Genomic DNA, 62043 nt, shown 5'->3' with positions numbered 1-62043 from the left:
ATACCAACATTTATTTTTACCGTCAAATAGAATCAAACATCGGCAATTACAAAAGAGATCAAAGGAGAATGTAGAAATGAGAAGAATTTTGGTGGATGAACATTGTGGTTGATCAATGAAAAGGAAATAATCTTCCATATATCTGTTTTATTACATTAGAGTTTAAAAATTAAACCACCTTGACTGAGGAACAATAAGTTGAGAAAAATCACCAAGTGAAAAATGGAAAGAAAAAATGGTCGAAAATTAAATGAATTCATACTTGTATGAAGAAGTTAATTGCTCAAAATAAATGAAATTAACAAAATTTGAACCGTGTTATAGTATAAGAGAAATGCTTGTCAATTTGATAAAAAAAAGAAGAAGATTAGTGTTTAGTTAAAAAATAGCGGGTGTTTGTGTTATTTAAGAAGACTTAAAGGAAGTTAATGTAATTTGTCCATGATAAAATGATTGAAATAATTGTTATTAAATATTATGAAGTGGTAAACTAAAAATATGTAGAAATATTTAAAAGAGTAAAATTTTTATTATTGATAAAGATGTCGTTATGAGTCCCGTGTATCGTGTATGAATTGTACAATAATATTATTTAGTGACTCATTTATTATGTTTTCAATATTTTTTAAAGTCATCTTTCTAAAAGATATAATAATTAATAATCTGCAACAATAAAAAATAATATTTTATAATATGACATGGTGGCCTGACTTCTTTGATTCTTCGTTGTTTTCAAATATGTTGAGATATACAGGTTTAAAAGTGTCTTGTTTGTCTACACTCTGGTTCTTCAAGTTTGAAAGAGCTTTTATGCTTGTTGATTTATTTAGGGAGTTTTGACACTTGGATTTTGATACCGTGGTGACGGTCGATCCATTAATTGTTATTCGTAGAGGTTCACTTTTCATATTATTTTTTTGGAACCTGGTTTCGTGCCCGTGTACGTGTTCGCTTGTTGATTAGTGAATTTTTGTTATGATAGATTTGGATCGATCCACTTGGTCTGATTTATTATGCGGTCTCCCCGTTTTTGGTTGTACTTGAGTCAGGTCTAATGCCCTAAGTCTCTTTATATATTTCTTTTTATTTAACATAATTTTTCTTTTGACTGAAGAAAAAGATAAAGAAAAAACAAAGGCAAATTATTTTTAGAAAAGAAGCAATCTTGAACATGTGTAATTTTTTGAAAAGTAGGTATATGCCTTGTAATAAATATTTTGTAATTTTTTTTTAACTCTTTAGATATTTAAAAGTTCCCTTAAAAAAGATATTTAAAAGTTGAATTATAGGAAAATTTGTTTTGGGATTAAGATTAAGTTTGTTTTTTTTTTTTTTAAAAAAAAAGATTAAGTTAGTGTGTTTTATCGAGTGAGTTTGTTTTAATTTATTTTTAAGAGAAAAAAATATGGGGAAGTTGAAGTAAAAGACACAAAAGAATATAATTTTTATGATGTGCCAAAAATTTATGAGGGGGTAAGATTGTATTTTTGATATTTATAATGTCATATTTAGAGAATAGAAGTTTGTAATTTTTTATAACTTTTTGATATTTAGAAGTTGAATTATAGGAAAATTTGTTTTGATTGAAATTAAGATTAAGTTTGTTTGTTCTTTTAAAAAAATTGAGTTTTTTTTTTTGACACAAGTTAGTATATGTTTTATTGAGTAAGTTTGTTTTAATTTGTTTTTAAGAGAGAAAAAAATAGGGGGAAGTTGATGCAAAAGACACAAAAGGATATAATTTTGATGACATGTCAAAAAATTAAGAAGGGGTAAGATTGTATTTTTGATAGTCATTAAGTTTCATAATTAGAGAATAGATAGAGAATAGATGCTCATGTCAAATTTTTCATAATTTTTACATATTTGGATTTACCAATTTTAAAGTGTAAAATGTTTACTTCATAATTTTCATGATTTTAACATATCCTAATCAGGGATGAATTTAAGGGAAAGCAACCAGGGGTTGAGGCCCCTCCCTCCCCTCTACACATTATTTAGTGTACGTGTGGTTCCAATAACTAAGAAAACAAAATCGATTCCATGGGTGTAGAATTGGTGTTGACATGTTTAGATGCTTTTGAGTAGAATTAATTTTGTCTCTAGAATTTATTATACTTGAAGCCGTACTATACGCGTATATTTGGTTCCACTTTTAGAGGGACCAGAATTGATTCCGAAGGTTAGAATTGATTCTCACATATTTGGTTGTTGTCGTGTAGAATTAATTTTGTATTCAAAATTGATTTTATTTTAAGTTAGAATTTGTAACTTTTGATTATAGAATTGATTTTCACACACAAATTTATAGGTCAACTCCTTTTTACATGAATGTATCCAAACACAAATAATTTTTAAGCAAAATCAATTCTATTTTAAATAACAAAACAAGTAAGTAAAATATTTCCTTCAAAAAAAAGTAAGTAAAATATTTTTTATTTTTTTATATTTGCGGGGTGATTCATTGAATTTTTCATTTTTATTTTTACTTTAGTAATTAACTTCCTTATTTTTTTCAATATATATAATTCTTAAGATTTTTTAATTATGCGAGGTAATATCCGAGACTCAATGGATAACGGAGTATTTAAGGGGGGTAAAAAGCCCAACAACAACGAAATCCGGTTAAATATATAAGGCAATTTGCTTTCCTTATTTCCCTCGCGATTTTATATTTCTTCACGAAAAAGGAAGGAACCCTACTGTGAATCTCTCTCTGCGATCTCTTTTCTTCTCGATGGCACCAGGTTAACCAACCACCAATTCTTCAACGCATCCTTTTGTGTTTATAATTAATGAATGCATTTTCTAATTTAGTTGTTGATTAATTGTAGCAGGAACAACTCCATCATCATCATCATCATCTTGGAAACCAGCTAGGGTTCGTGTTAAGACTAAAAAACGAGTCCACGTTAATGGTATATTGTTTTCATTTGATTTGATGTTTGTTTCCAATGAATGAATGCCTTTGCTAATTTCTTGATTGATTGGAATAGGAATTGCAACATCTCGGAAAGTTGCCAGGGTTGAAGGAAGAGGAAGACCTTCTCTCAAATCGATTTCAAACTCTGAGGAAGAGAACGCTTCATTTGAGGTTGATGAAGGAACAGGAGTGCCCTCTCCCAAATCCAGTTCACCTGCCACTAAACCTCAACAACCTCTCACTGATGAGGAGGACGATGTCGACATCACAAGGCTTCCAAACTATATCACTATTGATGAAATATCGGAAAACTTAAAATTAGCATCGCTCAAATTGGTTGATCCCATCGAAGACGAAAAAAGATACCTTGGTATGCAGTGCAATTGTGACTTCAACAACTGCACCTGTCTTAAAGCTTATTATGAATATCTTGACTATGATTCGGATTATGTATTTACACTCTAGACTAGATACATCCTTGCGTGTATTATTTTTCTACAATCGTTGTTCTCATCTTAGATTTCTTTATTCTGCCATTTTTTAAATTTATTTTCAATGTTCACTTGTTATGTATAACTAGAATTATTCTCCTTGTTTAATTACTAGTACCTCTTTTAGGTTTTTTTTCCTTTTAATTTAAAATGGCCGATTCAGTTGAGATTGGATAATAAAGCATTCAAATTAAATGACATTGAAATTCATGAAAATAAGAAGATCCTACTATACTCTACAAAGTTCAATTTTGAGTATATACACCTAGTTTCTAGAGCGGAATGAAGAAGAGTATTTAGATGGGTTGTTTCTGTTATGAGAAAAGGGCCCTTAGAGTGTGGTCGTTGGTGTTTAGATGGCTTGGTATTGGTTTTATTACTCCATCAAACCTTTTTGTACATTTGGAATGTTTTATAGAGGAGGCTCGGTTGAAGAAGCTTAGGTTTTTTCTGTTTAGCTCTTCTGTGGTGTATATTCAGGTAAGGTTTTTTGTGTTATGTTTTCATGTGGAAGTGAGTGTTTGTGCTAGTACAGATGGGTGCTTTTTGTTTTCCTTCTCCTTACGTTTTGCGGAACCTTCTGCGTTTGTGGGGAAGTGTTTTTCGGTGTTCTGTTTTAGCAGGCGCATGCTTCTGTTGTTGTTTTCTTGTTGTAGGTTGGGGCCACCTGTTTTGGCAGCTGTATTTGTTATACGGAGTTTTTCAGGGGCGATACACGTATAGGCGCCACTTTTGTTTTGTTTCCTCATCCAGCCTTTCACGTGTAGACTTGGTCTCTAATAAATGTTCACTGTTTCGAAAGAAAAAAAAAACACAGTTACATATACTATTTAGCCTATTTGCAGATGCAAAACTTAGATTATATGTATGTGCATGTTGAACATGAGGATATTGATTTATAACTAAACCATCACATAAGTATAGAAGAATGTATTATGAGTTTCCTTAGATATACTTTTTCCTTTTTCAAGATGATGTTCAGTGCTTCTACCACTTCATCATTTGTATCGAAAACTGAATTATCAATACATAATACTTTTATTTATCTATACAAATTTTGGCGTCGACTTGAATTTATTTTTGAACGGCAAATAAAATTTCAATTAATCCAATCCAAAATCGGAATTGTGTTCAAAATTACAAACTCCATGAGCCGATAAACAGCCAATGTTCAAATAAAGCATATGACCGATACACCACCCCCACTTGAAACAAAACAACCAGCGAAATTGCCCCAAAGCCAAAAACAAAGCCTAACAAAAGCTAAATACTAACAGAACAAAGCTTTGCAGAAGTCACAAAACCGTAGCACCAAATATAGCAGCCTTAGAATGAATCGCAGCAAGAACAAAATGCCACTCTGCAGTACAAAATCTGCAGACAGAAAAACCACCGTTCATAGCCAAACCCGCCAACACACCACACCACCGTTCAAAATCAAAACTGGCACAACCGTCCATACAGATTTAGAGTGACCAGGACAATAAACCAAGGCAGAAGAACGCAAAAAGAAATGCAGCAGAACACCACTGACTCGAATAACAAAAACTGATGCAGCAGACGGAAGAAACAAACCGCAGGCGAACCAACCAGATTACTCCAGAGCAAAACATAAACGTGGACATAGGCTAGAAGAACAACCAAGCAGCAGCCTCCGCACCTCACAATTCTGAAACAATGCTGAAATCCACATAGAACTACTACCGAGAACTGGTCAAAGAAGCAGCCATTGACATAAACAAACTCAAAACAGATTGCAGCAGACCTCCCAAAGAATTCACCCCCTCGCTACACCCAAAAGCGAGATAAATTAATTGACCATACACCTTTGAGGATCCCACACCCCTTTGTAATACATACATGGAATTGATTCGGATTATGCATTTACTCTCTTGACTAGATACATCCTCGTGTGTATTATTTTTCTAGAATCGTTTGTTGTCTAGTTGTCTTCTTAGATTTCTTTATTATGTCATTTTTTATTTTCTAGAATTATTATTTTCCTTCTTTAATTACTACCTCTTTAGTTTATTGGTTTTCTTTTACTTTAAAATGGACGATTCAGTTGAGATTGGATAATAAAGCATCCAAATTAAATTACATTGAAATTCATAAAAATAGGAAGATCTGCTACAAAGTTAAATTTTGAATATATACCTATTACTGTCACACTGACAAGGTTATTTTTTAACAAATCTTTTATGTTCTTCTGTGCCGTTTAGAGAATCAAATTTCTGTAATAAATTTCCAATAGCTGCTGGGAGAAATGTTACTACAAATTACGTGACAAGGTGATTTCTGAAAATCCAAAATGTGTCTCATGAACATTGGTATTCTTTGTTCCACTGCTATTTCATTCCGGGTTGCTAACCGTTTTCCAAATTCTATCGAATGGCATTAAAACATTTCTTCTGAACGTTGCTGGTCAGTTTAGACGATCACATTTCTATTGAATTTTATTTTTATATTTGCGTAGTAATTCATTGAATTTTTTACTTTTATTTTTACTTTAATACTCGCCTTCCTAAATTTTTTTCAATATATATAACTCTTAAGATTTTTCAACAATGTGATAAAGGGAAGTATTTAAGGGGGTAAAAAGCCCAACAACAACGAAATACGGTAAAATATATAAGGCAATTTACTTTTTATTTCCCTGGCGTTTTTATATTTGTTCAAGTAAAGTAAGGATTCTTCACGAAAAAGGAAGGAACCCTATTGAGAATCTCTCTCTGCGATCTCTTTTCTTCTCGATGGCACCAGGTTAATTAACTCTTATTAAACCCTAACCTAATGCAACCACCAATTCTCCAACGTATCGTTTTATGTTTATAATCAATGAATGCCTTTTCTAATTTAGTTCTTGATTAATTGTAGCAGGAACAAGTCCATCATCATCATCTTGGAAACCAGCTAGGGTTCGAGTTAAGACGAAAAAACGAGTCCACGTTAATGGTATATTGTTTTCATTTGATTTGATATTTGTTTCCAATGAATGAATGCCTTTGCTAATTTCTTGATTGATTGGAATAGGAATTGCAACATCTTGGAAAGTAGCTAGGGTTGAAGGAAGAGGAAGACCGTCTCTCAAATCGATGATTTCAAACTCTGAGGAAGAGAACGCTTCATTTGAGGTTGATGAAGGAACAGGAGTGCCCTCTCCCAAACCCAGTTCATCTGCCACCAAACCTCAACAACCTCCTCCTCCTATCGATTCACCACTCCCTTCTGATCGATCTAAAAGAAAGAAGAGAAAGACAGCTACACGCACCAATCGCCAGTCTCCACCAGGTAACTTTCGCTATTCTTCTCCTCCTCTGGTTTGGATTATTTGAAACCCTAACCTTATTCTATTCATGATTGAGTGTGTTTGTTTGTTTTTAACAGAAAGAAGACTTCGAAAAGCTAAAAAAGAAACGCCACTCCGAGTCCGTAGCAAAGGTATTGTTTTCATTTAATTTAGAAATAATAAACAAATGTTTCTTTGATCAATTCGCCTTTTTCTGATATAATATATTTTTTATTTTTAAATTTTTTATATGTATTTTTTTGATTGGAGCAGGTGCTGGGAAATCTAGGGTTGAAAGCATAAGCAAACTGTTCTCAAGCTCTGACCTCAATATTTTAGTTGGGGGTCAAGGGAGTAATTGGGAACTTTCAAAATCTGCGAGAGGGAAATCCATTTCAGGTAGCAGCAAACCTCAACCTGATGTACTACCCGAGAACATGTCCGGCTCCGACCACAATATTTTAGTTGGGGGTCCAGGGAGTAATTGGGAACTTTCAAGCTTTGAGAGAGGGAAATCCATTTCAGGTAGCTGTAAACCTCAACCTTTGAAGTTTAGCACCAAACCTAAACCTTTAGAGAAGGTTCCGGTTGATGAAGCCTCTCCCAAATCCAGTTCACCTGCCACCGAACCTCAACAACCTCTCACTGATGATGATGATGATGATGATGATGAGGACTTGAGTTACATGAACTCTCATCTCACTTTTGAACAAATGGTGGAAAACTTGAAAAAATTAGATGAACTCATGTTGGCTGAACCCGAATCCGAATCCGACGACAATCTTATGCAGTGCAATTGTGACTTCAACAACTGCACATGTCTTCAATCTTATCGTGAATATCTTGCACATGACTATGCTGAGTTGGATTTTAGGGCAGTCTAGACTAGATACATCCTTGTGTGTATTATTTTCCTACAATCGTTCACTTGTCAATCCGAAGATGACGAAGACAATGGTATGCAGTGCAATTGTGACTTCAACAACTGCACCTATGATGATGAGGATTTTGCATTTCAAGTCTGGTCTAGATACATCCTTGTGTGTATTATTTTCCTACAATCGCTCACTTGTCATCTTAGATTTCTTTATTTTGTCATTTTTTTTATTTTATTTTCAATGTTCACTTGTTATGTATAACTCCAACTCTGTTTAATTCATTAGAATTATTATTCTCCTTCTTTAAATACTAGTACCACTTTAGTTTATAAGATCCTATATACTCCTACAAAGTTCAATTTTGAGTATATACCTAGTTACTTTCTAGAGCTGAATGAAGATGAGTATTTAGATGGGTTGTTTCTGTTATGAGAAAAGGGCCCTTAGAGTGTGGCGTTGGTGTTTAGATGGGTTGGTATTGGTTTTATTACTCCATTGAATCTTTTTGTACATTTGGCACTGGTTTGGGTTATTCTGAAGGCGCGAAATGATCCTATATTCAAGAATAGATCAAGAGATTTTGGTGAGATAGTGGACGAAATAAAGGTAGTGCCTTGGAAGTGCAGTCTCGCCCGGCGAAAAGGGAGTCTGTGTCTTTCTATGAATGGTATTGGGATCCTGGAGAATGTCTCAAGAGACAAAGGTGACTTCGTTGGGTTTTTTCTGTGTGTTTTGATGTTGTTTATGTTGCTGTTCTGTTGTAGCTGCTAATGTTTTTTAATTCAGTTTGTCTGCGGTATTTAGCTATCCTGTGCTGTATTCAGGTGAAGGTTTTTTCTATGTTCTGTTTTCATGTGGCAGCGACTGTTTGTGCTAGTACAGATGGGTGCTTTTTGTTTTCCTTCCCCTTGCGTTTTGCGGAACCTGCTGCTGTTTGTGGGGAAGTGTTTTTCTGTGTTTTGTTTTAGCAGGGGCATGCTTCTGTTGTTGTTTTCTTGTTGTAAGTTGCGGGCCATCTGTTTTGGCAGCTGTCCCTGTTTGTTTCATGGGGTTTTTCAGGTGTGTTACACATATAGGCGGCACTTTTGTTTTGTTTCCTCAGCTAGCCTTTGCGCGTTTTTTGTAGACTTGGTCTCTAATAAATTTTCTCTGTTTCGAAAATAAAAAAACAGTTACATATGCTATTTAGCCTATTTGCAGATGCAAAACTTAGATTATATGTATGTGCATGTTGAACATGAGGATATTGATTTATAACTAAACCATCACATAAGTATAGAAGAATGTATTATGAGTTTCCTTAGATATACTTTTTCCTTTTTCAAGATGATGTTCAGTGCTTCTACCACTTCATCATTTGTATCGAAAACTGAATTATCAATACATAATACTTTAATTTATCTACACAAATTTTAGCGTTGACGGCAAATAAAATTCCAATTAATCCAATCCAAAATCGGAATTGTTTTCAAAATTACAAACTACATGAGCCGATAAACAGCCAATGTTCAAATAAAGCATATGACAGATACACCACCCTCACTTGAAACAGAACAACAATGGAAATTGCCCCAAAGCCAAAAACAAAGCCTAATAATACTAAGCCACAAAAAAGCATCAGAAGCTAAATACTAACGGAACAAAGTTCTGCATAAGTCACAAACCCGTAGCACCAAATATAGCAGCCTTAGAATGCGTTGCAGCAAGAACAAAAAGCCACTCTGCGGTACAAAATCTGCAGATCGAAAAACCACCACTCAAAATCAAAACTGGCACAACAGTCCAAATGGATTTGGAGTGACCAGGACAATAAACCAAGGAAGCAGAACGCAAAAAGAAATGCAGCAGAACACCACTGACTCGAATAATACAAACTGATGCAGCAGACGGAAGAAACAAACTGCAGGCGAACCAACCAGATTACTTCAGAGAAAAACATAAATGTGGACATAGGCTAGAAGAACAACCAAGCAGAAGCCTCCGCGCCTCACAATTCTGAGTCTGGGGAACTTCCTTTGGAGATGACAAAGCTCAAGTATCTAAGAAATATCTCATTGTTTGACAATCAGTTCTCAGGAGGCATACCTCAAAGCTTGAGAATCAACAGCAGCATTGTGAAGTTAGACTGTATGAATAACAAGTTTAGTGGTAACATCCCACCAAATCTTTGCTTTGGAAAGCATTTGTCAGCGCTCAACATAGGAATCAATCAATTTCAAGGTGGCATACCGTCTGATGTGAAACTCTGATGAGGTTGATTTTCAATGAAAATAATTTCATCGAGTCTCTTCCCGATTTTGAAAATGATTTGAACCTGAACTACGTGGACATAAGAAAGAACAATATCAGTGTACCGGTTCCATCAAGTTTGAGAAATTGCACAAATCTCACATACATTAAAATTGCACAATTCTCACCTACATTAATTTGTCAAGGAACAATTTTGGAGGGTTATACCGTCAGAGTTTGGTAAGCTTGTGGGATTCAATTTCCTAAATGGAACACTCCCATCAAGTTTGAGAAGTTGGAGAAACATAACCACGCTGATTTTGAGAGAAAATTACTTCGCTGGAGGTATCCCAGGGTTTTTGGCAGATCTATCGATGGGAACATTGCATAATTTGTTCTTTGGATTGAATATGAGTACTAATGGATTGACAGGTGGCATTCCTTCAGAAATTGGCTGGCTAGGACTGCTGCAAAGTCTAGATATATCCTTGAACAATTTAGCCGGAATTATCGATGCTCTTGGAGGTCTTGTTTCATTAACTGAGGTCAATATTTCTTACAATCTCTTCAGTGGTTCTGTACCATTCGGTCTAATGAGTTTATTGAATTCCTCACCACCATCATTCATGGGTAATCCTCTCCTATGTTTCAGTTGTTTGAATTGCATTAAAACTAGTTATGTAAATCCATATGTCTACAAATCAACCGATCATAAAGTTATCGGTAATGTGCAAATTGTGATGATAGAACTTGGATCCTGAATATTGATTTTTGATGTGCAAATTGTGATGATAGAAATGAATTGAAAAGGGCCTTTTATCTTAAGCAAATGTATTTGAATAAAAAGAGGAGGTGGACCAAGTAATTTAGATGTAAGGACTGTATGGGAAAATGATCAGATTCACCTTAATGAGCTAGTGTTGGAGGCTACATAGAACCTAAGTGATTGGTATATTATTGGCATAGGAGCACATGGTATTGTGTACAAAGCCACAATTTGTCAACAGGTTTGTGCTGTAAAGAAGGTTGAATTTGGATGGAGCAAGTAAAAGTGGTGAAGTATCATGCTCAACGAAATTGAAGTCCTTAGGGGTCTTATGCATCGAAATTTGATCAAATATTGGAGCTACTGGATTAGAAAGGACTATGGTTTAGTCATATATAAATTCATCGAAAATGGAAGCCTTTATGAAATTTTGCATGAAATGAAACCCCCTCCAGCCTTAGCGTGGAATGTTCGGTTTAATATAGCTGTTGGAATTGCTCAAGAACTAGCTTATCTGCATTACGATTGTATTCCACCAATGGTGCAGCGAGACGTCAAACCAAAGAACATACTTGTTGATGACAATTTGGAGCTTGTTGTAGCTGATTTTGGCACTGCCTTATGCATGAATTTGTTTCAGGATTCTTATAGTTATTCTGAAACCAGGAAATTTCTTTCATCGTGCGTTGTTGGTACCCCTGGCTATATTGCTCCAGGTAATTTATCATTCATTCACAATTAATGTTGATTCTCACACCCCTTTCATATCCTATAATAATTTGATTTCTAGGATGCGATGACGCGTTTATTCTCCAACACAGTTTGGAGGTAGAGTTGTGCAAGATAGTATTCTCTAACATGTTTGCAATGTCGGAAAATGCATATAATGTAGTACCGGGAAGAAAGTCTGACGTATATAGCTACGGAGTTGTTTTGCTTGAGCTAATAACCAGAAAGAAAATATTACCTCCCTCTTTGAATAATGTTGCGCAAGAGATGCACATAGTGACCTGAGCTAGATTTGTATTTCTGGAAACAGGTAAAATTGAGAAGATTGTCGATCCATTCATTGCAAGCGCATTTCCCAATTCAGTAGTACTAGCCAAGCAAGTCAATGCAGTGCTTTCATTGGCATTACAATGCATAGAGAAGGATCCACGAAGGAGGCCGACCATGAAATATGTTATTAACTTTTATAATAAGAACCTGTTTAAGATGAGGTTTGATGAGGTTCAATATGGTGATGGACTTTCAATTAAACTGATGGAAAATGGTAAGTTTAGATCTGAAAAGGTTGTTGGCGTAGCGAATCTAGCTGTTCGAAAAATAACCTATGCTTGGCCTAGTTTGATCTTCCTCCCCTCTGTCACTGGTCCAATACTTACCAAACCTTTCAACTGGTTTTTGCTATCATGAACTTGATGAGGATTATGCATTTACACTCTAGATACATCCTTGTGTATTATTTTTCTAGAATCGTTGTTGTCTAGTTGTTATCTTAGATTTCTTTATTATGTCATTTTTTATTTTCAATGTTCACTTGTTATGTACAACTTTAATTAATGATAATTATTATACTCCTTTTTTAATTACTACCTCTTTAGCTTATCATTTTTCTTTTAATTTAAAATGGACAAGTCAGTTGAGATTGGATAATAAAGCATCCAAATTACATTGAAATTCATGAAAATAAGAAGATCCTACTATACTTCTACAAAGTTCAATATGATTTGTTTGTCATGCTTTATAAAAGGAACAAATTAGAGTTCCAACTATTTTCAAGTAATTTGAAATGACTTGTTCATGATAAATAAATTGATAATTGTTGCATTATATCTATTGATTTCATGATGCAAATATAATTTAACAGGAGGGTGACTTTGTTCTATTTCCTTATTCTTTGACCTTATGTTTTTTGCACTCTAACTGTTGATTGATATATTCTATTTGAATGATTAGGTTGTTCACAATCGATTTTGTGCAATGGTAGAGAGGTTATCTGCTCAAATACCTTTAAAGTTTGCTGATGTGCTCTGGCATTTTTTTCCTATTCTAGTTTTCTTCATTTTTCTACAGGTCCGACAGTGAGCTATTAGGCTCAAACAATCAATGCCTTTTCAAAACAGTTGGGATGTTTGCAGAGGTTAATTTTTCATCATGAATTTGCTTCTTTGTAAACATGAATATTTCAAAAGTTTATGGGGAAAAGTGGTGCCTTATCTGTGAGTTTGGAAGTTTCATTTTGAAGTCGAAAGACACACAATCTTCCTTTGAAGTCGAAAAACACACAATCTTCCCTTTCACCTATATGTATACTCTCTCAACTTCAGAATATTGGAAGCCAACTTGGTAATTGAAAGAGAATAATTTTGTAAGACGCGCATGATTCTCAAACTCTTGCATAAGAAAAATACATTGGATAATTCCAGACTTATCTTCCCTCTTTCTCATAAGGTACTTGAGTTCTGCATGATCGGTGTACACAATCATGTTCAAGCCAATGAGATATGGTGCAACAAGGTATGAAGGGTATGGTCCAAACATCAATTCCCAACTTCCGCAAGCATTGTGCATAATTTATATGTGCCGTAGATTTAAATATTTGTTTGTCTTGAATGTTTGGTTTTAGGAAAATTAAGTATGTTCATTTGATTAGTCATGTAAGACTTTGTTTGGATAGTTTGAATAAAAATTGCTTTTGAATGTGTAATTACCAAAAAGGATTTTAATTGTATTTAAAGTTCGATTTTAATTTTTCTTTTAGAGAATTTTTTAAATTTATGTTATTTAATTCAACTGCACGCACCTTCAATTTTTTTTTAATTGCGTACATATTTTTTAAGAAGAATTCAATTGTGTACATATTATTATTTTTGACGGAAACAATCCATATTATACTAGAGTATTTTTGGCAAATTATATTATAAACTTAAAATTTGATATAATATTTAATAGAAAATAATTTTTTTTGGATCATGAGTTAAAAAAATATAAGTATGGTTCCGAGTAAAACAAAAACAGTTGGCCATAATAATAACATAAAAATAATTAATGTTATAGTTCCGTAAGAAAAATAAAATTAAGCATGCTTCACATATAATAAGGACAATATAGACAATAAAGACATAGTATAAAATATCTGCCCAACAATGTAGTAGAATTGATTCTTCTAATCCCAGAAGTTAGGAATACAAGCTTGCTAAATCAATTCCAAGCCTTAGAATCAATTATATTTTGTTAAAGCCAAACATATTTTTTATGGACAAATCACGTTTTTATATCTCAAACATACGTTATAGAGGTTGCAACGTGCAACCAAACAGGTACTAAGTAAGATATTTATAACTTTTTTTATATTTGCGTAGTAATTCATTGAATTTTTCACTTTTATTTTTACCTTAAAATACTTGCCTTCCTAAAAAAATTTCAATATATATATAACTCTTGAGATTTTTCAATAACGTGATAAAGGAAGTATTTAAAGGGGTAAAAATCCCAACAACAACGAAATCCGGTTAAATATATACTTTCCTTATTTCCCTCGCGTTTTTTTATACTTCTTCAAGCAAGGTTTCTTCACGTTAAAGGAAGGAACCCTAACCCTAAGAATCTCTGCGATCTCTTTTCTTCTCGATGTCACCAGGTTAATTAACTCTTCTTTTGAAACCCTAACCTAATGCAACCACCAATTCTCCAACTCATCGTTTTATGTTTATAATCAATGAATGCATTTTCTCATTTAGTTCTTGATTAATTGTAGCAGGAACAACTCCATCATCATCATCATCATCATCTTTGAAAGCAGCTAGGGTTCGGGTTAAGACTAAAAAACGAGTCCACGTTAATGGTATTGTATTCATATTTGATGTTTGTTTCCAATGAATGACTGCCTTTGCTAATATCTTGATTGATTGGAATAGGAATTGCAACATCTCGGAAAGTTGCCAGGGTTGAAGGAAGAGGAAGACCTTCTCTCAAATTGATTTCAAACTCTGAGGAAGAGAACGCTTCATTTGAGGTTGATGATCCAAAATCCAGTTCACCTGCCACCAAACCTCAACAACCTATCGATTCACCACTCCCTTCTGATCGATCTAAAAGAAAGAAGAGAAAGACATCTACACGCACCAATCACCACTCTCCACCAGGTAACTTTCGCTTTTCTTCTTCTCCTCTGGTTTGGAATATTTGAAACCCTAACCTAATTCTATTCTTGATTGAGTGTGTTTGTTTGTTTTTAACAGAAAGAAGACTTCGAAAAGCTAAAAAAGAAATGCCACTCCGAGTCCGTAGCAAAGGTATTGTTTTCATTTGATTTAGAAATAATAAATAAATGTTTCTTTGATCAATTCACCTTTTTCAATTATAATATATTTTTTATTTTTAAATTTTTTATATGTATTTTTTTTATTGGAGCAGGTGCTGGGAAATCTAGGGTTGAAACCATAAGCAAACTGTTCGCAAGCTCTGACCACAATATTTTAGTTGGGGGTCAAGGGAGTAATTGGGAACTTTCAAGCTTTCAGAGAGGGAAATCCATTTCAGATAGCAGCAAACCTCAACCTTTGAAGTTTTCTGACCAGCAGAACGTTATAGCTGGTGGTCAACGGAGTAATGACAGAGGGGGAAAATCCATTTTAGGTAGCAGCAAACCTCAACCTTTAGAGAACATTTGGATTGATGAAGCCTCTCCCAAATCCAGTTCACCTGTCACTGAACCTCAACAACCTCTCAATGATGAGGAGGACTTGAGTTACACTAACTCTCATCTCACTTTTGAACAAATAGCGGAAAACGCAAAAAAATTACATGAACGCATGTTGGCTGAATCCGAATCTGAATCCGATGACAATGGTATGCAGTGCAATTGTGACTTCAACAACTGCACATGTCTTAAATCTTATTATGAATATCTTGCACATGACTTTGAAGAGTTGGATTTTAGGGCAGTCTAGACTAGATACACCCTTGTGTGTATTATTTTCCTACTATCGTCCACTTGTCATCTTAGATTTCTTTATTCTGTCCTTTTTTTATTTTTTTTATTTTCAATGTTCACTTGTTATGTATAACTCCAACTCTGTTTAATTAATTAGAATTATTATTCTCCTCCTTTAATTACTAGTACTACTTTAGTTTATTTATTTATTTTTTTCTTTTAATTTAGAATGGCCGATTCAGTTGAGATTTTTTTTTTTTATTTTTTATTTTCGCTTTAAAAGACATTCGCAAGTCAAAGTCATGGGTTTAACGTCAATCGTATGATTTTAGTCTAGCGGTACAGATCACATGACAGCAGCATTCAAATTAGAGTTGAATGAAGAAGAGTATTTAGATGGGTTGTTTCTGTTCTGAGAAAGGGCCCTTAGAGTGCGGTCGTTGGTGTTTAGATGGCTTGGTATTGGTTTTATTACTCCATCAAACCTTTTTGTACATTTTGAGTTTTATAGGGGCGTCTCGGTTGAAAAAGCTTAGAAGGAGTTATTGGTTAATTTGGCACTGGTTTGGGTTATTCTGAAGGCTCGAAATGATCATATATTCAAGAATAGGCCAAGAGATTATGGTGAGATAGTGGTACAAGGGAGAGGCTTCATCAAAGGTGACTTCGTTGTTGTCGGGGGTGGAGGGTTTCTGTGTGTTTTGATGTTGTTTATGTTGTTGTTCTGTTGTAGCTGCTATTGTTTTTTAATTCAGTTTGTCTGCGGTATTTAGCTATTCTGTGGTGTATTCAGGTGAAGGTTTTTTCTGTGTTCTGTTTTCATGTGGCAGCGACTGTTTGTGCTAGTACAGATGGGTGCGTTTTGTTTCCTTCCCCTTGCGTTTTGCGGAACCTGCTGCTGTTTGTGGGGAAGTGTTTTCAGGTTTTTCCGTGTTCTGTTTTAGCAGGGGCATGCTTCTGTTGTTGTTTTCTTGTCGTAGGTTGGGGCCATTTTTTTTGCAGCTGTCTGTGTTTATTTTACGGGGTTTATCAGGGGTACTACGCATATAGGTAGCGCTTTTGTTTTGTTTCCTCAGCTAGCCTTTGCGTGTCTTGTGTAGACTTGGCCTCTAATAAATTTTCGCTGTTTCGAGAAAAAAAACAGTTACATATACTATTTAGCGTATTTGCAGATGCAAAACTTAGATTATATGTATGTGCATGTTGAACATGAGGATATTGATTTATAACTAAACCATCACATAAGTATAGAAGAATGTATTATGAGTTTCCTTAGATATACTTTTTCCTTTCTCAAGATGATGTTCAGTAGTGCTTGCATAAGCAAGCCCTTCTACCACTTCATCATTTGTATAATACCTTTTTTTATCTATACAAATTTTGGCGTTAACTTTAATTTATTTTTGAACGGAAAATAAAATTTCAATTAATCTGATCCAAGTACAAGACAAACCGGAATTGTGTTCAAAATTACAAACTGCATGAGCCGATAAACAGCCAATGTTCAAATAAAGCATATGACAGATACATCACCCTCACTTGAAACAGAACAACAATGGAAATTGCCCCAAAGCCAAAAACAAAGCCTAATAATACTAAGCCACAAAAAAAGCATCAGAAGCTAAATACTAACGGAACAAAGTTCTGCATAAGTCACAAACCCGTAGCACCAAATATAGCAGCCTTAGAATGCGTTGCAGCAAGAACAAAAAGCCACTCTGCGGTACAAAATCTGCAGATCGAAAAACCACCACTCAAAATCAAAACTGGCACAACAGTCCAAATGGATTTGGAGTGACCAGGACAATAAACCAAGGAAGCAGAACGCAAAAAGAAATGCAGCAGAACACCACTGACTCGAATAATACAAACTGATGCAGCAGACGGAAGAAACAACTGCAGGCGAACCAACCAGATTACTCACAAGAAAACATAAATGTGGACATAGGCTAGAAGAACAACCAAGCAGCAGCCTCCGCACCTCACAATTCTGAAACAAATATATCTATATTTGTGACTAATTAGGATTACTGTCATTAAGACTAGTCATTCTTTGAGATAATCATTCAAACACTCAATTGATATATTTTTTTTTTATTTTTAACATATCTCAATTGATCATTTTAATTCTAGCCAATCGATAAGGTTAAAAGATCATTTGAATAGGCTAATGAAATAATCAATTAGGTTTTAGTGAATACCGATGATTGGTCGTTTCATTCAAATGATAAAAACAATTGTTTTAAAGACAATTGTTTCATATGAACCAAAACCCTCCAGTTTTCCTTTTGATATTGATAATTTACTCACTTCAAATTTTTTAAAAAATTTTACACCTCCAAATTCGTCAATTCAAATGCGTAAAATTCTCACATCATATTTTTATACATCTTTAGTTTAACCAATCCATATATAAAATATGCTCACGTCAAATTTTTCATAGTTTTTACATATTTGGATTGACAAAATTTTAAAGTGTAAAATGTTTACTTCATAATTTTTAATTTTCATGATTTTAACATATCCTAATCAGGGATGAATTTAAGGGAGAGCAACCAGGGGTTGAGGCCCCTCCCTCCCCTCCACACATTATTTAATGTATGTTTGATTTAATAAAGAAAACAAAATTGATTATAAAGGTGTAGAATTGATTTTGACATGTTTAGATATTTTTTAGTATAATTAATTTTGTCTTCAGAATTGATTATATATACTTGAAGCTATATGTGTATGCTTTTTTTTTTTTTTTTTTTGTGGTGACCGGGGTTTAAACCCCGAACTTTGCATATATTATGCATTGTCCATACCAACTGAGCTAAGCTCACGAGAACCTATATGTGTATGTTTGGTTCCACTTCTAGAGGGACCATAATTGATTATGCCTCTAAAATTGATTTTATTTTAAGTTAGGATTTGTAACTTTTGATTCTAGAATTGATTTTCACACACAAATCTATAGTTCAACTCACTTTTACATAAATGTATTCAAACACAAATCATTTTTAGTGAAAATCACTTTTAACCAAAGTCGGTTCTATTTTAAGTAACGAAACGAGTAAAGTGTTTGGTTTTGCGGCGACAATAATTGAGTTTTGTAGAATTGATTTTAAAAAAATTGATTTTGATGAAAAGTGAGTTGAATGTAAATTGATTTATGTTTAGATGCATTTATGTAAAATTGATTACACACAATTTTTTTTTTTAATTGCGTACATATTTTTTTAGAAGAATTCAATTGTGTACATATTATTATTTTTGACGGAAACAATCCATATTACTAGAGTTTTTTTGGCAAATTATATTATAAACTTAAAATTTGATATAATATTTAATAGAAAATAATATATTTTGGATCATGAGTTAAAAAAATATAAGCATTTTCCGTGTAAAACAAAAACAGTTGGCCGTAATAATAACATAAAAATAATTAATGTTATAGTTCCTTAAGAAAAATAAAATTAAGCATGCTTCACATATAATAAGGACAATATAGACAATAAAGACATAGTATAAAATATCTTTTTTTTGAAGAAATCAAAATGGGATATATTAACAACGGCGGTGCTAACTCGTTAGTACAAGGTGTACTAAGAGAAACACCCCGGAAAACAAAGTGTCATACAAAGAATTTACATGAAAAAATCAGTCAATACCCAAGCATAGAAGAGGGTCCGACCACCATCTTTGGGAACCATACACAAAAGAGATATTATTAGCTTTTAGCCACCAAAGCGAGTGTGATTTTGCTTTTTCTAATAGCTGAATAACAGATGTTTCAACGTTGTTAAATAACCTGTTGTTTCGTTCAGTCCAAACCAGCCAAATGCAAAGAAGCCAAAGCAATTGAAGAAATGACTTACGCGCTCTTGAGTGACCTGTGGAATGTATAAATTTGTAAAAATGATCATGTATGTTTTGAGGATCAGCTCCTGACACACCAATCCAGGTCCTAATATGCTGCCATAAAGAGCCAAAAACCTCACAGCGCAAAAACAAATGAGAAGCCGTCTCTTCGAAACCGCACCCCACTACACACGTAGTAGCCGCATCCTGCAGAGAGCCACGCCTTTGCAAATTGATTTTAGTGGGTAACCTATCCTTCAACAAACACCAAGCCACGATGGAAACCTTCAAAGGAACCTGTTTGTGCCATACTAATTCGTCCGTTGCAACAGGAGTAGAAAAGACCGAATATGTCAAAATCTGATACGCACCTTTCACTGTATAACCGCCTTGAATATCCGGATCCCACTGCCACCTGTCAGAAACATTATTTTACACAATAACAGTATCAAGTAAAACCCTACACTCTTCTACCAACTTGTCCTCCCACGCCCACAAACGTCTCCGCCAACTCCAAGCATCACCACCTACCTCCCAACCAAGAGAAAACATTTCCGGCACCGTGATCAGCTTATCCGTCGCTAAATCGAATAAGCGAGCAAACCTACTACGCAAAGGAATATCACCTACCCACCTATCATACCAAAATAATGTATTGGAACCATCCCCCACCACCCTCGACACCCTCTCAGCAAACCAGCCCCCTTCTACATCACCCACACTATCCCTAATCTTCGCTACCTCCCTCCACCAATGAGAAACACTCCGGCCCCCAACCTCCCACCCTCCTCACCATATCTCGCCACTAAAACCCTATACCAAAACCCACCTCTATCCACCAACAACCTCCAACACCATTTACCCAACAGGGCTAAATTAAATTTCCCCAACTGCCTCACACCCAAACCTCCTAACTCCTTTTGTAAACAAATAGAGCTCCAAGCAATCCAGGCAATTTTCCTGTTATCCTCACTCCCTCCCCAAAAAAGTTTAATAAAAATAGATTCAATGATAGAGATTATACCTGACGGAGCTTTGAAAAAGGAAAGAACATAGACAGGAAGCGAAGTCAGGACAGACTTGAGCAAAATTAAACGACCCCCAAATGATAGAAAACGACTTTGCCACCCCGACAATCTAGACTTAATGGTAGACACCAACGGATCCCAAAACGCCAACTTCCGAGGATCACCTCCAATTGAGAGGCCAAGATACAAAAACGGAATTTTACCCACTTTACAATTTAACACAGATGCCGCCTCATTTAACCACGAATCCTCAATATTAACTCCAACCAGTAAACTCTTATCAAAGTTCACCCTTAAGCCAGACATATCCGCAAACAAAGTCAACACCGCCCGTAAAGCTCGGACATTAGCCCAACTTTTTTCCCCTAAAAGCAAAGTGTCATCCGCAAACTGTAAGTGAGATACACTCACCGAATTATATGTCCCAACGCCATACCCTTTAAATAAATTATTAGCTACCGCTGCCTTCATCATAACGTTCAACCCTTCAGCTGCTAACAAAAAAAGAAAAGGGGAAAGCGGATCTCCTTGACGCAGTCCCCGTTGTAATGGAAACTCGTCAGTTGGACTTCCATTAACTAGAATCGAAGCCGTTGCGGTGCTAACACATTCTTTATTCCATTTTCTCCACAACACCGAGAACGCCATTTTATGCATAACCGCGTCCAAGTACCCCCAATCCACCGAATCATAAGCTTTTTCAAAATCAACTTTAAAAAGCATTAACTCCTTTTTTGACTTTTTTGCCTCATCAACCACCTCATTTGCAATAAGTATACCATCAAGAATCTGCCTATCTTTCACAAAGGCCGTATGAGTTTCTGAAATTACTCGACCAATAACCATTCTCAACCTGTTAGCTAACACTTTGGACAAAATTTTATACAAAGATCCAACCAAAGAAATTGGCCTATAATCATTTAAGCTCTGGGGACTGTCAATCTTCGGGATAAGAGCGATGAAAGTATTATTTATACCTCTTGATAATTTGCCGTTGCGATGAAAATCAGATACAAAACGCATAACGTCAGCTTTTAACATTTCCCAAAAATCCTTAATGAAACCAAGATTCACTCCATCCGGACCTGGACTTTTGTAACTGTCACAATCCCAAATTGCCGCTTTTACTTCAGCTTCCGAAAAAGGTTTTATCAAACCACTCCCTTCGACATAAGATAAATTTTTGAAAATTAAATTACCAACCCCCAGTCTAGACACATTAGAAGCCGCAAAATGATGTTTAAAATGAGAAAAAATTGCACTTCGAATGGGCTGCACACCATCAACAATGTTACCGTCCACTAATAAAGAAACGATAGCATTCCGCCTTCTACGACTAGCAAGAACCGAGTGGAAATACTTCGAATTTGCATCACCCTCCCTCAACCAATGAAGCCGTGACTGCATAGTATAAAATATCTGCCCAACAATGTAGTAGAATTGATTCTACTAATCCCATAAGTTAGGAATACAAGCTTGCTAAGAATCAATTATATTTTGTTGAAGCCAAACATATTTTTTATGGACAAATCACGTTTTTATATCTCAAACATTATATGTTACAGAGGTTGCAACTAGGGGTGGGAATGAGCCGGGCCGAGCTTTGCTTAAATAGGCTAGGCCTAGTTGAAAAAACTAAGGCCTAAGCCTTGGCCTTTTACCTGTCAAAGGCTTTATTTTAAGCTTGACCTGGCCTTTTTAAAAACCTGGCCTGGCCTATTACCCTGTTTAAAAGCCTAGTTTGTGTTACAAATTTCAAACAGAGTCTGTTCATCAATTTTTTTTCCTTTCAATTTGTGCAACATACTTAATATAGAGATAAAACATTAATTAGATACAGATTAAACTAATGAAACACAATTGTAAAATTTATAGATGGATAAAAACTCAAGAATAATCATGTCTGATATCAGCAAAGATTTCAATTTCAAACTTAATCTAATAGCTATATTGACCTTAGGCATATTAGTAGCAAGCCTTAATAGTTCACACAAATATATATAAATATATCAATAGCAATGTCATACAAAATAATAATTGTGGTATGAGAATTTGAAGGATCAGTAATTCTTTTTGATATATATATATATATATATATATATATATATATATATATATATATGGGTTAGGATCAAATGGCACCAAGGTGTCAAACTAAATATGACACCAAATCTTATCCATTCAATTTGTTTAATCCAAAGGCTTAAAACAATCACTAGAACAAGTAAAGTGATCAAATATTTCTTGATTTGTCTTGCTATATCTTTCCTTTAATAGTTTATTTTGCACTCAAGTTTGAATTTATTTTCTTATGTATGCCCTTCATTTCAATTTCAAAAAACTTATGTTCTCTTCCGTCCATCACTTATGGATTTCTTGTCAATTTTTTTGTATCGTATGATTTTCTCAATTCCTGTATAGTTGTAAAGGTCTGAAACTTAGTCCACTTTATATGTGAATGCAAACCGACGGATAGTAATAGTTCACGAAAAAAATTTCAACAAATTTATCCGGAAAAAACTTTCGTTATTCAAAAAGAACATTAGCATTGTTGCAAATAAAGTTTGCACAAAATATCAATTAAAAAAAGAGCAATACTATAGTTCACGAAAATTGACATATTTTAGCACGACATTGCACGACTATGTACGTGTCATCACTGAAGTTATTTATATTAAATTTTAATTAAAATCAAATTTAAAAACTGTAATAGTGTTTTGTGGAATGGTCATGTACATTTTCCCTCAAAAAAAAGGTCATGTACATTTGACGATGTCAAGTGTCGTGCCACTAAGCATTAGTTTTTAAAAAATTAATAAGAGTGGTAGCAATAGAGAAGTGATCTGGAAAGAGAAATACATGATTATTTTGAAATTGAAATGAAGGGCATACATGAGAAAATATATTCAGAATTGAGTGCAAAATCAACTATTAAAGGAAAGATACAACAAAACAAATCAAAAAATATTTTATCACTTTAATTGTTTTAGTGATTGTTTTAAGCCTTTAGATTAAACAAATTGAATGGATGAGATTTGGTGTCATATTTAGTTTGACACCTTGGTGTTATTTGATCCTAACCCTATATATATATATATATATATATATATATATATATATATATATATATATATATATATATATATATATATATATATATATACGGTAAAATGTAATATACTCGTATACGGGCCGGCCTGGTAGGCTTGATAGGCTTTTTTATAAGCCTAAGCCTGGCCTAATTAAATTAATAGACTTTTTAAAAAGCTCAAGCTTGACCCATTTATTACACGAGTTAGGCCGAGCCGAGCTTTTAGTAGACCGAGCCATAGGCCCCTGACGAGCGGCCTGGCCTATTCCCACCCCTAGTTGCAACGTGCAACCAAACAGGTACTCCTAAGTAAGATATTTATAACTTTTTTTTATATTTGCGTGGTAATTCATTGAATTTTTTATTTTTATTTTTACTTTAATACTTAGCTTCCTAAATTTTTTTCAATATATATAACTCTTAAGATTTTTCAATAATGTGATAAAGGAAGTATTTAAGGGGGTAAAAATCCCAACAAACAACAACGAAATCCGGTTAAATATAAACTTTCCTTATTTCCCTCGCGTTTTTATACTTCTTCAAGCAAGGTTTCTTCACGTTAAAGGAAGGAACCCTACTAAGAATCTCTGCGATTTCTTTTCTTCTCGATGTCACCAGGTTAATTAACTCTTCTTTTGAAACCCTAACCTAATGCAACCACCAATTATCGTCTTATGTTTATAATTAATGAATATATTTTATAGTTTAGTTCTTGATTAATTGTAGCAGGAACAACTCCATCATCATCATCTTGGAAACCAGCTAGGGTTCGGGTTAAGACTAGAAAACGAGTCCATGTTAATGGTATATTGTTTTCATTTGATTTGATATTTGTTTCCAATGAATGGAATGCCTTTGCTAATTTCTTTATTGATTGGAATAGGAATTGCAACATCTCGGAAAGTTGCCAGGGTTGAAGGAAGAGGAAGACCTTCTCTCAAATCGATTTCAAACTCTGAGGAAGAGAACGCTTCATTTGAGGTTGATGAAGGAACAGGAGTGCCCTCTCCAAAATCCAGTTCACCTGCCACCAAACCTCAACAACTTATCGATTCACCACTCCCTTCTGATCGATCTAAAAGAAAGAAGAGAAAGACAGCTACACGCACCAATCGCCAGTCTCCACCAGGTAACTTTCGCTTTTCTTCTTCTCCTCTGGATTGGATTATTTGAAACCCTAACCTAATTCTTGATTTTGTGTGTTTGTTTTGAACAGAAAGAAGACTTCGAAAAGCTAGGGTTGGGGGAAAATCCTCTGATAACCCTAAAAAAGAAAATCTTGATAATCAGAATTTGAAGCCCTCCCCGATGGCATTCCGAGTCCGTAGCAAGGGTATTGTTTTCATTTGATTTAGAAATAAATGTTTCCTTGATCAATTCGCCTTTTTCTGATATATATTTATTGGAGCAGGTGCTGGGAAATCTAGTGTTGAAGGAAGTAGAATGCCCTCTCAGAAATCCATTTCACTTAGCATAAGCAAGCTTCGACCTGACAACATGTCAAGCTCTGACCAGAACGTTTTAGTTGGGGAACTTTCAAGCTCAGAAAGAGGGGGGAAATCCATTTCAGCAGGTAGCAGCAAACCTCAACCTTCGAAGTTTTCTGATCAGCAGAACGTTATAGCTGGTGGTCAACGGAGTAATGAGAGAGGGGGAAAATCCATTTCATGTAGCAGCAAACCTCAACCTTTAGAGAACATTTGGATTGATGAAGCCTCTCCCAAATCCTGTTCACCTGTCACTGAACCTCAACAACCTCTCAGTGATGAGGAGGACTTGAGTTACACTAACTCTCATCTCACTTTTGAACAAATAGCGGAAAACATGAAAAAATTAGATGAACTCATATTGGCTGAATCCGAATCCGAATCCGATGACAATGGTATGCAGTGCAATTGTGACTTCAACAACTGCACATGTCTTAAATCTTATCGTGAATATCTTGCACATGACTATGCTGAGTTGGATTTTAGTATATACTAGATACATCCTTGTGTGTATTATTTTCCGACAATCGTTCACTTGTCATCTTAGATTTCTTTATTTTGTCATTTTTTTATTTTATTTTCAATGTTCATTTGTTATGTATAACTCCAACTCTGTTTAATTAATTAGAATTATTATTCTCCTTCTTTAATTACTAGTACTACTTTAGTTTATTTATTTTTTTCTTTTAATTTAGAATGGCCGATTCAGTTGAGATTTTTATTTTTTTATTTTCGCTTTAAAAACATTCGCAAGTCAAAGTCATGGGTTTAACGTCAATCGTATGATTTTAGTCTAGCAGTACAGATTACATGACAGCAGCATTCAAATTAAATTACATTGAAATTCATGAAAATAAGATCCTATATACTCCTCCAAAGTTCAATGTTGAGTATATACCTAGTTACTTTCTAGAGCTGAATGAAGAAGAGTATTTAGATGAGTTGTTTCTGTTATGAGAAAAGGCCCCTTAGAGTGTGGTTGTTGGTGTTTAGATGGGTTGGTATTGGTTTTATTGCTCCATCGAACCTTTTTGTACATTTGGAATGTATTATAGGAGAGTCTCGGTCGAAGAAGTTTAGAAGGGGTTATTGGTTAATTTGGCACTGGTTTGGGTTATTCTGTAGGCGCAAAATGATCATATATTCAAGAATAGTTCAAGAGATTATGGTGAGATAGTGGATGAAATAAAGGTAGTGCCTTGGAAGTGGAATCTCGCCCAGCCAAAAGGGAGTCTGTGTCTTTCTATGAATGGTATTGGGATCCTGGAGAATGTCTCAAGAGACAAAGGTGACTTCGTTGGGTTTTTTCTGTGTGTTTTGATGTTGTTTATGTTGCTGTTCTGTTGTAGCTGCTATTGTTTTTTAATTCAGTTTGTCTGCGGTATTTAGCTATTCTGTGGTGTATTCAGGTGAAGGTTTTTTCTATTAGTCACACAATTCGTAATTCGCTTCGGTACGTGGTACGGGTTCGGATACGCGGTTCGCAACTTTAAAAAAATTAGGTACGCAGGGGGTATACAGAGTTGGTACGCTATTTGAGTTCGTGGTACGTTCAAATATAATAATTGGTACGCTAAGAGTAAAAAATAGCAGCCCACATAGGAAAATTAGCTAACCTAGAGATATAGCAAGTGTTGTTTATCAAATATATATACATGTTAGTCCCACATCGAAAGTTTAGCTTACATTGAGAGGCAGACTTCAATATAAATATGCCTTGTACCACCAGCCTTTGATGTGCATTGGGATATAGCAATGAATTGGTGGGACCATGATACCTTGCTTTTCCAAGGTGAGGACCAGCCACCCACGGTTATCAAGGTGTGTTTTTGTTCATGAAACAATGGTTCGCTGGGTTCTTTGATTCATGCGAATTGTTGAAGAATTCTGCGGAACCAATATGCCAAAGTACCGGGAACCGGTACAGGAGTACCAATTCGCGGTTCCTAGGGAAATCAGAGAATTCTGTGACTATGGTTCTGTTTTCATGTGGCAGCGAGTGTTTGTGCTAGTACAGATGGGTGCTTTTTGTTTTCCTTCCCCTTACGTTTTGCGGAACCTGCTGCTGTTTGTGGGGAAGTGTTTTCATGTTTTTCTGTGTTTTGTTTTAGCAGGGGCATGCTTCTGTTGTTGTTTTCTTGTTGTAAGTTGGGGGCCATCTGTTTTGGCAGCTGTCCCTGTTTGTTTTACGGGGTTTTTCAGGGCTGTTACGCATATAGGCGGCACTTTTGTTTTGTTTCCTCAGCTGGCCTTTGCGCGTCTTGTGTAGACTTGGTCTCATAAATTTTCGCTGTTTCAAAAAGAAAAAAACAGTTACATATATACCATTTAGCCTATTTGCAGATGCAAAACTTAGATTATATGTATGTGCATGTTGAACATGAGGATATTGATTTATAACTAAACCATCACATAAGTATAGAAGAATGTATTATGAGTTTCCTTAGATATACTTTTTCCTTTTTCAAGATGATGTTCAGTGATTGCATGAGCAAGCCCTTCTACCACTTCATCATTTGTATCGAAAACTGAATTATCAATACAATAATACTTTTATTTATCTACACAAATTTTAGCGTTGACGGCAAATAAAATTCCAATTAATCCAATCCAAAATCGGAATTGTGTTCAAAATTACAAACTACATGAGCCGATAAACAGCCAATGTTCAAATAAAGCATATGACAGATACACCACCCTCACTTGAAACAGAACAACAAGCGAAATTGCCCCAAAGCCAAAAACAAAGCCTAATAATACTAAGCCTCAAAAAAGCATCAGAAGCTAAATACTTACGGAACAAAGCTCTGCAGAAGTCACAAAACCGTAGCACCAAATATAGCAGCCTTAGAATGCATTGCAGCAAGAATAAAAAGCCACTATTCTGCCATTTTTTTAATTTATTTTCAATGTTCACTTGTTATGTATAACTCCAAATCTGTTTAATTAATTAGAATTATTCTCCTTGTTTAATTACTGGTACCTCTTTTAGTTTTTTTTTCTTTTAATTTAAAATGGCCGAATCAGTTGAGATTGGATAATAAAGCATTCAAATTAAATTACATTGAAATTTTCAGTGTATACCTAGTTACTTTCTAGAGCTGAATGAAGAAGAGTATTTAATACATAAAATTTGTCCACACACTTACTATTGGTATTTAACAAATCTTTTATGTTCTTCCGTGCCGTTTAGAGAATCAAATTTGTGTAATAACTTTTCAATAGCTTCAGGGAGTAATGTTACGTGATAAGGTGATTTCTGAAAATCCAAAATGTGTCTCCTGAACATTTGGTATTCTTTGTGCCACCGCTATATTTCATTCCGGATTGCTAACTGTTTTCCAAATTCTATCAAATGGCATTTAAACATTTATTCTGAACGCTGCTGTCAGTTTAGATGATTGCATTTTCTATTAGCCGTTCGGAGTCATGTTGCTGGAAAATGCACTGACAATTATTTTCTTAACAAATCTTTGCTGGTCTTTTGTGCCTTAAGGAAATGTTCTTTTTTCTATATGATTTGTTTGTCATGCTTTATAGATGGAACAAAATAGAGTTCCAATTATTTTCAAGTAATTTGAATGACTTGTTCATGATAAATAAATTGATAATTGTTGCATTATATCTATTGATTTCATGATGCAAATATAATTTAACAGGAGGGTGACTTTGTTCACAACCGACTTTATGCGATGGTAGATAGATTATCTGCTCAAGTACCTTTAAAGTTTGCTGATGTGCTCTGGCATTTTTTTACCTATTCTAGTTTTCTTCATTTTTCTACAGGTCCGAGTCCGACAGTGAGTTATTAGGCTCAAACAATCAATGCCTTCTCAAAACAGATGGGGTGTTTGCAGAGGTTGGTTTTTCATCATAAATTTGCTTCTTTGTAAACATGAATATTTCAAAATTTTATGGGAAAAGTGGTGCCTCATCTGTGAGTTTGGAACTTTCATTTTGAAGTCGAAAGACACACAATCTTCCCTTTCACCTATGTGTATACTATCCCAACTTCAGAATATTGGAAGCCAACTTGGTAATTGAAAGAGAATAATTTTGTAAGACGCGCATGATTCTCAAGATCAAACTCTTGCATAAGAAAAATAAATTGGATAAGTCCAGGCTTATCTTCCCTCTTTCTCATAAGGTACTTGAGTTCTGCATAATCGGTGTACACAATCATGTTCAAGCCAATGAGATATGGTGCAACAAGGTATGAAGGGTATGGTCCAAACATCAATTGCCAACTTCCGCAAGCATCGTGCATAATTTATATGTGCCGTAGATTTAAATATTTGTTTGTCTTGAATGTTTGGTTTTAGGAAAATTAAGTATGTTTTATATGTGCCGTAGATTTAAATATTTGTTTGTCTTGAATGTTTGGTTTTAGGAAAATTAAGTATGTTCATTTGATTAGTCATGTAAGACTTTATTCAAAAGTATGAAAACTAGATGATACTAAGTTAGTTTCTAGATTTTAAGAGGAGGAGTATTAAGATTAAAGGACAATGTATGAACAATGTTCAAATAAAGCATGTAACACCCCGTTTTCCCAACGTAAAAATTCATAATTAAAAATCAGAGTAATTCAACCTTAAACGGAATGCTACACTTCTTAAAAATTTATAAACGGAATAAATAACAATTTATTCTTCAAAAATATAACAACATAATCTTTAAAACTTCGCAGCGGAATAGTTTGACAACTTAAATACTCTTTGGCACAAGGGCCTCAATATAAATTTTCATAAAACTTAGTTCAACATCAATTCTTGAAAGATTCATAAAGTAATACGTAAGGAACAGAAGGTAAAGACATAATCCCATCCCGTTACGTATCAGAGCACCTAAGACACACTTGTGAGGAGTCCACTCACGACCGCAACTAATCCTGGTTACCTGCAAGTTACCCATACGAAGAGCAACATTTCCAAGCAGAGGGGTGAGATTTCTCAAACAATAATATTAAACATATAAATCATATAAAGTACATTCAACAACTTAAACATCTTATAATTCATTAATCATATCTAACAACTTAAACTTCCTTAACTAGTATCATTAATCTTCCTACATTAGTCATAAACTATCATAACACTAATCATAAACATCTTCATATATCATCAATTACTAATCTTAAACATCATTATATGACATCAAATAATAGTCACCAACAATCATCACATAGCATCAATATCAATCATAAGCATCAACATGTAATTCACATAAGTATCATTATCAAAACATAGCATTACCGAAAATAACTTCATAATCAAATTCGTAATCAATCCCATATATCCACATAATTATAAACATCAACTTATAGCATCCTAAGTACAAACACAACGTTATCATGTATCGTCATAAATATATTCATAAAACATCACATATCATCATATCATAATTCACGTAACATCTTATCATAAATCATATAACATCATAATCAATCATCAACATAAACATCATAATCATTCATCTTCATTCATCATAGCACTTCATTAATAACTTATCAACGTGACGTCTTGACATCTAAACAACTCGACAACTCGACAACTTGACAACTCGACAACTTCACAACTTGACAACTCGACAACTTCACATCTTAAATCATCTTAAAACTTCTTGATATGCAAATGCACGTGGTACCAATCAACAACATAAATGAGCGTAATTAGGCTCTTCAACATGTGAGCATAAAGCTGCCGGGCTTAAAGCCCCCAACGTAGTTTGAGCACAAAGGCTGCCGGGCCTAAAGCCCCCAACTTTAATGAGCACAAGGCTGCCGGGCCTCAAGCCCCCAACTTTAATGAGTATGCAATGGACTCAATCTTCCTACAACTTGACAACTTAAACAACATCATGAACATCTATGACATCCTAACATCTTGACATCTTGACAACATAACATCTTAACAACTTGATGACTTCATAACGACTCGACGACTTAACAACTCTTATCATCTTAACGTCTTAACATCTTAATATCTAAGCATCTTGACAACATATGGATCACATAAATAATTCATGTCATATCATAATATAACAATATCAAATGATAATAAACAACATCTTAAAACATCATATTCATTAATCATAAACAACTTCATATAACATCGTATTTAAACATCGACAATAATTCACTAAGTATCTTTGTAAAAACATAATAAATTATCCACAACATATTTTCATGTCAAACCAAAGCTACTGGAAAGATATCACAAATATCAACAACTTTCATGTTTACAACAAAGATCAATTCAAAACAGAAACATATGAACAAAACGCAAAAACATGAAACAGAGAATGCTGTCACCGTACAATTTTGCTAAGACCTCCCTGTAGTATTTTCATCATAACTCACAGACCAAACATCATTTTCACGTCAAACCAAAGCCACAAGAAAGCTAACAAAATTATCTAAAACTTTCATGTTTACGCCTAAGACCAATTCTGTACCGATCAATACCAGTTTTTATTTTAAATTCGGAAAAGTTGTGCTGAAAGTCCATAAAAATTCACTGTGACCTACGTGCAGTAATTTGACCATAACTCAAGTTCTATAAATCCTATTGATGTGAGACCAACGGCATTAGAAAGCTAACATCCATACCTACAACTTTCGTGTTTACACCTAAGACCAATTCCCCACCGATCAATACAGGTTTTAATATCAAAATTTGGGCAGAATACAGATTTTCTCCAAGTTTCACCTAATCTCATGGTTCTAACCTCAAAACTACCTCCAATAATCATCATATGGATTATCTAAGGTCTGTACACAATTTCTACATCAATTCAACAAGTTTTCATCATCTAATCATCAAATATCTCTCAAAACCCTAATTCTCAAATTCTCACAAACTCTCCCCAACTTGTTAGATGTAATCTAATGATTTAACAACTTAATATTAATGCAAGATAGTCTCACCCTCACCTTAGATTAATTCCTGAATCAGCAGCAACGTTCTTCTTTCGTAAGATATTCTCCTTTTCTCTTGACTTTTCTCTTCTCTTCTCTTCTTTCTTGTTCTTCTCTTTTCCAAAAAGCGGTTTAAGGTAAACTCTTTCCAACCTAAGCTTCTCTATTTATAATACTAAAATATTCTTCCCAAATCTATTTAGGCCCATCAACTTATTCTTCTTTCTATTCCAACCCTCAAATCCACTCACACTAATAATCCTCATATTCTAATAAATAATATTTCTCTACTAAATATAGTCTTCCACTAAATATATAATAATACACCATATAACAAATAATAGCATATTTCATCAAAATATATATGTATATAATATTTTAACACCAAATAACAAATATACCTCTTCATTGAATAATAAATATATTTCTACACTAGATAACATATATATTTCCACACAAAATAACAAATATATTTCTACACTAAATAACATATATATTTCTACACAAAATAACAAATATATTTCTACACCAAATAATATATATATTTCTACACAAAATAACAAATATATCTCTTCATCAAATAACAAATATATTTCTACACAAAATAACCCCACAACTTAATATTTATTTTATTTTCGAATCTTATTTTATTAGACAATAAAATAAGTCACAACGTCTCATAAATTTCTCTAAAATCATATAAATCACATAAATCTTATAAATCACACTAATCATATAAATATATTCTAAAACTCATTTAAAATAATTAAATAAAAAGGAGGGCGTTACAAAGCATATGACAGATACACCACCCCCACTTGAAACAGAACAAAAGAAATTGTCCCAAAGCCAAAAACAAAGCATAACATAAGCTAAATATTAACAGAACAAAGCCTAACACTAAGCCCCACAAAGGCATCAAAAGCTAAATACTAACAAAACCAAGCTTTGCAGAAGTCACAAAACCTTAGCACCATATATAGCAGCCTTAGAATGAATGGAGCTAGAACAAAAAGCCACTCTGCAGTACAAAATCTGCAGACCGAAAACCACTGCTCAAAATCAAAACTGGCACAACGGTCCAAACGGATTTGGAGCAACCAGGACAATAAACCAAAGGCATCAGAACGCAAAAACGATGCAGCTGAGCACCACAGACTTGAATAATACAAACTGTTGCAGGAGACGGCAGAAACAAACTGCAGGCGAACCAACCAGATTACTCCAGAACAAAACATAAACACAACATAGGTTAGAAGAACAAACCAAGCAGCAGCCTCCGCGCCTCACAATTATGAAACAATGCTAAAAGCCACATAGAACTACTAGCAAGAACCAGTTAATGAATTAGGCCATGACAGAAACAAACTCAAAACAAATCGCAGCATCCCAAAGTTAATCGTTCTAGACCAATACGAGACTATTCTCCAGGATGCTTTTGTTTGGAACCCTCATGTTCCCCTACTTCATCATCATTTTGCTATTCGAGGCACTATCCTTGACCTCCATACTTTAAGGCAATGGGTACTAACTAAACACTCTTTTAATCATCATCACCACTCATTTCCTTAATTAACCAACCTTGCTGCCATTAATTAATTTTTTTTTTAAAGGAGGACCCCTGGACTACACCATACACCCTTACACCAAACCTGACTCGACTCTCACGCTTCGAACTCATTCCGGACATGACAATTAATGTCATTGAGTCTGGTCAAACCATAAGTGCTCATGCATATGTTTTGTCACCTTGCTCACCAGTTTTCGAACGCATGCTCTTAGGTGCTCCTCAGGGCAATGTGGAATGTCCAACTACTATTGACATACCTGGCATGTCATTTGAAGCTTGTCAAGCGCTAATCCGTTTTATCTACGGAGACATTGAAGAAGAAGAGTTTCTATTGCATAGGTCTGCCTTATTGCTTGCTGATGAAAAATATCAAATTGATCGCTTGGTAAAAGCATGTCAACGGAGTCTAGAATACGAAGATGAAGATGATCTTATGCAAGAGACACAGAGTCTAGAAGATGAAGATGAAGAAAAATAAGAATGGCTAGACTGTCTACAAAATGAACAAGAACTTTTGCAAGAGACACGTAGTCTACAAGAAGATTTTATGCAGCTGTCCGTTTGATTTGTTATTTCTTTTGTCAATTTCTTTTTAATCATCTGTGTGAAACATTCTAAAGAGCTCCTTCAAACACTAGACATTTCTAAATTCTCGCTTTTCCTTTCTTGTTTCCACTATAAACAATCAAGTAGTTTTCTAACCTGTTTCTGGTGCTGTAATTGAATTAATCTTGCATTCAATTGACATCAAACCATGCTTGAGTTGCTGAAACTAGTAGTTTGTTACTTAGTTGGTATTTAAATTTCTACTTGTGTAGAGAGAATCACACACATTGTGGGTTCCAATTCGCAGCATTTCAGAAATTCATGTGGATGGATGGTGGACTGCATGTGCCAAACAAGGATTATTTACAAATTGTACTAGGATTCATTTGTACAATATGGTTCTATACCTGAAAGATATCAATAACATAGGAATATAATCTGTCAACATTCGTAGTTAACCATTGTTCATTATCAATTTTTGCTAACTAATCCAATATTTAGTGCTTATATGTCAGTGTTGGATTAAAAAAAAAATTTTGTTTTTGTACACTTCTTTCTCCTAAAATTAAGTTTGTTTCATTTAGGCCAAACTTGATGCGCGGTGTTTCTGGAGGATTTCTTTCAAGCTTTTGATTAATATAAACAACTTTGGCACATGTAGTGACATAGTTATTTTGTGCTTCCATTCTGAGCTGTAACTCTAGCATGTTATAATGATTTATTGAATTGAATTAGATGGAATATCGCTATTGTTTCCACAATTTGTAAAATGATAATGCTAGATCTCGCAAACCAAACTATCAAGAAATATTCACTAATGACATATTGATATTCTTACTTGCTTTATTACTTAATTAGAGTAACTTCCATGTTTTTTTTTTAAAGGAGTAGCTTCCGTGTATTGAGTCACACAATTAAGGAATTTTGTTTACTTTGCTATGTTTTCGTTTATTCCGCAAAAACATGCCATTTGATTGGTGATCCTTCCAATCGTGATGCATTCGTGATCACACCGTTCACTTGAAATAGAATTGCACTTTGAAAAATTGTACTTTCCAACTATGGTTGATTAATGTACTATCTCTATGAGGTGCATCTTTGAGTGCATGTACTGGTAAAAATTATTTCGTAAAGAATACCAAGGACTAAGCGCTTACGCGATTACGCGGGAAATACTACGTCCTACAAGTTCCAAAACATCAAACGATGTGAAGATCCTTTCTCATGTTTTGAAGTGAATGGAAGAAATGTTGAGCATACAAATAAATTATGTTTAGCTTTTTTTAAATTAAAATACGCTTGAGACCAAAAACAATCATTTTATAGAGACTGCAACTCTATAAATGGAAGTAAATGGGAGTAATTTACCTTTCTTTTACATGGACCACAACTTAAATTTCTCATTTTATAGAGACTAACAGCAAAAATTTCCTTTTCTGAAGACCTAAGAAAATACTCTAGAATGGCTAAAATAAAATAAAAACCACTTAATATTTTTTGTTGCTAAATCAAGGTATCCTCCCTACACAACATCGGGAGGATACCTTGATTACACAACATTGAATACTAAGCCTCTCACATAACTAAGATCTATTTAATGGGTTGTCTTCTTTCAATAGAATAAGTCAGAGTGAATAAATTGACCAAAAAAAAAAAGTTACAGTGAATAATTCTTTTAGAGTGTACATCACAAACACATCACAAGTTTGTTAAACTAACATCCTTTGATTTTCTCCAACATATGCTTTTTAAGTTAAAAATTGATCTGAGGATCTAAAAGATAAACAGAGAAATAGAGAAGAGATTGACAAATATATTTATCCTGCTTCACCCCCATAAATTGGGATTACGTCTAGTCCCCTCACACTTGAGAGATTTTTCTACTATATTTACACAAGATTACAATTACTTAGACTGATAAAAGTCTAAGATATTCTACATCTCCTTGAGGATTTCTACAATGAGAGTTTACAAATAAATTGATTGATGTTTACACTTCAGACTCAGAGAACGATAAACTAAATTATGCTCGATTGATTTCTAAACACTTAAGAAATTCTAAGATTGAAAGTTTGTAAGAATTATTTTAAGTGTTTTTGTGCTTGAAATTTGAACAGAGTTCTTGCACAGGTTGAAAGCGTGTTAGTCTCTTAATTCTTTAAAAGCTCAGGATCCTTTTATAGGAGAAATGGATAGAGTCGTTGTTGAAGCGATATGTCAGCGCATCAATAGCTTTCAATTGATTTGAAATTATTGCCTTCAATGGATAATTTCGTTGAGTAGTACTTCAGAATTCCTTTACTTCTTTTGGAATGATATATTGCTTCTTTTTTGCCTTGCAAGAGCTTTGTCCTTTTCTGCCAGTTGGTCTTCATTTAAATCAACAGAGACAAAGCATGCTACAAAGCTTTGGAAAATAACGTCCCATCAAAAGAAGACAAAATTGGTCAGATAATCATGAGAGACTTGACCATTGACTTCTTCCTTTGGAGCTTGTCTTTAGATTAGAGCTTGCGTTGAGATCAGAGCCTTGACCATTGACTTCTTTCAGAGCCAGAATTATTAACATTAGAAGAATTTTATTCTATGGTCTTGCATACTTGAACAAAATATTAGAGTACCCAATTATTCTTTAATACATTGTTATCATCAAAACTTAGATACATTGTTTTAAAACCAATTTGGCTCAACAAAGTTGTTGAACAACATTTAAAAGAAAAACAAACTCATCGTCTTCTCCACACAAACCTCCATGGCTCATTCTGTCCATAGTCTTTTCTCCTTTCTATCTGCCCATGGCTGCTTTCCTTCTGATCCGTCAATGGCTCTTTCTTATCTATATTGTTCAAGCTCTTTCTCGCGTGGTTCAATCTAACTCATTAGCCGCCGCCGTATCATCTTTGTTGCAAGTTTTGATGTCATCCATGTCTTGGTTGTGGGCTACGTGTGGTCGTTGATGAATTGGGTTCTATTTTTGGTTTTGTTGTCGAAATCTATTTTTGTTGCATAATTTTCCAAATCCAATTATCCATTTACCTTGTTTAGATTTATGCAATTCTTTCCTTCGTCTGTACCATTTCTGTTGTTGACACAAAGATAACAAATTTTACTCTCCACTAAAATCTCAAAAGGCAAAACGTATGAATCCGTAAACGAAAACTCAATGAGCACTCAATTTGTTATTTTAATCTTTGAACAATAAGCAACCTTTATTTATCATTTGGCTAAACTTGGGTGAAATGCAACGTTGTGAGGACATGATGAGTGGTGGGAGTTGAGCACCGAAGATGAAGTTTGTTTTATTTTTTAAAAATAAAATAATAATAATACAATGCATGGTTTCCAAAATGAAGAACCTCAGACCCACTAAAAAAATTGAATAATGATATGACTGATTATTATTAGACAGTGTTACAAGAGTGTGTTAGAAAGTGTTATTCAACAAAACAATGTTCATATCATTTCTCTTTATTGACTGACGATTTATAAAAAGAAAAATAATTTTTTCCCTAAAAAAATTAAAAAAAACAATTATTAAAGTAGGGACAAAAGTGTAATATTAGTAATTGCATGTGTTATATAAATAACCTTGAAAAATAAAAGGTTAATTATGTTTTTAGTCCCTATAAATATATCAACTTTTCGTTTTATTTTCTCTAAAAAATTTCTTTAACTTTTAGTCTTCCAAAAAAAATTTCATCTTCACTTTTGGTCCATCCTTTAAAATAAACTCATATGTAGAATTTATATTTTTAAATAAAATTTTGCTAGAAAAATGTATTTTTTTTTTTTGTGGTGGTCGGGGTTCGAACCCCGGACCTTGCATATATTATGCATTGTCCCTATCAACTGAGTTAAGCTCACGAGAACTACAGAAAAATGTATAATATTATAAGGATCTCTCCTAAAAAATTAGAATGTTTTACCAAAATATTAGTTAAATATAATTTTTTATATTTTTTGTGGTAAAAAATTCATATTCAATTCATGTTTTGTTAAAAAAAACTAATATTTGATTCATTTCTGCACAATTTCATTAAAAAATACAAAATTTACTCTTTTTTTTTTTACAGAATATTTGTTTTATAAGAAATAAAACAAAAAGTTACTCCTTCCGTCCCGGAATAACTGACCCATTTTCTAAAAAAAAGTGTCCCAAAATAACTGACTCATTTCAATTTTCAATACAACTTTCATCATTTCCAATACAATATAACACTAAATAATACTACTTTTATCATTCCCAATACAATATATTCCACTTTCCCCTTTATTTATACACTTTTCTTAATCTGTGTGAAAAACCAAAGTAGGTCAATTATACCGGGACGGAGGTAGTAGTATATTTATAGAGACAAAAAATAGATTTAATCTAAAAATAAAGGGCCTGTTTGTTACGGATTAAAATAAAAGTGATTTTGACATAAAATAATTTATCAGAATCTATTTTGCGTTTATTTACCGTAATAAAAATCACTTTTTTTAAACAAATAATCTAGTTTGTTTGGATACAACTATATAAAAGGGATTTTTTGTTACAAAATTAGCTCAATCTTTTAAACAATGAGCCCGTTTGTTATAGCTTTTTTAAGAAAAAAATCACTTTTTTTAAACAAATAATCACTTTTAAGAGTTTTGCATCCGTTTGTTACAGATTTTTAAAAAAATCAGAATCTAAAAATAATCTAAAAACAGCTTCAAATGAGAAGCTGTTAGGAGCAGCTTAAAATAAAATAGATTTTTTTTTAGAGGAGAGAGAAAATATAATTTAAAAGATTGAACTAATTTTGTAACAAAAAAATCCCTTTTATATAGTTGTATCCAAACAAACTAGATTATTAGTTTAAAAAAAGTGATTTTTATTACAGTAAACAAACGCAAAATAGATTCTGATTTTTCATATAATCTCTAAAATATAATCTCTAAATTATTTTATATCAAAATCACTTTTATTTTAATCCGTAACAAACGGGCCCAATATTTTCTCTCTCCTCTAAAAAAAATCTATTTTTTGAGAAGTTGCTCTTAACAGCTTCTCATTTGAAGCTGTTTTTAGATTTTTTTTTTTAGATTCTGATTTTTTTAAAAAATTGTAACAAACGGATGCAAAACTCTTAAAAGTGATTATTTTTTTTAAAATAAGTGATTTTTTTCTTAAAAAAGTTATAACAAACGGGCTCAAAATATACAAAGTTGCGTATCAAATATATATATATATATATATATAGGAGCATATCCGGTGAGAACCAATATCTTTTATGAGAAACGAGAACTATTTATGTCAGCCATTAGATTTAATGAACGTGTAAGATTTAATAATTTGCTTAATTGCTCACGTTTAATTGATACACAAGATTAAATTAACAAACTGAGTTGCTGAGCTGTGCTACAAGTTCGGCACACTTTTCTCAAATCCCTTCTTTGCTTCTAACAAAATAACTGACATTGCCTCTTCAATTTTTTTGTTTTTTTGTTTTGTTTTGAAAGAGCATTCCTTAACCAATGTCGGTTATCGCTACTAGTAATAATTACACAACTTTTTATTGTAAAGTTACTAATTTTAGTACCTTAACCAATGTCTTAAGAGCATTCCTTAGCATTCTCCTTTACAAAAAGATGTTCATATCATTTCTCTTTATTGATTAAGATTTATAAAAAAAAAAAAAAAATCAATTATTAAAGTAGGGACAATATATTGTACCAAAAAAAAAATAGTAGGGACAAAATATAGTGTGATATTAATTATTGCGTGTGTTCTTTCAAAAAAAAAAATTAAAATAATTGCGTGTGTATATATACAACCTTAAAAAAACAATACAAAAGTATAAATAAGTAAAAATAATACAAACATAGAAGAAGCAGCCTCAAAGAATAGAATCGTGTACGAGAAAATAGCGATTGGCTCCATCCGTCTCGACTCGACGGCGATGACACCTTCGAAAATGGCAGGTAACTTTGGGAATTCTCTTTTCTCGATTAACTCTGTGTCATGATCAAGTTCATTTGAAACCCTAACCCTAACTAATTTCTTTTTATTTGTCGATTGATTGGAGCAGGAGGAACTCGTAAAACTAGGGTTACTAAAAAACACTCATATGGAGCAGAAACTCGTAAAGCTAGGGTTCCGAGAAAGCACCACTTTGGAGCAGGAACAACAACTGCATCATCCTCTCTGGTTGAAGGAATTGGAACCCCCTCTCTCGAACCGCGGCAACAACCCGTCAACATTTCAAACTCACAAGAAATACCTACTCCTGTTTACACCAAAGAAGAATTCGATAGGCTCGCTTATCTAGCGTCTATAACTCCTTATTCTCGTAAGGTGGAGCTTGATTGCCAACCTCATACCAATTGCTTATGCTGCCAACATGTATTTGGTGATTTTCGATATTACACCAAAGAAGAAGAAGACGTATTCCCACTTGATGACTAGATAGACAGATAGATCATACTGCTTGTTTGTTGACGCCACTCCTGTCATGCCAATTATATATCCTTGTGTAACGTTTGTTTTTTTTTTGAACAATTTGTGTAACGTTTGTTGTTTAGTCGTCTTGGTTTGGTTTGGTTTATTATTATGCTTAATGAATGAATGAATACTTTTCATTCTCAATGTGTTTATTATGTACTGTATATCTCTTTAAGAAGCAACTCCAACTCTGTTGATTGTAGTCATAATTAGAGTTATTCTCTTTATTTTACGTTTGTGTGTGTGTCTGTGTGTGCTGAAACATTTGTTCTGAAAGTTGTTGATTAGTTTAGAGGATCAAATTTGCGTTAATAACACTTTCCAATAGCTGTTGGGAGTGATTCTGCTGAAAAATACAGTGGCAACAGTTAATTGATAATACCTGCTCTAATAGTTGATTAGTTGATTAAGTGTTAAGTAATTGATTAGGAGGTTCTGTTAATCGACTACTGTAGTTTTTGCGAGTAGTTACCTTGTTTTTGTTCCGTTAATCGATTAGTTCATTAATCTAATTGATTAAATTAAACTCGGTTGTAAATAAAAAATTATCTATTTTGAACTTGGATTTTAGTTCTAAACTTAAGTCTATCACCAGATTTCGAAACATATCTATATTTGTGAGTCACTAGGATTACCTTGTGTCATTGAGATTAGCCAATATTTGAGAGAATCATTCAACCACTTACTTAATTCATCGTTTTATTCGTCGTTTGTTAGACATGCTAGCCAATCCAATTTTCTGCTCGAGAGACCAAGAAGCTAATAACATAATCTCAAAAACTATAATTCCCCCTCATTAAGTCATTGTTTAAAGATGCCTCATTTGCTCTGGGAAAATGTAGTTTTTTTCCTCTATGAATCATCAATCATTTACTCCATGTATATATTTGTGAAAGAGCAAATAAAACTGTTATAAATACTTCAAACTTTCACAATATGAATCTGTGATTTTGTAGAGCACATTAGTTATAAAGTTCAATTATATTAGGATCAAACCAAGTGATTTGGCTCAAGTGGTTAATGAGCTCCAACAACGAAGTTATAAAGTTCAATTATATTAGGATCAAACCAAGTGATTTGGCTCAAGTGGTTAATGAGCTCCAACAACGAAGGAATCGTTCGGAAAAAACTCGAGTTCGATTTCTAAATGAATCAACTATCTTATTCAACCTAGTGTGCTAATTAATAATTTCACACAAATATTGTTGAAGCTAAAAAAATACTTAGAATATAAATTGCTAGTAGTACAAGTAAAATTCCTTTTGCATTTTCAAACACAAGAGAACATTTTATAATTCCTTCTTTTTAGAAGACAATTTATCTTTTATTGTTCATTATATTTTTGCTTATAATATATTCTACGGACATACTTCAACAGCCCCTGCTGATAACATCTCTGTTTCAAAACATGTCTTATGTGTTCAGATCAGTGTTTAACGTTGTATCCGAGCAATAGCATTCTATGATACTGATAACATCATTGCCAATGTCCTCATGGAATAACAATTCAACTTTTAATACTCTAAATATTGATTCTTCATTTGTCCCAGAGAAAAAGTGAATATCATCGATTAATAAATTATGATTTCATTGCTATGCAACAATACATCAATATGTCTCCATATTCATAGATAGATATTACCAAAACCAATACATGAAAACATTTGGTGGCTATGCAACATCAACTTAGAGCTCCCAAACCATTAAAAAACAAACTGTCATTAGTACCTCATACATCGTTGTTTGTAGGAACTTCGATTGATGCTTATGCAACATAAACTTGAAATTGTTCACCTATTTTGCTACTAAAGAGTTCATTTTGCATGAAAGAGATAAAAAGATGCATCCCACGGACAAACACATCTCAGAAATAACAAACGTCAAGAAAAGTTTGTTGCGTTCATGTTGTCACCAAAACCATCGCTCACTCCATCCATATGTTTTCTTCATTTTATCCTTTGTTCTTCTGCTTTGTCCTGCTACCCTGCTTACAATAAAGTCAAAATCATATCAGGGACAAAAAAAGTAATGAATCATATTTATACCAAGAGTTACATAATGTAAAGTCACTACACCAATTACTTCATAGATATTAATTTCAAACATCTCACAATTACAAACTAAGATAATACTCTGCCGCCGGCACAAACATGAAGCATATCACAAGAGAATAATGAATCGAGAGACGGAGAATAAGGAATCAAGAGACGGCCAATTCATTGATGAATCAAAAGACGGCCAATTCATTGATTCATGTTAGCAACACATTCACAACATTCAAGTTGACAATTGTGATAATTTTTGAAATGATTAAAAAGTGATTAATAAAAAAGATGATTAAATCACAAAAAGAAAACAAATGGAAAGAAACTACATTGAATTGCATTACAGAAACTGAACATGTGGATTCAATGTTGCTAGTATTTGCTATTAATATTAAAATGGTTTCATGTAGAAAGTGATGTGAGAAGAGTTCTATGTAAGCCACTGCACCATAAACTGACCCTTGTCAAAACATTTCTCCAGTGCTACTCTTTGTTATATATTTAAAAGATGTTATTAAATTAAGAGAGCAGTAAACAAGAATATGTAGGCCAAGCGAGCTCATATGCTCAAGAGTGAAGACAAAATCCTAAAGACTTATTATAATAACTCTAACATACCAATAATGATAAATGCAAATCAGTCATATCACTGTCACTCATACATGACATTTGTAGTATTTCTATGATTTTTTTTTTTTTTTTGTGTAGGACCTTGATAATACGGAGTTCGGCCCGGAGGTAAGTAAAGTCGGGTTAAGAATTGTTCCATCCATGAATTGAACTCAAGTTCTAGGTCCTACATAATTCGTCATTTGGTGGAGCTCATTAACCACTTGAGCCCAATTACTTGATTTTAGTATTTCTATGATTTAAAGCAACTAATCCTATCCGATGCTAAAAAAAATGTGCATTGCGAGTTTTCAATTAAAAGCAAGAAGAAAAAACGAGCAGCATTAATCAATATAAAGAAGCAGACTATCTCATAAATCAACAAAATATCAGTCCATTTAACTATTTAACTTTAAGCCAAGCAACTGTGGGTAATGCGTAAATGAGATTTTATAATACATCTGTGACAGGTTGTACATTATGTCAAAATGTTCTATTGATGTGAGTGGTTATTTTGTTCAAAATTTGCTTTCAATTTTGATTTGAGGTATACTATCATTGTGAAATACCCCTTCACACCCCTGCCAAGCGGAGATTAAAGACCGTACTATATGAGAAGGGACAAGAGAAAAATAGATGATTGCATCTCTCACGAGTTGTCATCTTAAACCAATCTCCATGCATAAATACTTGAACAATAAACAGATCAGCGCATTCAACACAGAAAAATTAATGTTTGTGATCCTTGTTAATCACACTTCCTTAGTACGGCATTGCAATACCATATGATGTTGGTTCTAAAAAAAATTAGGAAGCCCTCAAGAAATCTACTCTCGCAAATCAAACAAAAAAAAAAACGAGCAGCAAAACACACAACAAATAAGGTAGCACATAAAACACAGATTCCAGCACAAACCAAAACTGCAAAACAGAATTGTAATTATGTAAAAATTGTAAATCACACACAACAGTGCAGAATTTAATTGACAGATTATAAAGAAATAATTGGTATAACCAGAAAATGGTATTATGCAGTAAAACATAAACCAGAAAATCTGATTTATAAGCAGAAAAAAACACAAAATACTTGAATTATACCATCATAATTCAGAAGCAAGGTATACATCACTTTCACGACAATACTGAATATAAACAAGAAGTCCATCAAATAATTAAAAGCAAAAAGAATGGTAGCTCAATATTAACAAGCAACGCAGTCCATCTAAACGTGATGTAGTAGGAAGAAGGATTCTGTTTCTTTAAAATATTAAGTTATAATAGTACTGGTACATGTACCTGATAACCGAAGCAAAGCATAATATATTCATGGCTGCGACAAAGAAACTACATTACATCAGACAAATCCTATTTTTAGTTTCCTTTATCATCCTTAAAGTACCATCTTAATAGAAAATAAGAATACCATTCTATACTATTGGCTATGTTCATATATCAAACTTGGAACCTAACAAGCACTCGCTTAAAAATAATAAAATCGTGCCACTCCATTAGACATCACACACAACAAATACTCAGTAGCAACAAAAACTAACTTATCATTTGAGCAACAAAGGTTCAAGTTTTTGTGTATTTCAACAACTAAGAATCAGTTAATTCTTCTACTATTACTTAGAAACCTTTATCGACCTAAGAAGAATATTATTTCCCAAACCACGAATAACTTTCTTTCAATATGGCATCCACTTAAGTTGTAACCAGATGGAATCATGTTAGGTTCGTATACTCTAAATAAGGGTGTTGTGATTTATCGGTAAGGTATAACCAATGTCGTGGAGAACATAAATAGATAAAGATGCAAAAACAAAATTACTAAACCAAAAATCTTTCTCAAGAAGTTGAACGCGCGTCTCACCTTAATCAATCTTCAATGTCAACCTCTATGATGTCAACCTTTGCCGAGGGTGAGTTTTGAATCAAAAAGTCCACTATTCCATCAGGTATGGATGAAGGTTTTTTCCTCCTTACTTTCAGTGACTTCATGTTACTCAAAGAAGAGAGCTCAACCTTCAGTAAATCAGGAACTAAGAAAAGAACCTAGGCAATTAGAGTGAATTATTATTAGTTTAATACAAGTCATATTTTCGACAAAATTTTTATATACAATAAAAAAGTAAGCATGTTAAAAATTTAAAATGTAACAGTTCTCAAACCAAACATGCCCTAAAGTACCTGAAGAGTAGGTGAAGAGAGCGTCAATGACTTGATATTAGTAAGTTCAATCAGCCAGTTGAGTAGAAACGATGAATACTTTGCAGAACATGCCATCAATTTTACATCAATGTCTACGTGTTTGATAGAAGAGAGATTGGTCTTGCTCCCATAGAGTTTGTGAAAAGGAGAACCAATAAAAGTAAAGCTACAAAGATTTGGAGTAGATAACTCGATTTCAATACAGTCATCAGGAGGATAACCACGGGTGGCTATTGTTAAATTGACGAGCGTGGCGCTTGATATCCAGAGGTTTTGTGAATCCTCAACTTCACATTTATCAATGAACAAAGTGTTCAACTTGTTGAATACCGAGAATGGCTCAGCGCGGCCATTATTGTTGACACTAAAGGCGAATAAATGTAGACACAATGTGGTTAATGATGGCAAATTGATAGAATTAGGAAACAATGCTCTCTTAGCATAAATTTTAGGGTGAACAAGAGCAAGTTTGAGAGATGTTAAAGTGTGAGATGAAAATAAGCTAGGCGGAAAGTGTTGAATATCACATTTAACACGGACATATATTCGTTCAACATTGTGTGATACAGCGTATTTTAGAACCCTTTTAAGCAGGTGAGGCTCCACTAAACGATGACGATGAAAAGTGAGAGCGTGGAGTGATGTTGAGTGATCGCGAAGAGACAAAATCTTGGAAACAAATTTGGTGAAATCTTTGAGATGCTTAAAGTCTGAAGAAGTTAATCTAAGGGTGGGAAGACGCTTCCAGAGATTGTCCCATCTTTTGGAGAGTATGCAAGTTTGAACGGCTTGTTTGGCTAACAAAAAGGAGAGAATGTGAAGGACAAGATGATCTGGTAACTCACTAAGTCTATCTTCTTCCATTCTTAGTTTCTTCATTGTCACAGAGAGAGAATGTGAAGAATACCTTTCGCCGCTTTTCACCGTCACACACACACAGAGAGAGAGAGAGAGAGAGAGAGAGAGAGAGAGAGAGAGAGAGAGAGGCGCAATTGTTTGCCTTTTCAATTTCTGTTTTGGAGGCAAGGTAAAAAGGAAGAAGCATGGTTAGTGGTTACTAATTTGTTACACCCCGGACTAAGATAAACTTGGGCCATTTTTTTCTTAAAAAAAAAGGGTTAATTAAGTTTTTGGTCCCTATAAATATCTGCAGTTTTGTTTTTAGTCCCTATAAAAATAAATCGGGTAGCACTTTGGTGCCATTAATGGCACCGTGCCATTAAATCTGGGCCATTAATGACACCAAGATAGATGTGTTGTGTGACCAGATGCAATGACAATGTGTTTGTGCGGCCCAGATTTAATGGCACGGTGCCATTAATGGCACCAAAGTGCTACCCAAATAAATCACATTTTTTAGTCTCTACAAAATTTTCCGTTAGTGTTTTTAGTCCCTGTTAAATTAAAATTTGTTTAATTATGCTTAAAATTTTAAATTTTTTAATGATTTTTTCCATACTTGTTTAAAACATTATAAAACGTTCCACCGCAATAAGTTAGCTCAAAATTTTATTTTTAGGTCCAAATTTTCGTTAGTTTTATCTTGAATTTTTGGCGTTTTAAAAAAATTATATTTAATTCATTACATGTTAAAAAATTATAATTTTTTATAAAAGAGATTATTATAATGTTCTTAACATTTCTGTTAAAAATCATTTAAAAATATAAAAGTTTAAGTATAACTAAACAAATTTTAATTTAACAGGGACCAACACATACTTTTAGTCTTTGTAAAATTAAAATTTGCTTAATTGTGCTTAAAATTTTACATATTTTTTACATACTTATTTAGAACATTATACAAAGTTCCTCTGCAAAAAAAATAACTGAAAATTTTATTATTAGGTCCAAATTTTCATTAAGATAATCTTGAAATTTTGACTTTTAGAAAAATTCATATTTAATTCATTATATGTTAAAAAACTAAAATATTTTATAAAAGAGTGTCTTACGATGTTATGAACATGTTGGTAAAAAAATCTTTCAAAAATTTAGATATTTAAGCATAATTAAATAAATTTTAATTTAACAGGCACTAAAAACACTAACGGAAAATTTTGTAGGGACTAAAAAGTATGATTTGTTTTTATGCGGACTAAAAACAAAACTGCTGATATTTATAGGGACCAAAAACTTAATATTAACCCAAAAAAAAAAAAAAACTTGGGCCATTTTCATAAATTCTGCTCTTCTCCCAACACGTTTTGGGAAGTTTGGTTGGGAGTGAGCATTTTTTGTTGGGAAAAGAGCAGAATTCCATTTTCATAGTAAAAAAACGTTTGACTATATCTGTTTCTTACACGCACTATTTTTTTTCTAAAATATTCTTTATTCGGATTATGTAATCTGAAGCACATTGTTAGGTATTTTCGGATCGTATAATGTGAAGTCTCACCCTATCCGTTTCTCACACACCATATTGTATAATGCAAAGAACTCTCCTGGATAGTGTGGATGGTGGCGTTACACCCAATGTTTGAACGGTTTGTCATGTGTTTAATGTATTTTGTATCGGGTTTATGCATTGTACATGTTTCCTTTGATTGTAGTTACAATCTATGATAGGTTTATGGCTATAAATAGCATTGCATGCTTCAACATATTCATTCGTTCTTCGTTTCTCAGTCTTTCTTACTTTTTCCTTCTCTTTTTTAGCTATATAGGAGTGTTTATGATATCCTGGTCACTGTTGACCGCTCATAGAATCCCTAAAATTGCTTTGCAATTAATGCGAGGGTTGTACGGTGGTCAACAGAGACCTTTAATATCAATTACGACACAATTTCTATTTATGTTGTTATGTTCTGGATTATACGGTCTGGAAACACCTATCAATCTGTTTGAGATTATAGAATCCGAACAAAGGGTATTTTCGTAAGGAAAAAAAGGACGCATGAGAATAACATAAAAAGTTGGGTTACTAATAAAATTTATTTTCTCACCATACTTACTACTCGCACACCCTTTAAACTTTCATTTTTGCCTCGTTTGAATTCTATAATCTAAAACAAGTTTTGGAATTTTCATATTATAGAAACTAAAACTACTCAAACTCCAACAAACAGTAGAAAATGCAATTGTTTCATATGTTACCTGTATCAAAAAAACGTTATATATAATATGTGTTTACTTTTGTAATAATATACATTTTAACTAATCTTGGGAGAGGACATTGTTATACCATTCAACACTTTCAAGACTATCATCTTCAACTTTTATGACATCAACAACCTTCTTATGATTGTTACACAGAAACATAGTTGAGATGTAGGAAAAATTGGACAGTCGTCCTTCAGATATACCTATAATAACTAAGGTTGTTACACACAAACAACAATGACACTAAATACAGAGTTTCTGAGTGCCCTATTATGAACGGTAAAACTACCACATACTTATATTTTTGTGTAATAAGGATGCTCATATTTGACATAATCATCGATTTATCCCTTACTGTTGGACTAATTCCAGCAAGAATCAGAGCGTGTAATTGACCAACGACATACACCATATTTTCAATAAACTGATGCATGAATAGAAAGATTTGAACCTTGTGTAGGAGGTCACATTGAACTTGAGGAGGGTTGCGACTTGGGCGATGACTTCAGCTGTGTAACTGGTATATATGGATGTGAAGAGTTGACATGCTCAAAAAAATAATGTGATCTCTTGGTTGACCGTTTGAAACGACTCTCCTTTGGTGCATCTTTTGTATAGACAGTTTTTGGAGGTGAACACACAGAGGTTGTTTCCGATAAAAACAAACTGACGAAATTGTTCTTTCATATGTTCTTCTCATCATAATCAACATCGTTGAATGAGGCCTTCATTGTATCATCATGTGTTGGGACGAGGGGAAAAATATGAATCTTCATTGTTGATTTTTAATAAAAAAGTTGCTACTTTAAGTTGTTTTAGCATGTGTGATATTGCACTCGTTAAACACACTCATTTAAAAATGTTTAAATATACGAGTTTTTCATAATTTAAAACTAAGGTGTTTGATCTATTGTTTTATGATCTAGACTGTACTCTTATATAACACCTCGAGTTTGGGGTTGATGTATTATTTTGGGTTGGGTGGATAAAGTACTATGGTACCCTTGTTACTTTGTTTACCTATTGTTTTATGATCTATTCATTTCATGTTTAAAAATATTCTCAACCCGTACAACTTTTATCTATCATAAGATCCACTTCACAAGGTACTCAGGAGACAAACAAAATTCTAGGCATACATATGTAGATTGTAGCATGCTTGACATTAACTTGTATCCATAATTGGATATCACAAAAACAGTTTATACCTCACGACTATATATAGTTTGATATCACAAAATTCTTAACAATGTTTCATTCCGTTTGTTACATGCATGTGACATGAAACAATATATAAAGTTCAAAAGAAAAAGAAAAAAAGGGGTTTGTGGATTAGAATTCAAATGTACATTAATATAACAAAGAACAATATAAAGGTATGATAAATTTGGTAATTAGATTGCTTATAGAGAAGAATGTGAAGTTCAGAAACCAAATCAAATGATATGAAATTACTTGAACCATTTTATTTACAATTTAAATCAGGGAAAGTAAATAGCTCAGCCAAAGAAATGTACATGCTTGTGTACAGAAACATATTTGTTGAATCTAAAATGATATATCAGCACTAACGGTTAGATTAGTCGCTAAAATTTGATAATTAACAATGGTAAACTAAGCTCTTTTTTCACTTTTTGAACCCAATCACACCATATTGAATCTCATCACACCTCAGCTTAAACAGGTTCTTATTATAAAAGTTATTTAACATCTTTCATGGTCGGATTCCTTCGTGGATCCTTCTCTGTGCATTCTAATGCCAATGAAAGCACTGCATTGACTTGCTTGACTAGTACTACTGAATCGGGAAATGCACTTGCAAGGAATGGATCGACAATCTTCTCAATTTTACCTGTTTTCAGAACTACAGATCTTGCCCAGGTCACTATGTGGATCTCCTCGCAACATTATTCAAAGAGGGACGTAATATTTTCTTTCTGGTTATTAGCTCAAGCAAAACAATTCCGTAGCTATATACGTCAGACTTTCTTCCCGGTACTACATAATATGCATTTTCTGACGTTGCAAACATTGTTAGTACTATCTTGCAGAACTTTACCTCCGAGTTGTGTTGGAGAATAAACTCGTCATCGCATCCTAGAAATCAAATTATTATAGGCTATGAAAGGAGTGTGAGAATCAATATTAATTGTGAATTAATGATAAATTACCTGGAGCAATATAGCCAGGGGAACCAACAAGGCACGATGAAAGAAATTTCCTGGTTTCATAATAACTATAAGAATCCTGAAACAACTTCCTGCATAGGGCAGTGCCAAAATCAGCTGTAACAGGCTCCAAATTGTCATCAACAAGTATGTTCTTTGGTTTGACGTCTCGCTGCACTATTGGTGGAATACGAATACAATCATAATGCAGATAAGCTAGTCCTTGAGCAATTTCAACAGCTATATTAAACTGAACATTCCACGTTAAGCGTGGAGGAGGTTTCATTTCATGCAAAATTTCATAAAGGCTTACATTTTCAACGAATTTATACATGACTAAACCATAGTCATTTCTAATCCAATAGCTTTAATATTTGATCAATTTTCGATGCTTAAGACCCCTAAGGACTTCAATTTCGTTGTGCATGATACTTCGCCACTTTTACTTGCTCCATCCAAATTCAACCTTCTTTACAGCACAAACCTGTTGACCAATCATGGCTTTGTACACAATACCATGTGCTCCTCTGCCAATAATATACCAACCATTTAGGTTCTCTGTAGCGTCCAACACTAGCTCATTAAGGTGAATCCGATCATTTTCCCATACGGTTCTTACATTTAAATTACTAGGTCCACCTCCTCTTTTATTCAAATACATTTGCTTAAGATAAAAGGCACTTTTCAATTCATTTCTATGGAGATACATTCGAATTATTATCACCAGCACATCAGAAATCAATATTGACGATCCAAGTTCTATCATCACAATACAGATAATGTCGCACACAAAACACAGATTCCCGGACAAACCAAAACTGCAAAACAGACCTGTAAGTAATTATGTAAAAATTGTAATTTAGAATTATGTCACTAAATCACACACAACAGTGCAGAATTTAATTGAAAGATTATAAAGAAATGGTATAGGCAGAAAACGGTATTATGCAGTAAAATATAAACCAGAAAATGTGATTTATAGGCAGAAAAAAATACAAAATACTTGAAGTACCATCATAATTCAGAAGCAAGGTATGTGTCACTTTCATCTGTCGTGTAGCATCCTCTACTAACATAAATTTCCCTAAAATTTTGTCAATACTGACAATACTGAATAGAATCAAGCAGTCCATTAAATAATTAAATGAAGTAAGATTGATAGCTCAATATTAACAAGTAACGCAGTCCATCTAAACGTGATGTAGTAGGAGCAAGGATTGTATTTTTTAAAAAAAATAATATTATATATAATAGTACATGTACCTGACAATCAATGGAAAGTGTAATATATTCAGATTGGAAATAGTTTCATGACTGTGATAAAGAAACTACATTACAGCAGACAAATCCTATTTTTATTTGCCTTTATTGTCCTTGAAATACTTGTAGATTGTTGTACTTCAAGATTTTCAAGTCAACGCCAAAAGCGGTTAGAGATCGTCGTTTTTGCTAGAAAAATTTACTACTGTAACTGTATGGTCAATTTGGAGAGCTAGGAACGACCGTTTATTCAATGATAGGGTACTTTCGGTACAAGAAGTGGTTGAGAAAATTAAGGTGTTTGTTGTGTTGGTTCCTTGGCAGAGGAGTTTCGTTTCCATGTATGTATTACAAAGGGGTGTGAGATCCTCAAAGGTGTGTGGTTAACTAAGTTATCTGGCTTTTCAGCGTGGCGAGGGGGTGAATTCTTTGGGAGGTCTGCTGCAATCTGTTTTGAGTTTGTCTGTGTCAAGGGCTGCTTCTTTGACCGGTTCTCGGTAGTAGTTCTATGTGGATTTTAGCATTGTTTCAGAATTGTGAGGTGCGGAGGCTGCTGCTTGGTTGTTCTTCTAGCCTATGTCCACATTTATGTTTTTCTTGTGAGTAATCTGGTTGGTTTGCCTGCTGTTTGTTTCTTCCGTCTGCTGCATCAGTTTGTATTATTTGAGTCAGTGGTGTTCTGCTGCATTGTTTTTGCGTTCTGCTGCCTTGGTTTATTGTCCTGGTCACTCCAAATTCGTTTGCACTGTTGTGCCAGTTTTGGTTTTGAGCGATGGGGTTGGTCTTTGTTGGTTTTGCCAGGTTTGTCTTTGAGTGACGGTTTTTCGGTCTGCAGATTTTGTGCCGCAGAGTGGCTTTTTGTTCTTGCTTCAATTCATACTAAGGCTGCTATATTTGGTGCTACGGTTTTGTGACTTCTGCAGAGCTTTGTTCCGTTAGTATTTAGCTTCTGATGCTTTTTTTGTGGCTTAGTATTATTAGGCTTTGTTTTTGGCTTTGGGGCAATTTCGCTTGTTGTTCTGTTTCAAGTGAGGGTGGTGTATCTGTCATATGCTTTATTTGAACATTGGCTGTTTATCGGCTCATGTAGTTTGTAATTTTGAACACAATTCCAGTTCGTCTTGTGCTTGGATTGGATTAATTGAAATTTTATTTGCCGTTCAAAAATAAATAAATTCAAGTTAGCACTAAAATTTGTGTAGATAAATAAAAGTAATATGTATTGATAATTCAGTTTTCGATACAAATGATGAAGTGGTAGAAGCAATGAACATCATCTTAAGAAAGGAAAAAATATATCTTAGGAAACTCATAATACATTCTTCTATACTTGCTGTTTCTAAAAAAAATAAAAAAATAAAAACATTCTTCTATACTTATGTGAAGGTTTAGCTATAAATCAATATCCCCATGTTCAAGATGCACATACATATAATCTAAGTTTTGCATCTGCAAATAGGCTAAATGGTATATATGTAACTGTTTTTTTCTTTTTGAAACAGCGAAAATTTATGAGAGACCAATTCTACACAAGACGCGCAAAGGCCAGCTGAGGAAACAAAACAAAAGCGCCGCCTATATGCGTAACACCCCTGAAAAACCCCGTAAAACAAACAGGGACAGCTGCCAAAACAGATGGCCCCCAACTTACAACAAGAAAACAACAACAGAAGCATGCCCCTGCTAAAACAAAACACAGAAAAACATGAAAACACTTCCCCACAAACAGCAGCAGGTTCCGCAAAACGCAAGGGGAAGGAAAACAAAAATCACCCATCTGTACTAGCACAAACACTCGCTGCCACATGAAAACAGAACATAGAAAAAACCTTCACCTGAATACACCACAGAATTGCTAAATACCGCAGACAAACTGAATTAAAAAACAATAGCAGCTACAACAGAACAGCAACATAAACAACATCAAATCAAAACACACAGAAAAAACCCAACGAAGTCACCTTTGTCTCTTGAGACATTTTCCACGATCCCAATACCATTCATAGAAAAGACACAGACTCCCTTTTAGCCGGGCGAGATTCCACTTCCAAGGCACACTACCTTTATCTATCTCACCATAATCTCTTGACCTATTCTTGAATATATGATTATTGCATGCCTTCAGAATAACCCAAACCAGTCCCAAATTAACCAATAACCCCTTCTAAACTTCTTCGACCGAGACTCTCCTATAAAACATTCCAAATGTACAAAAAGGTTTGATGGAGTAATAAAAACCAATACCAACCCATCTAAACACCAATGGCCACACTCTAAGGGCCCTTTCTCAGAACAGAAACAACCCATCTAAATACTCTTCTTTATTCAGCTCGAGAAAGTAACTAGGTATATACTCAAAATTGAACTTTGGAGGAGTATATAGGATCTTATAAACTAAAGTGGTACTAGTATTTAAAGAAGGAGAATAATAATTCTAATGAATTAAACAGAGTTGGAGTTATACATAACAAGTGAACATTGAAAATTAAAAAAAATGACAAAATAAAGAAATCTAAGATGACAAGTGAACGATTGTAGGAAAATAATACACACAAGGATGTATCTAGTCTACACTAAAATCCAACTCTTCAAAGTCATGTGCAAGATATTCATAATAAGATTTAAGACATGTGCAGTTGTTGAAGTCACAATTGCACTGCATACCATTGTCATCGGATTCAGATTCGGATTCAGCCATCATGCGTTCATGTAATTTTTTTGCGTTTTCCGCTATTTGTTCAAAAGTGAGATGAGAGTTAGTGTAACTCAAGTCCTCCTCATCACTGAGAGGTTGTTGAGGTTCAGTGACAGGTACACTGGATTTGGGAGAGGCTTCATCAATCCAAATGTTCTCTAAAGGTTGAGGTTTGCTGCTACCTGAAATGGATTTTCCCCCTCTCTCATTACTCCGTTGACCACCAGCTATAACGTTCTGCTGGTCAGAAAACATCAAAGGTTGAGGTTTGCTGCTATCTGAAATGGATTTCCCTCTCTCAAAGCTTGAAAGTTCCCAATTACTCCCTTGACCCCCAACTAAAATATTGTGGTCAGAGCTTGAGAACAGTTTGCTTATGGTTTCAACCCTAGATTTCCCAGCACCTGCTCCAATCAAAAAAATACATATAAAAAATTTAAAAATAAAAAATATATTATATCAGAAAAAGGTGAATTGATCAAAGAAACATTTATTTATTATTTCTAAATCAAATGAAAACAATACCTTTGCTACGGACTCGGAGTGGCATTTCTTTTTTAGCTTTTCGAAGTCTTCTTTCTGTTAAAAACAAACAAACACACTCAATCAAGAATAGAATTAGGTTAGGGTTTCAAATAATCCAAACCAGAGGAGAAGAAGAATAGCGAAAGTTACCTGGTGGAGACTGGCGATTGGTGCGTGTAGCTGTCTTTCTCTTCTTTCTTTTAGATCGATCAGAAGGGAGTGGTGAATCGATAGGTTGTTGAGGTTTGGTGGCAGATGAACTGGGTTTGGGAGAGGGCACTCCTGTTCCTTCATCAACCCCAAATGAAGAGTTCTCTTCCTCAGAGTTTGAAATCGATTTGAGAGAAGGTCTTCCTCTTCCTTCAACCCTGGCAACTTTCCGAGATGTTGCAATTCCTATTCCAATCAATCAAGAAATTACCAAAGGCATTCATTCATTGGAAACAAACATCAAATCAAATGAAAACAATATACCATTAATGTGGACTCGTTTTCTAGTCTTAACCCGAACCCTAGCTGGTTTCCAAGATGATGACGATGATGATGGAGTTGTTCCTGCTACAATTAATCAAGAACTAAATTAGAAAATGCATTCATTGATTATAAACATAAAACGATACCTTGGAGAATTGGTGGTTGCATTAGGTTAGGGTTTAATAAGAGTTAATTAACCTGGTGACATCGAGAAGAAAAGAGATCGCAGAGATTCTTAGTAGGGTTAGGGTTCCTTCCTTTAACGTGAAGAAACCTTGCTTGAAGAAGTATAAAAACGCGAGGGAAATAAGGAAAGTATATATTTAACCGGATTTCGTTGTTGTTGGGCTTTTTACGTTATCAATATCCCTAACCCTTCTAGAGAAATTATATATCTAACACTTCTTAAGTCAAAAAATTATTTTCGGAATGCACGTCGAAAATATATAGTATTAGAAATGAGAATTGGATTATGTGTTTGATCGAATGGGAATTGGATTATGTGTTTGATCGAATGAGATTTGCCTTCCTTTTCCAAAAATGTAGTTCTTAAAACAATCAAGATTAAATTAGCAAGGGATTCATTATGTTTCTAAGTACTCCCTCCCTCCGGTCCTTATTATAAGAAACAAAACCAAAAAACATCAAAACCAATACAATCATTGATTAAAGAAACTTTTTGAATATTTTTACAAATATACCCTCATAAAAAATTGTGAAACATTAAATACACACACTAATATTAAAAAGAGAAACATTAAATGAAGGATATAAAAGTCTTTTAAACAATAAATACACCATAAAAGTTGTGAAATTTTCTTATAAATTGGACCAAATTTTTTTTTGAAAATTTTCTTATAATAAGGACCGGAGGGAGTAATATGCATTTGATTTTGTTATCAAACGAGATTAACTTCTCGTAAGTATAAATCTATAATTACGAATTTCTCAACAAAAAAAAAACAGAGAGAGAGAGAGAGAGTAGGAGTAGTAGATAAGGAGCTAAGGTTACCAACAATGAGGGTCCGTTTGTTACGGATTAAAATAAAAGTGATTTTGATATAAAATAATTTAGAGATTATATTTTAGAGATTATGAGCCCGTTTGTTATAGCTTTTTTAAGAAAAAAATCACTTTTTTTAAACAAATAATCACTTTTAAGAGTTTTGCATCCGTTTGTTACAGATTTTTAAAAAAATCAGAATCTAAAAATAATCTAAAAACAGCTACAAATGAGAAGCTGTTAGGAGCAGCTTAAAATAAAATAGATTTTTTTTAGAGGAGAGAGAAAATATAATTTAAAAGATTGAACTAATTTTGTAACAAAAAATCCCTTTTATATAGTTGTATCCAAACAAACTAGATTATTTGTTTAAAAAAAGTGATTTTTATAACAGTAAACAAACGCAAAATAGATTCTGATTTTTCATATAATCTCTAAAATATAATCTCTAAATTATTTTATATCAAAATCACTTTTATTTTAATCCGTAACAAACGGGCCCTATATGAAAAATCAGAATCTATTTTGCGTTTGTTAACTATAATAAAAATCACTTTTTTAAAACAAATAATCTAGTTTGTTTGGATACAACTATATAAAAGGGATTTTTTGTTACAAAATTAGTTCAATCTTTTAAATTATATTTTCTCTCTCCTCTAAAAAAAATCTATTTTATTTTAAGCTGCTCCTAACAGCTTCTCATTTGAAGCTGTTTTTAGATTATTTTTAGATTCTGATTTTTTTTAAAATCTGTAACAAACGGATGCAAAACTCTTAAAAGTGATTATTTGTTTAAAAAAAGTAATTTTTTTTCTTAAAAAAAGCTATAACAAACGGGCTCTGAATATTTGGAGGATTAAAATTAAAAAGTTTGTAGTGTAGTTAATGTGTCTATTTTGTGTGAGAATATTACTCCCTCCGGTCCTATTTATAAGAAACAAATGACTTTTTAGATACATTGAATAAATTATGTATTTGGTTTAGATTCTTGACTAGATACATAAGTTATTCAATGTATTTAAAAAGTCAACTTTTTCTTATAAATAGGACCGGATAGAGTACTTTTTAAGTATGATGTATTCAATATTTTTCATGTTTCAAGATAAATTAGTAGTATTAATTATGATTATGTTTTGAAACTTTTTTAATAAATGCATCTAAGAAATTGAAAGAGAACATATTTTCAAAGACAAAAAATTTCCAATGAATGGTTATAATTAGAGGGTGTGTTAGAGGGTTAGAGGGTGTGTCCCTAGCATATCTCTTAGAAACAAAGACAAAATGAGTACAAATACCTTTGCCAGTTCGTTAAATCTTTTTTTTAATAGATTTTGATCGTGTAACATCATTTTGCTATAATTTATAAACAAAGAATTTTTTTTAAAAAAAGTTTGAAATGAAAAATTCGTTTGAATAACATACCTTAAAATGTCATTCTAAATATTTCATCATTTTAAAAAATCTCTAAAATAAAAATCTATTTCAAATAGCTTTTCATAAAAATCATTTTTTAAAGATGGATTTTTTAAAAAGTATGTGATTATTTTTATGTAAAATCTCTAACAATGAATATTTAAGTTAGTGAATGACAAAATCTCTTTTTAAACTTATAACAAATGAGTTTAAAATAACTTCTGTAATTTTTAAGTAAAATTTTTATAAAAAAAAAACATTTTTAAAAATACAAAGATAATTCATTTTTTTTTCTTTCAAAATCTATAACAAACAGGCTCATTAATGGTTATTGCGATAATATTTAGTTGTGTTCAAACATGACAACGTAAAACTTACATTGTATGTTTAGATTTTTTTTTTTTTTTGTTACTTATATGTTTAGATTTAAACATGTGATGTGAATCTATGTAAATTTATATACTATTTAAGAATTTTTAAATAGTTCTTTAAACTAAAAATTGTTCTAATCAGATTGGGTCTTGTTAACTTGACTTGTGCCCTAAGGCACAAGATAAAAAACTAAATAAAGAAATTTAACCTTGGAAATTGTGCATTTAAAACTTAAAAAACTTAAAACTTATCTTTTCAATACAATATTTATTGTTTAATTCTATTTTAAAATCCTTATCATGTGTCCTAAGTGCACAAGTTAGCATTTCCCAATCAGATTTTAAAGTATTTTATTTTTTTAAGGGAAATGTTAACGAGTGTTCCTGGGGCACTCTTTAAGCACCTTAAATAGTAAGTTTTTAATGAAAAATTGTATATTAAATGCATTGAAAATTGTAATAGCACCTTAAATAGTAAGTTTTTAATGAAAAATTGTATATTAAATGCATTGAAAATTGTAATAGTTGACATTTTAAGATAATAATTTCTAAATTTGGGATGCTTAAAGAGTGCCCCGGAGGCACTCGTTAATAAGACCCTTTTTTTAATTAGGTTCTCTTAAATGATTGTTGGTCACTAATTTATTTTTTGAAGGAAATTTTTGTTTTTTTATTACGTTGTTTCTTCGTCACTAGAGCAAGTGCGCAACACGAGGCTCTTCATCCTCCTTAAGAAAAGTAGGGATTCGGAAAATAAAATAGTATATTTTAAAAGAAAATAAATAAATAATAAAAGGAGAATGTTAACCAGTGTCTCTGGGGCATTGGTTAAGCAGCTAAAAGAGGTAAGATTTTATTAAAAAGTGATGTAATAATTAGTTAGTCAAAAGTAACAGTTTATATTTCCAAGACATTTTTTCTACTTTTAGATTCCTTAACCGGACACTGGTTAACAAGATCCATAATAAAATAAGGACGTGAATATTATGTGGATACTGGTATGTAAATTTTGTTGACATGTAATTGCCACAACAGTTTTGAATAATCAATGACCAACGGTCTTTTAACAAAATGACCTAATTAAAAGAAAAAGATTGTTTAGTGATTTGATTAATTTTTTTTTAGTTTAGGAACCTATTTAAGATCCCGTGCTTCCGCTTTCGATGTGTAGAAACTCCTTCGAGCCAAATAGTATTTGCTTTAACAAAATCTGATGGTCGGATATAGGAAAGTGTATCAAATCATTTGCCAACTAATAAAGTGCAAGTAGATTATCGTATCCACAAGTATTGTTGTTTCATCTAAGCAATTCACATTACTTATTTTGGAACAAGAAAAATAAATAAAATAAAAGATAGAGGGGGTCCTTCAAAAAAAAAAAAGATAGAGGGGGGTTTTGCGTTCAGTTTTTAGCGTTTTCTATCTAAGTGATAAGTTCATGGGGTTTTACTACCTACGAACTGTCAAGTTACACCTGTTGATCACATGTGTACGTACATGTGGGGTCTTACTCTCTCAGAGGTTTGGGTTCACCGCCCTTCAGGTCTCAGGTTCAACCTTCCACCGGATTTGCTACGTGTTTCAGTGTAGGGTTGTCAGTCATGTAGGGAGATATACTCACACGCACATAGAGGCGCGTGTAGGTTCTTACTTTCTCAGAGGTATTTGAATCAACAACGGATATTAGGGTTCCTAAATTCTCAGTCATAAAGCTTATCCTTGTCTATTGAATCTTAGAAGGACATCAACATTCAACACACTCTCCCTTCTGGTAGTTCTACAAACGGGCAACTGTATCTCGTGTACCTTACCAAGAATGAAAGAAGAATGAAGTTACTAGGTTATTTAAGTCATGAAGTCACTGTGTTTCCCTAATTATTGTTAATTGTTATCTTAGTTGCTTCCTGATTCGGGCAAGTTTGCACCAATATTAGGTATGTCACCTTCCTTAAGTATTGTTATCTCAAGATGGTTTGTTTTAGAAGAGACAAATCTTACGCACTATAGTAAAATTGAATAGGATTTGAAAAATAACTGATAAAGACTTTAAATTAAAATGCACATTATCTTAGTTGCTTCCTGATTTGGGCAAGTTTGCACCAATATTAGGTATGTCACCTTCCTTAAGTATTGTTATCACAAGATGGTTTGTTTCAGAAGAGACAAATCTTACGCACTATAGTAAAATTGAATAGGATTTGAAAAATAACTGATAAAGACTTTAAATTAAAATGCACAACAAGCAAATAGAGGTTGAAGATTTAGTTACTCATGATAATTAAAGACAAATTATTAAAAAAATAAAACATACTCTGCAGACATAGAGTGAGGAGAGAGACTCCTCCCATGAAGCTCCTAGTGCCTGCCTTCCTCTTGAACCGCTTCGTTGTGAATGAAAAATTATGAATGAGATGAGTGGTATTTATAGGGAGAGTTTTCACCTAAAGTTGATTTATAAACAACAAAATTTTCTTTGATTTACTTTTTTTTACATATATCAGGATTGGTTACCAAAATATATTGAACATAATATTTTCTTCAAGTTAAAAGTGTAAAATTGAACAAATTTTTCATTGATTTATTTTTATTACGTACACATATCTGGATAGGTTCCCAATATATTGAACAATATTTTTTACTTCAAATTAACAACGTAAATATATTGAACAAATTCGTTTTCTCAAATTAAAAATGTAACATATATTTATCTAAAAATATTTTGCACAAATATTTTACTTCAAATAAAAAGAGAAAATAACTTGTGTCGAAGCATATTGAACAATTTTTTTCTTTAAATTAAAAGGGTTAAATTGAACAAAATTTTCATTGATTTTGTAATAACCCACATTGTGATTTCACAAGTTTGATGTTAGTCGATTATGTTGAAGAGATTAATTCAAGGAGGACATTTATGTCTTTTAGCCATGCCAATATTTATATGCAAGATCCTCACAATTTACTTATTTTCATTCTTCCAACACACCAAAACAAACAAAATTCTTCTCCTTCCCTCACTTCTCCCTCGGCCACAAGGACCATGTCTGGGGAACATTGGTAACCGATTACATTTATTGTGCAACCGGTTACACAAGGAACTGAGGCTATAGGTAATCAGTTGCACAAGGATGTGTAACCGGTTACCATGTGGTAAACCCCTCAAAAAATTACTTTTCTTATGTGTAATTGGTAGCTGTGAATTCCGGTGCAGGTGCGAGTATAACGACGATACGTTAACTAAAGAGATCGTATGATAAGAATTATATATGAATGATTAAATATGGGTAGGTTACTGACTTGTATGAATTGGGATTATGGAATGACATGATTACTATGCATTCATATTATTTATATCAAAATTGTGTCCCTAGTGGTTCCACGTTAGTTGGATGAGATACTTTCGTGTATGATGGCTCATACGACGATAAGAGGAGTTCCGATTCTAGCCTGCTTGATAGGAATTTTAGTCGGATATTTATTAGGGATGTTTCGGGACGACTCCACCCGACCATTCCTTAAAATTAATTCGGATAACATTGAATGTCACACGCTAACTTTATTAAGTAATGAACATGATAATATGATACTGATGATATGTCATCTTACGTTATTCTTACCATGTTTTTTAGTAATTTTCAGTTAGTTTTTCATTCAGAATAGAGGAACGTTAGAGCAATTGCCTATGATTTCGGGACATTTTGTAAT

The 62043-nt window shown here is 33.3% G+C and overlaps 6 protein-coding genes, 1 long non-coding RNA gene and 1 pseudogene across 8 annotated transcripts; 6 read left to right on the top strand and 2 right to left on the bottom strand.

The window, feature by feature from the left end:
• The first annotated feature begins 2710 nt into the window (after nt 1–2710).
• LOC146922884 (uncharacterized) lies at nt 2711–7889 on the top strand. Its single transcript, XM_085715671.1, has 5 exons — nt 2711–2747; nt 2838–2918; nt 6448–6705; nt 6802–6855; nt 6977–7889. The coding sequence occupies exons 1-5, from the start codon at nt 2738–2740 to the stop codon at nt 7585–7587; spliced, it is 1014 nt and encodes a 337-aa protein (XP_085571797.1). The 5' UTR covers nt 2711–2737; the 3' UTR covers nt 7588–7889.
• Nucleotides 7646–10571, top strand: LOC146922883 (uncharacterized; annotated as a pseudogene).
• Nucleotides 10572–11015: 444 nt separating this feature from the next.
• LOC146922882 (receptor-like protein kinase) lies at nt 11016–11992 on the top strand. Its single transcript, XM_085711627.1, has 2 exons — nt 11016–11292; nt 11616–11992. Exons 1-2 carry the CDS (start codon nt 11016–11018, stop codon nt 11990–11992), a joined length of 654 nt encoding a protein of 217 aa, XP_085567753.1.
• A 2163-nt stretch (nt 11993–14155) lies between these two features.
• LOC146922881 (uncharacterized) lies at nt 14156–15694 on the top strand. The gene is made up of 5 exons (XM_085715673.1): nt 14156–14219; nt 14340–14423; nt 14497–14724; nt 14821–14874; nt 14996–15694. The coding sequence occupies exons 1-5, from the start codon at nt 14210–14212 to the stop codon at nt 15529–15531; spliced, it is 912 nt and encodes a 303-aa protein (XP_085571799.1). The 5' UTR covers nt 14156–14209; the 3' UTR covers nt 15532–15694.
• An 8285-nt stretch (nt 15695–23979) lies between these two features.
• LOC146922880 (uncharacterized) lies at nt 23980–25614 on the top strand. Of its 2 annotated transcripts, none has more exons than XM_085710863.1 (5): nt 23980–24095; nt 24207–24281; nt 24361–24606; nt 24694–24810; nt 24889–25614. In XM_085710863.1, the coding sequence occupies exons 1-5, from the start codon at nt 24086–24088 to the stop codon at nt 25458–25460; spliced, it is 1020 nt and encodes a 339-aa protein (XP_085566989.1). In that variant the 5' UTR covers nt 23980–24085; the 3' UTR covers nt 25461–25614. The 2 variants fall into 2 exon arrangements, with proteins under 2 accessions (XP_085566989.1, XP_085566987.1); XM_085710861.1 differs by having other exon boundaries at nt 23994–24095; nt 24204–24281.
• A 14152-nt stretch (nt 25615–39766) lies between these two features.
• Nucleotides 39767–40695, top strand: LOC146922879 (uncharacterized). The gene is made up of 2 exons (XR_015010877.1): nt 39767–39948; nt 40056–40695. It is a non-coding gene; the product is annotated as an uncharacterized LOC146922879 (long non-coding RNA).
• A 1459-nt stretch (nt 40696–42154) lies between these two features.
• LOC146922878 (putative F-box/FBD/LRR-repeat protein At4g13965) lies at nt 42155–46212 on the bottom strand. Its single transcript, XM_085710860.1, has 3 exons — nt 45313–46212; nt 44996–45177; nt 42155–42452 (listed from the first exon to the last, which is right to left on the bottom strand). The coding sequence occupies exons 1-2, from the start codon at nt 46210–46212 to the stop codon at nt 45001–45003; spliced, it is 1077 nt and encodes a 358-aa protein (XP_085566986.1). The 3' UTR covers nt 42155–42452; nt 44996–45000.
• An 8059-nt stretch (nt 46213–54271) lies between these two features.
• LOC146922877 (uncharacterized) lies at nt 54272–56142 on the bottom strand. The gene is made up of 5 exons (XM_085715670.1): nt 55753–56142; nt 55555–55635; nt 55231–55476; nt 55081–55134; nt 54272–54959 (listed from the first exon to the last, which is right to left on the bottom strand). Exons 1-5 carry the CDS (start codon nt 55760–55762, stop codon nt 54424–54426), a joined length of 927 nt encoding a protein of 308 aa, XP_085571796.1. The 5' UTR covers nt 55763–56142; the 3' UTR covers nt 54272–54423.
• Between the last annotated feature and the right edge of the window lie 5901 nt (nt 56143–62043).

The sequence above is a fragment of the Medicago sativa genome, chromosome 5, assembly GCF_051527215.1.
Source record: "Medicago sativa cultivar Bolivia chromosome 5, Bolivia_mono, whole genome shotgun sequence".
NCBI classification, from domain to species: Eukaryota; Viridiplantae; Streptophyta; class Magnoliopsida; order Fabales; family Fabaceae; genus Medicago; species Medicago sativa.
The sequence above is the reverse complement of the archived record's forward strand: the minus strand, read 5'-3'. Positions and strand labels throughout refer to the sequence as shown.

What these genes read in the sequence shown, in the direction of transcription:
- LOC146922881 (XM_085715673.1), top strand. An exon ending in AAAACGAGTCCACGTTAATG is followed by an intron (nt 14,424 to 14,496) that starts GTATTGTATTCA and finishes TGATTGGAATAG; the next exon opens with GAATTGCAACATCTCGGAAA. An exon ending in CAATCACCACTCTCCACCAG is followed by an intron (nt 14,725 to 14,820) that starts GTAACTTTCGCT and finishes TGTTTTTAACAG; the next exon opens with AAAGAAGACTTCGAAAAGCT.
- LOC146922882 (XM_085711627.1), top strand. Translation starts at nt 11,016, where the DNA reads ATGAAACCCCCTCCAGCCTTAGCGTGGAATGTTCGGTTTAATATAGCT. An exon ending in CCCTGGCTATATTGCTCCAG is followed by an intron (nt 11,293 to 11,615) that starts GTAATTTATCAT and finishes TTCTGGAAACAG; the next exon opens with GTAAAATTGAGAAGATTGTC.
- LOC146922884 (XM_085715671.1), top strand. An exon ending in AAAACGAGTCCACGTTAATG is followed by an intron (nt 2,919 to 6,447) that starts GTATATTGTTTT and finishes TGATTGGAATAG; the next exon opens with GAATTGCAACATCTTGGAAA. An exon ending in ACTCCGAGTCCGTAGCAAAG is followed by an intron (nt 6,856 to 6,976) that starts GTATTGTTTTCA and finishes TGATTGGAGCAG; the next exon opens with GTGCTGGGAAATCTAGGGTT.
- LOC146922877 (XM_085715670.1), bottom strand. An exon ending in AAAACGAGTCCACATTAATG is followed by an intron (nt 55,477 to 55,554) that starts GTATATTGTTTT and finishes TGATTGGAATAG; the next exon opens with GAATTGCAACATCTCGGAAA. An exon ending in CAATCGCCAGTCTCCACCAG is followed by an intron (nt 55,135 to 55,230) that starts GTAACTTTCGCT and finishes TGTTTTTAACAG; the next exon opens with AAAGAAGACTTCGAAAAGCT.
- LOC146922878 (XM_085710860.1), bottom strand. Translation starts at nt 46,212, where the DNA reads ATGAAGAAACTAAGAATGGAAGAAGATAGACTTAGTGAGTTACCAGAT. An exon ending in TCTCTTCACCTACTCTTCAG is followed by an intron (nt 45,178 to 45,312) that starts GTACTTTAGGGC and finishes CTAATTGCCTAG; the next exon opens with GTTCTTTTCTTAGTTCCTGA.
- LOC146922880 (XM_085710861.1), top strand. An exon ending in AAAACGAGTCCATGTTAATG is followed by an intron (nt 24,282 to 24,360) that starts GTATATTGTTTT and finishes TGATTGGAATAG; the next exon opens with GAATTGCAACATCTCGGAAA. An exon ending in ATTCCGAGTCCGTAGCAAGG is followed by an intron (nt 24,811 to 24,888) that starts GTATTGTTTTCA and finishes TTATTGGAGCAG; the next exon opens with GTGCTGGGAAATCTAGTGTT.